Here is a 60,948-nt window from a genome sequence, read left to right as displayed (position 1 = left end):
TCCCGACGCCCCCACCCGACACTCTGTCACCTGGATCTTGCCCATTTCCTCCCTGGCATGTCCCTTAGTCCCTTAGGTCTGCACATCTGTGCTTCCTCATTGGCCAGCTCTAGCACAGATCACTGTGTTCATCTTGGCAGTCCCAAGTCCTTGCACACTACCTGCCTGAGAGGAGGCTCCAAGCTGAAGGCTTCTCGAGTCAGTGGACGAATGGATACATGATCTACATGGCAGAAATAAAAGCCTGAAGTTTGCAGAAGGTTAGGTGTTTATTTGCACTGCTTTTTAGACGATCTACCAGGTTAAAAAAAAATACACAGACTCTTTTGAAGGCATAGATTTTAGATATCAACCTCAGACTGTGGTATTTGGGATTTCCAGAGCATGTCGTTGAGGCACTTTTGTACCCAGAGGCACATGGAATTTACCAGGCTGTGGGGATGATGTGCTCTCGGGTTGCTGCTGCCAGTAGCCTGGTGAGGTAGGGAAGACAGCAGTGGATGCAGTCAGGGCCCAGTACACAGCCTGCCTGCCTTTCGTGTGCTGATTGTCCAGCAGGTGGCACCTGTTCCCTCCTGCCACCCACCTTAGAATTGCTTCCCTCTTGATAAGCACCTTCAGCCAGAGGTGGGTGGGAAGGGGAGGACGTGCACTGGGTTCTGCTCTGTGCCAGCATCTTTGGTATAAGGGGCCATTCCCTGGCCCAGGGCAGGCAGCCAGTACCCACTGGGGTTGGGGATCATTGGTGGGTCTCCATTGCCCATGCTCTCCCTGCCTCTCATTAGTAGGGAATCGATGGGCCCTTGTTATGCCAAGGCAATGCTAAAATATCTGCTTTACCTGCCTCCTTCTCAGCAAGGCTGTCTGTGGGCCACAGCTGATGCTCCATCAGTGCCAATTTATGAGACAAGTTTCTGCTGCTCAGCTTTGGCACGGCAGATGGAAAATACCTGCAGGAAGAGCTTCCCCGGCATGGCCTTCCCTGCATCAGTCATGTGCCTAATGAGCTATCCTTGCAGTGGGCTTTTCTCCCTCTTTTCACTGAAGAACCCTCATGTGCTGCATAGACATGAGCTCATGAACCTCCCTGGGGGGCAGGGGCAGCCTCATCTGTGACACTCTCTCTGGGCAGCCTTCACCAGCCCTACTCTCTTCCTTCCATCAGAAGATGCCTTCGGGCCTAGGAGACTCATCAAGACCTCACCCTCTTTGTCTTCAAAGATGCTTTTTTAGTAGCAGAACACCCTGGTTCTGCAGAGGGTTGGGGGCTCAGCCAAGAACACCTGTTTCTTCACAGGGGAAGTAAGCTAGAGTCAGGAGGAAGCAGCAAGGATGGTCGGTGACTGGAGGACAGACGTCCTGTGGCCCCGGCGGTGCTCTTCCCTCTTGTGCTTTGGGGCAGCAGCATTTTAGGTTTGTAGCTTTGGTGGAAAAGTCGCTCCCCACTGTTTTGAAGTGTAATGCTCCATGAGGAGGAAGTTGGAGCCGGTGTGATTTTCTGGGTCCTGTGCCAGAGGACATTTGGAGTCCCCAATATTTTTCCTCAGGACTGACTTAATGAAGACAATCCTTCAGCCCAGGCAGGGCTCCACTCTGACGCCCACAGAGCTTTACTCCCTAGAGTGTTTTCTCTCGCTGTCCCCCATGGGCTGATTTCTAAAGGGTCTGCTGTAGGCCTTCCTGGGAGTTGTTCAAGCTAAAGATGGAAAGGGTGAGAAGGCACAGTGGTTTAAAGGATGCTCATCACCAGGTTAAAGGAGGGAAGGAAATGACACTTGTTCTCAAGCCAGGTTCACTAATGGCTCTGGTAAGGAGGTGACTTCACTCTCCCAGGAGGATCCATTTGCAGGCTCCATGGTGACTTCTGACTTTCAGGGAAAATGTCTCCCCAACTCAGCAAGGATGAGGTGGAGCAACTTCAGCCCAATCCCTCCATCCTCCCACCATCGGGTGAAGGACCAGGCACAGACTCCAGGCCAACTGCCTGATTCTGCTCCTCCCCAGGCCTCCTGCTGCTGCCCCAGGTGGAGGGAAGAGACCAGCCCCTGCTCACATGCTCCGGGGCTGGCTCTGGGCAGAGCTGTTGCCTTCCCTCCCCCTTAGAGCCCCAGCTCTGCAAGAGCCTTGGGGAAGTAGCAAAAGGGAAGTTGTGGGGATGGGGTGGGCAGGGATAAATCGAACCCACCACAGCACAAGCCTCTTCTGTACAAAAAGTGTGTGTATATCTCTGCAAATGTCACAATAGCATGATCTGCTCTTCTCTTAACATACGGCACTTGCTTTTAAATCTACAAGTTGAAATCTCAGAGACCCAACTTTTTAGCTAGCTATGTATAATTGCAAATCCTGTTATATATGTGGAATATATGTAAATACATATACACATATGTGTGTATATCATTCTGAATAGTACTGCATACATTTGAGTCCCAGGAATTTGGACTTCAAACCTCCTATTTGCACACAGTTATACCGCTCTGCACCACCAAGAAAAGAAAACCTAACAGGCTCAGGGCACCTTCCCTCGTGTGCCTGGTGTCCAGAGCCCAGGGCAGGCACCTCATACGTGGCTCGTCTTCTCGGCCAGGGAGTGGTCTGTGGGCAGCGTGAACCTGATGGCACCGTCCCTCTCCCAGCCTCTCCGGATCCTGGCGAGTCTGCGGCTGATGCAGGGCAGGAGAAACAGGGTTTTGGCCAGGATGACGACGCAGGGCACCAGCAGCGTGAGCGTGAAGGTGGGAGGCAGGTAGAACTTGTAGCGGCTCTCCTCGAAGGCGCGGGTCCAGCCATAGGTGAGCGTGTGCAGTGTGCTCAGCACCAGGGCCACAAAGCCCAGCGAGGACTATGGAGGGAAAAAAAGGCTGGAGTGAGGGCGAGGGGATGACAGATGCAGTGATCCTGCCAACGACTCATCTGCTGGCCTGGGAGAGGGGAAGGAGGGAGGCTTTAGTACTCACCGCTATGGGTTGGAACCTCAGTCCTATCACTCTCTTAGTGTGATCTTAGGATAACTCTCAACTTTCTGTGCCTCAGCTTCCGCAGCAGGAAAATGGGAATAATGCTTCTATGCTGAAGGTGTCTAAGGACTGACCAATTCACACGGATTCCGTACAGTAACTATATGACCATGCTTTTTCCTTAACTTTGTTATTTGTTATCTCTGGAGGCTGCTGGATGATTTCAGATGGAATTAAGTTCAAAGAAGTTTAAAAAGCATTTAAGGCCTGCTGCAGTGGCTCTCACCTGTAATCCCAACACTTTGGGAGGCCTAAGTGGGTGGACTGCTTGAGCCCAGGGGTTCGAGACCAGCCTGGGCAACATAGTGAGACCCTATTTCTACAAAAAATACAAAAAAATTAGCCAGGCTATGGCAGCATGTGCTTGTTGTCCCAGCTACTTGGGAGGCTGAGATGGGAGGATCACTTGAGCCCAAGAGGTCAAAGCTGCAGTGAGCCAAGATTGTGCCACTGCACTACTGCACTCCAGCCTGGGTGACAGAGCAAGACCCTGTCTCTAAATATATATAAACATATACATGTATGTGTGTGTGTGTGTATATATATATATAAATTTTACTAGTTATGTGTGTATTTTAATGTATATTAGAGGAACAAGTGTCTGCTTGCATACCAAAATCATAATTTCACAGATAACATTTGGCCTAAGTTAAGATAAAAAGTGGATTGATTTTAAATTAGCTTGAAGATAAATGGAGAGTAAATAATTTACAGATGGCATGTGGATTTGGCACCAGTAGTGAAGGGGACTCATGGGGCCTGTGGTCTGGGTGACCTGGCACCATATAGAAAGCCCCAGAACACCACACAGATGCCCTGTGTGCATGCCAGACCTTCACCTCCCACCCCACACTGGGTTATAAACATCCCGGGTGGAAACCCCGCTGGGCCTACTCTTCCATCTGGAGGAGATTAGTGACTATGGGGAGAAGAGACCATCCAACTCCAAATGGAAATGGTCCCGGCCATTTTACAGTGGAGCTTCGCACCCCTTGAACCATGTGTGGGCTTTTGTGGGTCACTTCCAGCCAAGAGTGGCTGATCCACCACCCAAAGCATGACTTTCTGTAGGAGCTGCAATGTGAAAATGGCTGGGAAGTGCTGCTCTATGACTCCAGCCTCTTGGCATGTACGAGTTCTCATGGACACGAAGGAAGAGATCTACTGTTGGTGCTGGTTCAACTGATATGAACCCTGGGCAGGCCACTTAATCAACTTCAGTGGGAGATAAGTAATTTCCAAAGCCGAAGTCAGAGGGGGAAGCGTTGAGTAGGTGCAGTAGCCTCCATCTAGTCCCCTAGACAGGGCAGGCAGTGACACAGCAGAGGGCCTGAGAGCGAGGGAGTAGTGGCACAGGGGTGCTCTGACTGAATTCTGCGAGCACTGGGGAGCCACTGAGAGCTTTGGAGCAGGAGAGACCTCCCATGTCTATTACACAGGGATGGAAATGGCAGTGACCCATCAAGCAATGAACACATACGCATTTTCTCCAAGGAGACATTGCGAGGGTGTAATTTAAGAGTGGCGGCACACTGAGACCTCTGGGTGGTCTGCATGGACTGGGCCTCCTGGATTCCCTTCTAGCCCAGCTTGTCAATGGCATCAATCCAGAGCCTCAGCTGACAGACGCTTCTCATTTGCACTCCCCTCAGAAGTGTTTCTAAGTGGGTCTGATTCCACATTGGGCCCCGTTCTTGCTACTCCCTGGTGTGTGTGTGTGTGTGTGTGTGTGTGTGTGTGTCCCTTCGTTTGCACCTGCTTCAGGACAGACACCAGGACAGTGAACGTCAGTGAGTGAAAGAACATGGTGTGGGAGAATTGCTTGTAATGCTTTTGCTAAAGATAATAATAAACATTTTCCAGTGGCTGCACACTACAGTTTCACACACAGGTTCTCACGTTCAACATTCTTGGGCCCAGGTAAAATAACCAAATAAAACCTTCTCTGTCCTTCCTTACCCTCTCTGGTTCTTCTTGGCTTTGTGTCCACTTCCGGAATCTTCTTGGCCCGGTCTTTAACAACTTCTGGCTCACCACGAAGAGTGAGGATGCCACGATTGGCTTTGTGCTGTCACCCACAGTGAATTCCTATCATTTTAAAGTGGTCACCTCCCAAAGAGAAGCCTCCTTGACTGTCATGTCAGTTGCATGTAAGCAAATCCTTGCCGCTTCCAGAAGTGTCTGTCAAGAATTCCAAATTCCCTGCAACTTCTGAGCCACCCCAACTTTTCTAAATTCTAATCTCTTGGTGTGGAAGACTGTGGTTAAAAAGATCCCCAGCACTGACCATCAAGAATAAGTCTTGGCTGGGTGCGGTGGCTCATGCCTGTAATCCCAGCACTTTGGGAGGCTGAGGCGGGCGGATCACCTGAGATTGGGAGTTCAAGACCAGCCTGACCAACAGGGAGAAACCCTGTCTCTACTAAAAATACAAAATTAGCCAGGTGTGGTGGCGCATGCCTGTAATCCCAGCTACTCTCTTGAACCCAGGAGGTGGATGTTGCAGTGAGCCAAAATCACGCCGTTGGCACTCCAGCCTGGGCAACAAGAGTGAAATTCCGTCTCAAAAAAAAAGAGTAAGTCTTGAAGTCAATCACCCTGATGTTCCCCAGCCAGGTGCCCAGCCCAAACTAACTGTGGGCCCTCCCACCCCTCCTCATTGTGGACTTATTGGTGTTGCCAAGATGGCTGGGTGATGCCCTTTATCTTCAAGAGTTTTATCAGTCTGTGGCTATCAGACTGTGGTTTTCAAACCTTGCCACACATTAGAATCACCCGGGGAGCTGGGTAAAATACTAGTGCCCAAACCCCACTTCCAGAAATTCAGATTAAATTGGTTTGGGGCGGGACGTGGGCATCTGTTGTTTTTTAAGGTTTGGCAGATGAGGCTGATCGGCAGCCAGGACTAAGCCACTCATTTAGGAGACGGTCATCACCACACCCTTCTAGCTTCAGGGTGAAAAGTCCACACGGGCCCCTCTGCTCAGGTCACTTGACTGGGAAAGACCTGGACCTATCTGTTCCTTAGACAAAGCCCCACTGAGAGCCTTTTGGCACCCACCTCTGTGTCGTGGGCTTTCCCAGAAGGTGCAGCAATGGGAGCCCATCCAGGCCTGGAAAGCCAGCCTTAGTAGCCCCAGTGAGGTCTTTGCATCTCCCTCAGGCGACATGCCCTGTAGCTCCAGTGTTTGGTCTCTGTGGGCCACTGTCCTCAGCCCCTGATTTGGAGAGTGATGAATTTTGCTGGGCACTCTGGGCTCTGCACAGGGACAGTGTGGAGACACTGCTCCCAGGCCCACCAGCGGCAGTCAGCTCCTCCTGTTCATACATCCTCATGCTTGTGCCATTCAAAATCCCATGGTGCAGACAGCAGGAAGCTGCAGCCTCAGACTAGTGGTTCATACCAAGGGCTGACAGCCAAAGGCCAGCCAATAACAAATGGCCTTTGACTTTTCTGTCCCAGTGGGAAGCTTGCATGATTCCAGGGAGTTTGTTTCCCAAAAACTCTCCTTGGGAACAATTTAAAAATCCCAGAACCCAAAGAACCACAAAAGGAGAGGGATTGTCATGAAGCAATCAATAAGATCCCCAAGCTAGGGTCATTTTTATTATACATAAGCTTGTTAGCAAAAAAGAAACAGCCAGGTCGTTGCAGCTCCTGCTGGTACTCAATTACTATGGCACGAAGGGGCTTTGGACAATCGCTCACGAAGCTGGAGTCAGGCTGGTCTTGTCATTATTTCAGGCAAGTGGCTGGAGTGGGCAAGGTCACAGGCAGTTCCTCTAACTCTGGGAGAGAACTTAGGTTCTAAAAGCTGAACCCTCATTTTTCTGTGCAGGTGAGCTGCTCTGACTGGAGTATTTTGCAGTCTAATATCTAACAATGTTTAACTGGCTGAATTGAAACAGTTAGCACAACCCAAACCAAACCAAAACAATAACAAAAAAATACCCAAAGGAAGGCTGGGTGCAGTGGCTCACGCCTGTAATCCCAGCACTTTGGAAGGCCAAGGTGGGCAGATCATGAGGTCAGGAGATCGAGACCATCCTGCCTAACACAGTGAAACCCAGTCTCTACTAAAAATACATTAAAAAAAAAATTAGCCAGGCATGGTGGTGGGCGTCTGTAGTCCCTTCCAGCTACTCGGGAGGCTGAGGCAGGAGAATGGCATGAACCCAGGAGGCGGAGCTTGCAGTGAGCCAAGATCGCGCCACTGCACTCCAGCCTGGACGACAGAGCAAGATTCCGTCTCAAAAAAAAAAAAAAAAATTACCCAAAGGAACAGAAAACAAAATGTAAAACTTTGAAAACAGCTTTGGGAACAAAAGGATAAATGTGAGCACAAGTCACCTCTTTGTGGAATCAACACACTGTTTCAATGGTTTTTAGCTAAACAAAGTGTCTGAGGTGTTCAAACGAGAACGACTTCACGTTGAATGGGGGGCTGGGTAAAATAAGGCTGAGACCTACTGCGCTGCATTCCCAGGAGGTTAAACGTTGCTAGTCATGGGATGACATAGGAGGTCGGCTCAAGATACAGGTCATAAATACCTTGCTGATAAAACAGGTTGTGGTAAAGAAGCCAGCCAAAAGCACCAAAACCAACATGGCAATGAGAGTGACCTCTGGTCATCCTCATTGCTCATTATACACTAATTATAATGCATTCGCATGTTAAAAGACACTCCCACTAGCGCCATGACAGTTTACAAATGCCATGGCAATGTCAGGAAGTTACCCTATATGGTCTAAAAAGGTAAGGAACCCTTAGTTCTGGGAATTGTCATCCCTTTCCTGGAAAACTCATGAATAATCCACCCCTCGTTCAGCATATAATCAAGAAGTAACAATAAGTATCAGCAGTTGAGTAGCCATGCCGCTGCTCTGACTATGGAATAGCCATTCTTTTATTCCTTTGCTTTCTTAATAAACTTGCTTTCACTTTATGGACAGGCCCTGAATTCTTTCTCGCATGAGGTCCAATAACCCTCTCTTGGGGTCTGGATCGGGACCCTTTTCTGGTAACAAAAGCATTACAGATCTAGGGGTCAGCCAAGGCCCCTCAAGAACCACGGCTGTCCCCATAGCCTGGTGTCTGCTGTGGACATGTGTGTAGGGGAGGGTGATGGGGCTCAGGTAACTTCTCACTAGCCATGCTAACTTTAAAGGAGAAGATTGCAGCTGACCTCAAAAGCCAGCATGCCACTGTTGGCTGCACGCATCCTGCGTTTAACATGTCCAGCTCAAATCCTCTTGATGACCATATGGGGTGGACACAGGCACAAGTGAGCAGCAGAAGCTCCGAGAGCCTAGAAAACTTGTCTGATGATGCAGGGCAGGTAAGTGGGGGTCTTGGGACTGAAATTCATGTCTTCTGTTTCCACTGCCTGTGTTCCCTGCACTGGAAGTTGCCACACACTGCAGCATGCACACCTATCAGTCACTCAGGGAGCTGCAAAAATAGACTGCCAGAGCCATCCCTCTGCATCTGAGTCCATGGATGGGAGGCAGCCCTGGGTTATCTCTATTTCTCCAAGAGTGCTCTGGCTTCAACCTATTTGACAGGGACTCACAGTAAGAATCATGTTTTACTCTACTGTCCTGTAGACAACGAGGTATGCTACATCTGCAAATGTAACTAGCAAATCCATATAACTGAAAAAGTATCCCGACACCATGCAAAAACACTCCACTGTTTTCTTTGTCCTTCTATTTTATTTCATTTTTAAAATGCTGCTTGTGATCCGTGGAATCAATTGCGTGACCCACTGGTGATTGTCCGCCAGTTTGCAAACACTGACCTGGACCACTTTTAGGTCCAGGGTTGGGGTTCCTTGGCCTCTATCTCACTGTCTCCTACTGAACTCAGAAATGGATGGTTGGTAGCTTAGTCAGGGATAATGGAAATGTGGCCAGATACCCTAAGAATAATAGCAAAATGCTTTTTATTTTTCTTTCACACATAGTCTCTTACTGTGGCTCATAAAATCCCTGTAGGGCATTAACTCCATTTTTCAGGGGTGTAAACTGAGGCTCTTGGAGCAGACATGCTCTGCCCACAGTTACAGAGCAGGGTTGTGGGGAGGGAAAGCTGGAACCCAGGCTTCCCTGGCGGCGCTGACATGTGCCTCCTCTATATTGACATCTGCTTTTTGGGGATGGAAGGCAGGCATTGATTTCCACAAGTAAAATCCTGCCTTTCTACCCACCTAACCCCCCCTGCTCTTGCAGTGGCAAAAGGACTGTCCTATTTGTATTTCCACTGTTTAATATGTAAAGTAGAACGCAGCTGCTAGGGTCTCAGTCAGCTCTTGCTAACAAAATCAAATCCACCGGCTTTCTCTGGCAGCCACAGCCAGGGCATGTAATCTATGGCTGCTTAAGGGAGCAGCTTTCTGGTGAGGGGAGCAGCCTGCAGTCCTTTTTAATTGTGGATAAACCATGCACGCTGGATACTCCAGGTGGGAAGAGGAAAATCCTAGATTTGGGTATGAGACCCATGGGGATTAGTGGCAGATAAATAAAATTCTTCCCCTTCTCATATGCTAACATGTGTCAGCCATGAGCCCTCCTCCAGGGACCTTCCGAGATGAGCAGAGCCAGGGAGATTCAGAGGCAGACACACTTTAAAAAACACACGGCTACAACTCTGTGTTGTTCCAATGGATGTGAAGCATCCCTGGTCAGGAGCAATTAATTTGGATTACATAAGAGCATTACGCTGTCACTGTCCCTGAGTCCTGTACCACATCCTCCCTGCACAGATTTCTGTTGATAGTGGGGGTGGATAGGATGGCTGTTCTCTGCCCTGATACAATGGCAGGATACAGCATTAGTCAGCTCCCACTCATGGGAGGGGAGGAGTTAATCCGCCAACACTGACCGCAGATTCTGTGTGGAGAACAGTGGGAGATGCCAAAGAAATGTAAACAATGTCCCTGCCTCCGTTTCCTTTATCACGGAAAGATGGCTCTGCCTGTCTTGTTCTCTGTTGCATCACAGGCCTAGCAGGATGCCTGGCCTGCAGTAAGTGCTCAATAAATGTTTGTTGAATGAACAAATGAAAAAAGAAACTTTTGCCACTAGCAGCATTTCCCAGAGTATGTTCTGTGGAGTATTTTTTTTTTTTTTTTTTTTAAGAGACGAGGTCTTGCTGTGATGTCCAGGCTGGACACTTGAACTTCTAACTCCTGGAAGGATCACTCAAGCTCAAGTGATTCTCCCACCTCAGCCTCTGTTAGTAGCTGGGATCCCAGCCACATGCCACAGCGCCCAGCTTGTGGAGTGCTGATAGCTGTTATTTGGAAAAAAGGAGGGGGAGGGCTGCTAACGCTCCAATAAGTCTGATTGACAAAGGTTTGTTTGTTGTAGATGTTATTAGAATCTTTGATGTGCCAAAGCGCATTGTGATCTCTTAGGGGGAAGTAAATCTTTACTCAAATTCATTTCATGACAGACCTCCTTTTTCTGGATTTTTTCATAGGAATGGCATCCTTGGGAAAAAGCTGTGTCCCATCCCCTATAAACTGGGGTCCTAATGCTTGTCTCCCATCCACGCTGCATGAATCAAGGGGTTAAGGGGTAACAACAGAGCCAGGTTGAGATGAGGGGTGGAGGGTGGTGGGCTAGGCTTGCTCACTCCCTAGCCCACTGACTCCTGCCCAGACCAGCAAAATGTCCAATGACTTCATGTCATTCAATTTTGTTTGGAAAGCTCAAGAATTCTAGAAGCTGAGAACGGTGGACCCAGGGCTCAGTGTCCTGGTCTGTAATTTTTTCACATGCCTGTGTCTGGCTTCCTCATGTGCTGGGAGGTTAAGCTTGCAGCAGGCAGCCCCTATCAAGAGGCTCGGATGGGCCCTCTGGGTCAGGAAGGCCTGGCATCTCACTGAGTGGTCCTGCTGTGCAGATGATCAGAGCCCAGGCAGTTCTCGAAGGGAGAGCACTTACTCATGAGAGGTGGGCCAGGGCCACGCTGAAGCTGGCTGGCAAACGAGAGACTACTTTACCTGAACGAAGCTGAACTCCCTCCAGTTGAGCGAGTTTGCAATGGATGGCAGTGAGGTCACGGCCAGTAGGGACAGCGTGCCGAGGGCCAGCACTCCCAGGGAGAGGTAGATCTCCATCCGCCAGACCTCCTCCTCCACCCAGAGGTGGCTCTTGTTGGCCAAGACCTGACATGGATGGAAGGAAAACCATGAACACTGTGGCAAAGGCTGGTGCCCTGGGAGGGCAATGATGAAGGACACAAGAAGGACACACGGCGGGTGCTTACACTGCACCTGACATTACCTGGCTCTGTGATAAGCGTTTCTCAGGCATTAATTCATCGAATCCTCAAAACCACCCCACCAAGTAGAGATCACTATTATCCCATTTTAGAGATGGAGGAAATGAGGCACAAAGATCAAATCACTTTCCCAAGGTCACATGTAGCTAACAGATGCAGAGCTGGGATCAGGACCCACACAGTCTGGTGCCAACGACCGGGGCTCCTGGGGCTTTCACACATCCACCCTGGGGCAGCCAATCAGAACAGTCACATCAGCAGAGTAAGGAGTCAAACCAGAAATACAGCCCTTAAGCATGGCTCCGTCTCACGGTTTTCTGGCCCCAGAATCCCAGGACAGGGGACAGGAGCTCTCCTAGCTCTGAATCCCCTCAGCCAATGAGCTCACACCTTACTGGCTGCTTCCCTTCCCAGCCTGTCTCACCCTGGGCCCTCTGTCTTCCTAGACCCCCACACTGCCCCCATCACTGGCTCACACTCGGGACATACAAAGACACATGCAGACACTGAGCCCCCAACACTTCCTGACCCAAAGCTCTCAGCCTCCCCTCTTCCTACCCAGTTCTCTACTTCTGCCTGAAGCACACAGCCTTGGCTCAACTTTGCCAGGCAAGAGAGACTGACGGCCATTCACCAAGCAGTTCAGTGACCACTTACGAAGCACCTACTGTGTGCCAGGCCCTGGGCTACAGAAAATAAAGATACCTGCCCTTACCCTGCCCTCACAGAGATCTGGCCCCCACCACCAAGTTCCAGGACATATAAATTGGGGAGCCCCTATGAACCTGGAGATTTCTGACCCTTCTCTCCCCACCTTACCACTGAGCCCCCTCCTAGCCCAGCCAACACTCACTCACATAGTGCCCTCATGAAGAAGAACTTTTATCAAGGTGCAACTAGGCCAGGTAGCAGAGTTCCTGGAAGTCAAGGTGTTCTCTGTGAAACACTGCAAAATGCCGGTACTTTTATTCTATAATATCAGCAGAACAAGAAACAGTATTTCCATTAGAAGATGTGACTACACTTTAATAGGCAGCCTCTCAAAACAGAATGACTCATACAGGTTTTTTGAGAAACAATTTCAGCAGAAAAAAAAATAACATGAGCTCAGTTACCAGATAAAATATTAAAAGTGAATCCACTGGGCTGAGCCAAATGGTCGTACAGCTTATAAGAGAAAGTTTAAAGAAACAGAGAAAGTGCCATCCATTGAGCACTTTTCCTGCAATTTGTGAAAAATGATCGCCTCTGTTCTATTTTAGGACAGGCCTGGCTCACTTTGGTGACTTTAAGCCACTAAGGGACCAGGAGTCTGGGGACTCAGCCTCTTGTCCTGACCATCAGTGGCATGTGACTCTGGGAAGTCTGTCTCTGGGCCTCAGTTTCTCTACGTAGGAGGTTTGGATGAGGTCATGTCTGAAATTCTCTTATTTTGCTTGTGTGCCTGCTGTGGTTGAAGTTACCATTAGCTGGAAAGGCGTGCAGAGGGCAGAGAGGTCTCCTCCGTACCTCTGCCCGGAGAAGTCTTACTCACACCTCACAGCATGAATTGGGTAAGTCATCTCCTCGCTGGCAGTTGTTTGTTCTTTAACTCTGCTTCATTAGTCATTCCTCTCTGCGTCTCAGGAAGATCAGGCAGTTAATGTCACCAGTCAGAGTTTGGATGATTACACACACATATACCACATTGGCTTGCAAAATGTCTTGTTTTTTTCCTGTAACATTTCCAGTCTGCAGTGACGCTGGGAAGGGAGGGATGAGGTGGGCAAGGGAGCAGTGGATGGCAAAGACCCGCATGAGGACTGAACCTAAGCCAGCCTTAGGAGTCCGTGAGATTCTCAGCCAGCCTATTAAACCACAGTGCTGTGCTCAGAGCTCCCTGGTGACCAGTGGCACACATGGCTAACTGGAACACAGGTGTAACAGCTCCCCTAGTAAGTCTCTAGGTTTAGAGATGATCAAGTTCGCCACCTTGAGAAGGCCAAGGAGAGTGGTCATCAACAAGAGATGGAAAGACAGCATTCAGGTGTGGGATTTCCCTCTAGGTCGCAGGTCAGATGCTGAAGGACCAGTGAGGCTGCAGCATTAGCCCCTCTCCATGTCTTCACAGTGATTGATGGATGGGAAGAGAGTGGTACCGACCCACTGCCTGCCAGACTCAGAGGAGGAGGGGGGTGGCAGGGTGTGGAAGGGCAACCTTGGGGCATAGAGACCACAGGCCTGAATTCTGACGCCGACTCTGCCACTGGTGGGCAGTCATGAGACCCTGGACAGTCCTTTTCCTGGCTCATAGCATCATTGTATCTTGCTGTGTTACTGCAGGACTAAAAGCATTACGTTTGTGGAATGAGTAGCATGGGACAGGCACACAGTGGGCACTTAATGTAATAAATGGCTGTTGTTCTTAGTGGCAACAAGGCAGTTAGACTAGTTCTTGCTCCAAGCTCTACGTGCACTCCTCTTAAGATGCCTGATACTGGCTTTGTGGTGGCCAATTTAAAAATCACTCACTCAGTGAGCGTGCACTGTGAACCTGTGTTAGGAACCATGGACACCAAGGTGTGGAAGACCCAGTCATGGACTTCTAAGTCGGGTATGAAGTAGTGTGTAAGAAAAATAATAGAAGTATTTACAAAATACAACAGATTACAGAGGCAGGTATGGGGAAGTAAGGGGATAGTCTGGGGGAGCTTAACAGAGGTAGGGTTTTGAAGGAGGAATAGGAGTTTGCAAGCTGTCAAGGTGTCCCGGGGTAGGCATTCCAAGCCAAGTGGAATGAGCTCTGCCCATTTAGAGGACAGTATGGGACCCAAGTGTTGACACGTCACAGGAAAAGGGGAGATGAGGCTGCGGAGGGAGTCTAGCTGCATAGTGAGGGTTCTACCATTATCCCAAGGACACTGGAGTCACTGACACTTTTCAGCAGTGACACGGTCAGATGAGAGTTTCAGACCATCCTTTGCCAGCCATGTGCAGATGTAGCTTGGGGTGAAGGTAATAGGAGAACAGTGTGCAGGTTAAACATTTCTTTGATCTTGATCTTTGATTTTGATCTTGAAATGTGTATTTCCAGGGAAATACACAAGCAAATGCAAATGCCCTGTACTAATATCAGTTATTGTTGGTAATAATACTGTCTGTAAACATGGTCTCAAAGGTTTTCTCTACAGCTGGCATACACCTTTGCCTCCTAATCTGCAGACTCAGGGATGTAAGGAAATCTTGGAGGAGTTTCTTGTGCCTAGACTAATGTGCTCCCTCGACCCAAGGGCCTAGTGGGCAGTTGGGGTGGTGAGTGGCCATGTGGGGACCCTGTGGTGAGGTGCCCACGGGTTGGCGGCAGAAGCCACACATCAGGCCTGACCCACCCAGGAGGCCCTGCTGTTTGGGGCTGAAGCCAGAACGGCGGGCATGGCTTACCGCGGACCATCCAGAATCTGCTTGGGCTGCTGTGTGTCAAGCCCCTGCCTCCCTCTGACCATCCACCCCGACATACCCACATCAGCCCTGGTTTTGCCCTTAAGAACTTTGCAGAACAAGTTTAAGCCCCTTTGCGTGAGAGGCCTTTGGTGTCTCTGACTGATCTCGTCCTGTGGGAGAGATGGTTGCCTGACAACCTCACCAGGGCCTGCAGCCCTAAAGATTTTTGGGATGCGGGAAAAATTACCTTGCATGCGCCCCTCTGTGCCCTGGTATTTGCATCAGGACAGAATTGGGTTAACAGAATATCAGGGAGAGCCTTGGCAGGGCAGAGAATTTAGACAAAGGCAGTTGAAGGGTGGCAGAGGAGGGAGGGAGCAGTGGTGTGTCTTTTGCCCTGGGAGGTAGTGGGCACCGTCACCGTCTTTCCCACTGCTGCTGGAAATGCCCGCCAGCTCAGGGGAGAGGGAGTGGGCTCCTCCACACAGATCTGCCCCCTCCTGGGCAGCAACATTGTACTAGTCCCCAGGGAGCCCCGCAGAGCCTCCTGCCAAGGGGCTGGTGCTTTCTAGAAGTCAGTAAGAAAATATCATCAAAGAGCATCAAAAACATTAGCACTAGGAGAGAGCTTGATCTCCACATCAGGGCCTCGAGGACAAAAGAGGGGCAGTGACTCGCTCAAGGTCAGGACCTTTGTTCCAGTCAGCGATGCTGGAGAGCAGGAGTCCAGGCTCTGGCCTTCAGGCCTCCACACTGCCCCACACCAGCTGAGGCAAGGAGCCAGATGGTCTGTGTCTTTCCTACTCCTTTCTGTGGCCCCAGGGCCTGGCAGAGTAGGTGCTCAGTGAATGAGTGAATGAATGACCTAGTTCTGAAATCATTTACTCAATTGTGAATTTGGTTTGCTTGTAGAAAGCAGCGTGGGTATAAGCATGGATCTGGAAAACAGCTGGATCTGAATCCCAGCTCCGCTACTTACTGGCTGTGTGACTTTGGCCAAGTTACTTAACCCCTCTGTGCCTCAGATTTCTCATCTATGAAATAAGGATATAATAGCACCTGGCCTACAGGGATGAGATGGGGTTAAATGAATTCACAGTGGTGTACTCAGCTCTTAGAATGGTTCCTGGAACACAGCGAGCTCTTGTTAAGGGTTCATGACTGATTTCTTCCCTTCCTCTCATTTCCATCAAGCATCTTGCTTTTCTGCCTGAAGTCTGGGGTTCTTCCTTTGTCTTAGCAAAGTCTGAGCCCACAGATGCAATGATGCCGGTATCTGTGGGTGGCAAAGGACGAGGGCAGTCGAGTAGCTGCTGGCAGAGAAGCAGCAGCCCTGACAGTGAGTAGGGGCTGAGGTCTGTGGCTCTCAGGAGGCGCCCAGCCCTGCTTCCCAGTCCTGCCAATCCCCCATCCTCGGAGGGGATGGTCCTGTGCTAGGTGTTTAGGGGAGGGCCCAGCCTCACCAAGGTCCCTGCATCCTGAGCAGGAGCAGGAGCTTCAGGGGCTGCCAGGCTGGAATGAGGGGTGGATGAGAAGTGTTTCACCAGCACCTGGGCCGAACCCTGTTGGGTGACTAGCGTCCTGGAGTGGGCAGGACCTATCCATCAACCAACCCCGGGCTGGGCACTGGAGGTGGAATTAATTTGGAGAAAATAAAGAAAGACGGTGTTGCTTGAAGATGTGAGTTTGGGACTAAGAATCAAGCCCCATGAGCTTATGGACCAGGAGGGAGCATCAGGGGCCTGTTTCTGTGGGCACAGGTGCCAGCTGATGCCTGGGTCCCCACCTGGTGTGGCCTGAAGGCCCTTCACTTCCCAGGAATCCTGCTGGCAACCAAGCGCCATATGGATTTTCTAAATGAATGATTAATGCCACCCCCAGTAAAAAAAAACAACAACAACAGCAACAAACCCAAAGCTGGAACGCTCACTCCTGCAGCCTTCCCCATCTCAGCTGATGGCAACTCTCTCTTTCTGGTGCTCAGACCCAAACCCCAGAGTCATCCTTCATCACCCACAAAACCCTGGGCCCATTCCAGCAGCAGTTCCATGCACTCCAGCTTCACATGTGCCTTCAGGATCTCCTTGCTGCTCCACTGCTCCCACTGCCTCCAGCCTCCACTGCCTCAAATCTGGGCATATGCATTGCCTCCTCGCTGGCCCCAGCAGCTAGCTGCCTTTGACCTCCTACAGTCTGTTCTCAGCCAAAAACCAGAGAGAACCACTTAAAATGTCAGGCAGATCAACACCTATATTCAAACCTTCACCAGCTCCCTATTTCACTCAGAGCCTAAGGCTGAAGCTCTTCCTCTCAGGCCTCGCCTGCCACCCCCTCCTTGTTCAGCTCCAGCCCCATGGGCCTCCTGGCTGCTCCTCCAACGTACCAGGCACACTTCTGCCCAAGGACTATGCCCCGTGGCCTGTAACACCACCCCAGGAGGTCACCGGCCCCTCTCCCCTCCTTCCAGCTCTGCTCACATAGCACTCACTCTGCAAGGCCTCCCGGACCATCTTCAAAACTGCATCCCCACCGCCCACCCCTGCTTTTCTTTGCGCCTTAGCACTCCTGATCCTCTCAACGCCCACTATAACTCACTGCTGTATTTTGTTTAAGTCTGCCCCAACTGGGCTGTACCCATGGGGGCAGGAATTTTCATCTGCTTTGTTCACTGAAACTCAAAGTCTTGGGCAGGAGGATGTGGGTGCCGCCCCATCAGAACAGAATCTGCAGTTGGCACCCGGTAAGGCTGCACCCATGGGTATCGGCTGCACCTGGTTGGTGGAGGGCGCTGGACAAGCATGTGCTGAGTTGCCACAGGGAGGAAGGGCATGGGGTGGGTACCTGCTTGACTGCCAGGTTGACCAGGTCGTAGCGGTGGGCGCGGCGCAGTGGCAAGCAGAAGCTGTAGAGGGCGTGCAGGGCGGCGCAGAAGAAGCTGAGCAGCCCGATCTGCTTGCGGTGCTGCAGCCAGTGGTCCAGCCAGTCGGGGAAGCGCTGGTACTTGGTGCCACGCCGCAGCTGCAGGGCAGCCGCCAGCACGCCGGGCAAGTACACTAGTGACAGCAGCACATAGGCCACGCACGGCAGTGTGGTGTTGACCACGGACACGGGCAGCTTGAAGAACTTGTTCTGGCTCTCCTGCACATAGGGCTGCAGAACGTCCCGGACGAAGTTGTAGGCATAGAAGCAGATGAAGAGCCCCAGGGCCAGCAGGGTGGGCACCTTCCAGGCCGGGAGGAGGCGCAGGGGCATGGCCTCCACCTCCCGGGCTGATGCCAGGGATCCCATGTCCACGGGCATGAAGCCCATGGCGAGCGCCATCTCCGAGATAGCACGCTTGGCTTCTGGCTGGTCACTGCAGATGGGCACCTGCGGGAGAAAAGTGGGGCAGTCAGACGGGGTCACAGGCCACAGGAGTGGGCAGGGCCTCACTGAGCAGCTGAGGGAACTGAGGGCCAGAGGGGCAGGGACTTGTCCAAGTGAGCTGCCAGTCAATGGTACAGGTGGGAGCCAGTGGGGTTCTAGCTCCCAGGCCAGGGGTCTTTTCTCTGCTGCCCAGGCCTCCCAGCCTCTGGCCCAGCTGCCCAGCCAGGCCAACTACTCAAGGAGGGAAGCTGCCAACAGTAAGCGTCTTGCCCATCTCATGGACATCAGCAGCCACAAGCAAAATGCTCATCCAGGTAGTCCCCATGGGCCCCCGACATGGCTGTCTCCGAGCCTGTGGCCTGCCCTGGGAGACACTCAGCAAAAGAGTTTTGCATATGGTACAGAATGGGCAACTGTGGCTGCAGCTCCATCCCTCAGTTCAGAATCGCCCCCCTTGATGATGTCCCTCGGCTCAGCAGAGCCCTCACCAGCACATAAGGCCTTCTACAAGCCAGCTGCAGCCTGCCCTCTCTGCCTTGAAGCCCACTGCTCTGACCCACGAGGTCCCCCTGCAGGCACATTGGAGTCTTCAGATCCCAAGGCACCCCGTGGGCCTTGTTGACACTGCATTGGTCAGTCTAGTCTTGAAACACAGACTGAACACCTACTCTATGCTGAGCTTTACATATATGATCTCTCAGCCTTGCCATGAGCCCACAGGTAGGTACTATTGTCTTCATTTTTCAGGTGAGAAAACTGAGGTCTAGGAGCATTGTTTCTTATCTCTGTGCCTTTTCAGATTGTTCCCTCAGACTGGAATGCACTCCCTGCTCCCTGAGCCCGGCAGCATGAGGTGGGCCCAGGTCAAAGCCCTCCTCCAAGTCTTCTCCAGCCAGCTTGCTTGCTCTGTTCCCTCCAGGCCATGCACCCAACACTCTCCACTGTTCCTCCTGGTCCATACCTGGGAGTCCCATAATGCAGCCTGCATTTAAGGTGCTGTAGTCAGGTATGGCTGGGCACCTTTAAACTGTCCTACAGAGCCTGGCACCTGGGCTCGACTCACTGGTGGAAGTTCTCACACACGGAGTCTGGCATTCTTTCGCCAAGAAAATGCATTAAAAACCAAGGTGGCATTAAAAACCACTTTGTCTTGGTAAGAGCGCCTCGTGGCAAGAAATGTACGCAGCTCTAGCTGTTCCGTGGAGCCATTATCTAGCCCCAGAAAAACCTGCTGTTGACTTTTCTGAGAAATCAGTTCTTGGAAGCCCTTAGAATAAATAAGATAAAATTTGAGACATGCCTGCCTTCCTCAGGGCCCAGTACATAAGTGCATTACTTTCCTCCTTCTGAGTCCAATTCTAAAAGCCAAGTTTCTCTCCTTCTTGGCTCCAAATAGCAAAAAGCCATCAACCTTTTCCTCCTTGCCCTCTAGGAAACCCTGTTACCATAGCAGAAAGAACATGGGTTTCAGATCCACAGCAACTGGGTTCAAATCCCAACTTACCAGGTGTGGGATTTTGAGTAAGATCATTAATATCTTTAAGCCTTAATTTCCTGTTCTGTAAAATGGAATTTTGCAGTGATGCAAGATTAGCTATGATAATATACCAAAAAAGCCTGGCATGCTGGCAGCACTCAATGAAAATTAGCCATTTATATTTATCGTTATGATGGATATTATTCCCCCAGAACCTACCTGCCTGTTACCATCCCTCGGGCCAGCCTGCAGGGTCCAGGCGGAGATGACATTGAAGGCCTTGACCACTGTGCAGGTGGGGAAGAGGGAGGCCAGGTACTCAGCATTGGACTCACGATGCTGAAGGTGCTCTTGCTCTGTAGGGTTGCTCACATCCACCAGGATCTTACCCGCCAGCTGGTCACTGAGACTGCACAGTGAAGAGTAGTGCTCCCGGAACACAGCCACAAAGATGACCTCCGGGGAGCTCGCTGCCTCCTCCTGGAAAGTCACTTGGGCCGCTGAGGGGAACAGCCCGGCTGTGCGTTTGGGGTTGCGGCTCCCCACCACCACTTTGAAGCCAGAGCCCACCAGGCGTGTGGCCAGGGAGCGGGCAAAGTCCCCGCTACCCAGGATGCCCACTTTGGGGGCCTCATCGGGGACCTTGGCAAGGCTGCTGTCGCTGTCCACCAGGTGGAGGCTGATCAGTGGCTTGTCCATCTCTTCTGGCATTTTGGTGGCTGCAAGGGAAGTCAGGAACCTGGTCAGTGGAGGGCTCCTGGACTGCCGCTTCTGCCACCTCCCTCCTCTTATACATCGTAACTACACGGCAGTCAGACATTCACCCAGCAGGTGTTCACCGAGTGCTACCACGTGTCAGCACCGGGGGAACAAGCTGAGCACAACACAGCCCCTTCCCTGGGGAGAGCTCAGACTCAGGAAGAGCAGGGAGGACTTCTGCCCTCCACCCTTTTTCCCTCCTGCTGAATTATTTCCTTGGGAAAAACTGGCAGAGTGAGAGTGCTGGGAAAGGGGACTCTGGAATTTCCACGACCAATGTGATGCAGTGCCATACTTCTTTTCAAAAGGATTAGGCAATGGACAATGTCACTAGGCAGGAGTGACCATCTAACCCCAACCTCACCATCGCTGGGTGTTTGATGACCAGGAAGGGTGGGCATGTCCCTATGCTTGTCTACATTTTGCATCTTGGAGCAGTTCTTCTTATGCTCTCCCTGAAGTGTGGTGAACAGCTTGGGGGCAGGACCACATCTCATCTGACCTTGGACCTCACTGTGTATCATAGCCTGGCATGGAGGCAGTGCTCAGTGTTTGCTGAATGAATGAATGAACACCAAACCCTGATCTCTGAGGGCAGGACTGAGAGACAAGTGAATGGACCCCAAAGATAGAGTGGGTGCCCTGCGATCTTCTTTGCTGGGCCCAAGATACGAGTGGATGTGGAGGAAACCCTGAACTCAGGCCGGCAGTCTACAGTAAACATGGATGGAAAAATTATTATATATTAATTGTCACCAACTTCTAACTAAAATTTGCTATTTCCTTTAAGTACGAAGGTAGGCAACATAATTTTTCATTAATACTGACCAAGATCATATCATAAATTTACCTGTAAATAATTTATCCTAATACTATTTAAATTGAGCACAAATTTAAAACTATGCTAGCCAGGTGTAGTGGCTCACACCTTAATCTTAGCACTTTAGGAGGTCAAGGCAGGAGAATCACTTGAGGTCAGGAGTTCAAGACCAGCCTGGGACACACAGGGAGGGCCCATCTCTTAAAAAAAAAAAAAAAAAAAATTAGCCAGGCACAGTGGCACACGCCTGTCATCCCAGCTACTCAGGACACTGAGGCAGGAGGATTGCTTGAGCCCAGAAGTTGAAGACTGAAGTGATTGCACCACTGAACTCCAGTTTGTGTGACAGAGCAAGACTGTCTCAAAATAATAATAATAATAATAATAAAAAAGTAAAAATAAAATTATGGTAGACATTAGATCTGCCACTAGAGCTTGTCATTTAAAGTGCTAATAAAGAAGCATGCATACTGCTACTGTAGTCTTTTAAAAAATATTTTCACGGTGTTTCCATATAATATGTTTCATTTGTAACCCTAAACTATTTTATTTGGTGCATGTAAGAACATTATTCTGAGCAGAAGTCCACAAGCTTCACTAGCCTACAGTTCCACAGGGCTCAAGAACCCCTGCCCTGACGCAGCAGAGCAGCTGGGGTGGCTTTCAACACCCTGCATGGGCGTCTGCCTCTTACCACCTTTCCACGACACTATCCTGGAACCTCTGGACACCTGACCAGGTGAGGGAGTGGGTCCGGGGACTGACACAAAGATGGGCCAGGGGGACCAGGAGGCTGGGCCTGGCTCTGCTATGAAGCAGCTGTGTGTCTTCAGACAAGTCTCTGTGCCTCCCTGGGCCCCAGCTTCCATCTTTGTCAATGGAGATCACAATCTCTGCTCTCAGGTGACAAATAATGCAATCTTAAGAGGTTTTCAAAACTGTGATTGTTCCTTTTACAAGGCAGCAGCAGCAGCAGCAGCTCCTATTAATGGATGCCCACCATATACCCATTGCTGCTGTCAGGCCTTTCCTCGGGTGATGGGCCTCCGGTCCTCACAAGAACCCCAGGAAGTAGATTCAGTTATCATTCTCACTTTACAGAGGAGGGAACTGAGGCTCAGGGAGGCTCAGGAACTTGTTTCAGGCAGCACAAATAATTGAGGGGAGGAAGAGCACGAGGCAAGTCTGTCTGCCTTGGCAGTCAGAGCTTCACTCCGTCTTACTGCCCAGACAGAGAACAACGAGCTTTCCAGAGATGTCCCAGACAGCTGCAGAGCTGGGACCACACTGGCTGGGACGAGAGGCCAGGTGGGTGGAAGGGGGTGCATTCTCAATGTCAAGAGTCAGGGGACATGTGTTCCTGTCCTGCCTCTGCCAGCGTGGGAAACTCCCTTGGCCTCTTGTGCATCTTTAACGTGGTTTTGAACCATGGCCCTGCCTGTCACAGGATAGCAGGGATTGGCTGAGCTGAGACACTGACGGGTTGCTTTTGTGGGGATCATGCTTTCCGAGTCCACAGATGGGGGTGGCACACCTGCACAGACATGCAGGCACCTGCCAAGACACTCACGCCGGGCACAGCCACCCTGAGAATAGGAGACAGTATTTTCTGCCTGGTTCTGGGAGCGTTTCCTGGGTGGTGGGCTACATTTTGTAGGTGACAACGGGCCTCCTGACCCATCCTATAGTGAGTCCACGGCAGGCGGGTCCGCACCAGGCCCCTACTCAAGGCTGCTCGGTCCAGGAGCCAGGCTCTGGAGCCAGACCACCTGGATTCTGCTCCTGACTCTGCCTCATGTTAACTGTGTGACCATGGACCTATCTGTGTCTCAGTTTTCTCAGCTATAAAAGGGAGACCATCGCAGCACTTCCCTTATGGGCAGGTTGTAGGAGTAAATAAGTCAATTGTGTAAAGCACTTAGAACAGTGCTGGGCACATCATAAGCAACCAGCAAATGGCATTCAGTAATCACTAAGCAAACACTGGCTGCCAACAGAAACGAAGCTCCGTGCCAGCAGCAGGGCCCAGGCGGAGGGAGGGCAGAAGACCCTGCGGGCACCCCTTCGGCGCCGGGGAAGGAGGATGAAGAGCTGGGTGACAGTTATGTCAGCCCAGGAGCCTTGCAGATGGCCTCAGGGCTCACAGGCCAGCATCTGCAATTTGGGCTGAGGTGAATTCAAATCCCTCTTCTCCTGTGGTCGGGAGGGCCAAGCCTCCTCTTGGGGTCAGTCAAGGCTGGGACAGATACACCCAGGCCTGTCCCCAACCACAGGGAGACACAAGCCCCGGGGAGTTTTGCCCTGATGGGGAGGAAGAGTAGCCACCCTGAGGCCTCCAGACCATCTTTCCAACATTTGCTAATGATTTGGATGATCCTAAGTAGGACCCCTCTGGACGGAAGCCTCTCCTCTGTCTCTGCCCTCTCTCTCCCCGCTCCCTCCCATTTCCTGAGTGACTTTGTGCTGAACATTCCTAAGCATATAAAGATGAGTGAGAAGCGGTCCCCACCCTGAGGGCTTATGATCTAGTGTGTGTTGGGGGAAAGGGGGCTTGAATAAGACCCGCCGCCAGTGACTGGACATGGGCAGCTAGAGACAGAGCTCAGGAATGGCACAGGCATGGCCCGGACTCTTCTCCAGGGGGCAGCCGAAGGGGAAGCCAGGGCAGCTTCATGCAGACATGCATCTGAGGATCCCTGAAAAACCCTGAATGATTCACCTCAAAACAAAACTGAACCAGCCCAAAGTGAAGCAAGGCAAGAAGATCCAGATTTTGAGTCCTGTCTTTGTTGAACCCCAGACCTAATCACAGATGGGAAGGGATTGCTGGGGCTGGGCCTTGAGGGTGTTGCTCAGAGCCTGACTCGGTGTCTGCTCCCTTCCAGGGAGCTGATATGGAAGCCGCTGCAGCCGAGGGGAGCTGGTCCCACCTCTGCCCCTAACTGGTGCTGGGACATAGAAGGTCCCTGGGCCTCTCTGGGTGGTTTCTCTAACAGCAGCTGCTGTACCAACTCAGCTCCAAGCCCCTTTCAGCCCCAGCAGTCTAGGGAACTATGAAAAGTCCTAGACTTATGGTCCTAAGGGGCCCTGCTTTTCAGCCATAGGATAAATGCAAACTAAAAGTTAAGCACCTCTAAAGCTTCTCTTGCCACCAAAATGCAGTCTGCGACAGGAAACGCCAGGTTGTAATGCTGCCTCGTACTACTCCCTAGGCGGCCTCTTCCTTGACCTTTCTGATGCAAGGACAGAGCCACTTGGCTAGGAGGAGTCAGGCAGGTGGGCTGTGGGTGGGGCTGCTGGGGAGAAATCATGGCCTTGCACACCATTCAGTAGCTGGGTGCCTTTGGGTGAGTTACATAGCTTCTCTGTGCCTTAGTTCCCTCACCTTTAAAACGGGAACACTAATTATACCTCTCTAAAAGCTGTTTGAGGATGAAATGAGTTAATATGTGTAAAAGCTCAGAGCTCATTTCTGACTGGTTGTATGTGCACTTGTGTTTCCTAACCTTGTATGCATGTGTGTGTTTGTGTGTGTGCACGTGTCCTATTTTTGTGTGCATGTGTGTTGTGTGTACTCTTCTCTAACTTCTTCACTGACAGTGACCATGTTCAACTCTTCTGCCCCCTCCTGATGCTCAGCATGAACCCTCCTGCTGAAGGCTGGCAGGGGTTGGGGGCAGGACAGGTGGTACATGTCCTGGAAGTCCCAGAGGCCTGTCCCTGCGGCCTGAGGTGAGGGTGTGACTAACCCTGTCTGGGCCCTGGTTCCCTGAGGGTTCTATTTATAGAAGTGGAGAGGGAGCAGACGGGATCAGATTGCAGCTCTGTGGGCCAAGGCCTGTCTCCTGCACATAGAGCTGCCCACCTCTCCTCCCAAGCTGTGGACAGAACTGCCACGGAGGATCGGGTGTCCTGGTCCCCTCTGGGTCTCTGCCCAGGCTTGTCTGTCCCCTCCTTCTTCCCAGCAGGGCTACAGCCTGTGTTTATGGCTGGGAGCCACGCCTGGCCCATGGGCCTGCCTGCCAGCTCCTGTCTGCTCTTGCGCAGGCCACTAATGGTTGGTGGCATGACATCCACAGCCCCGTGGCCTCTTCTTCATGGACACCGATCACCTTTCAGACATGAGTGGCCAGGGCAGGCTGTGGCCACAGAGGGTTTGCTGTGAGGTCAGTATGGATTGAGGTGCTGGGGCCACTGGCAATCAGAGGCTGGCTGTGGCACCCTGCAGCCAGATGGAGGAGGGGTGGCCTGCAGGCCAAGAACGGGGCGCCTCCCATGCCTCCCATGTGGGGACTGACTGAACAAGGAGAGAGAAAATAACCCAGTTCTTGTCCTCAAGTAGCCCACAGTTATCTTCAATTTTTAAAAAATTTTTGTTTATTTATTATTTATTCATTGAGACGGAGTCTCGCTCTGTCGCTAGGCTGGAGTGCAGTGGCGCGATCTCGACTCACTGCTACCTCTGCCTCCCAGGTTCCAGCAGTTCTCCTGTCTCAGACTTCTGAGTCTGAGTAGCTGGGACTACAGGCGTGTGCTACCACGTCCGGCTGCTTATTTTCAATTAAAAAAATTTTTTTTATCTGGTCAGTAAAATTACATTTGGGGGCACATGTTCCTATCACATTTGGGGGCTCTATTTCTTTATAAGTAAAATACATTTAAAATGTACACTTATGCAGCAGTGCCCTATAATGTATGTGGTATAAGTAATATGTAAACAAATGTAGGTGCAAGGGAGGCTCTGTATGTCCTCCCTGCTCCCAGGGAATGAGCCTTAACAAGCCCTGAGGAAGTGCACACACACCCTGGAGACCTTTGCCCCATGGGAGAGCCAGGCAGTGGACTAAAGTGTTCAAGGTCTCCTGACAAGGGCACTGACTTCGGACAGCAGGGACTGGGAGGATTCCTGCGGGAGGTGGGCCTGAGCTGAGCTTTGACGAATTGAGAGTGAGCCCAAGAAAAGCACTTCAGAAAGAGGGGCCTGCATTGAACAAAGGTGGCCCAAGACAGCCCAGAGTGCAAGGATCCATCAACAGTGCATGTCCCTGGGTGAACGAGTATGTGCCCACAGCCGGCACCAGGGCTCAGCAAGCCACAAGTGAAAACATAAATTCTTGCACACAGCCTGGCCAACATGGTGATACCCCATCTCTACTAAAAATACAAAAATTACCTGGGTGTGGTGGCGGGCGCCTGTAATCCCAGCTACTCCGGAGGCTGAAGCAGGAGAATCGCTTGAACCTCGGAGGCGGAGGTTGCAGTGAGCGGAGATCAAGCCACTGCACTCCAGCCTGGGCGACAGAGTGAGACTCCGTCTCAAACAAAAAAACAAACGAACAAAAACAAAAAACAAATTTTTGCACAGAACTCTTTTCTAGACTGAAAACGTGTAGAGAGGGAAAGAGGAAGGACCTGGATCTGGGGTCTACCCTGAGTATCTTCTCACTGGGAGGTACTGGACACGTCGGTCCTATCTCTAACCTGTTTCCTCATGTGTAAAATGAAAATACCGATTTTCCCTCAAGGGCAGGAAGTAGCCAAGGGCCATATACACCTGGGGCATTGCTCTGTGGCTGGGATGTTTCTGGGAGTTCTTCCCCTGTGGTCTTTTTTTCATGTGCTCATTGTCCACCCCCCGCCCCCACTTCCCTGAGCTTTGGGAGGGCAAGATTGCTGTGTTTTGTTCCACATGCACCCAGAACCCTGCACCATGCCTGGCACACTGTAGAGGTTCTGTGCCTCTCTCTGCCTGACTGCACACACCACTGGAGCCTACGTAGCCTCTGGGGGCAGAAATCCTTCCAAAATGCAGTACAAAATCAGATCCTCATCCAGCACCCCGGGGATCACCCCAGCATGCCTGGGGTTCATTTTCAGTTTTCACAGAGCCTTTGTATGAGCTCCGCCTCTTCTCTCATCCTCAGGACTTTGTGGGCACTGTCTGTCTCCTGCTTGCCTCTTAAAGCCCCCCAGGTCCTGCTAATTCGCTGCTGATGAAATCGAAAGAGCACAACATCGAGAAAGTGAAAAGCCAACTCAGAATGGAGAAAAGTTTGGCAAATCATATAACTGATAAGGGGACCTGTTTCTAAATCTCTGAAGAACTCTTACACCTCGGTATTAAAAAGACAAACAACCTGCATAAAGTGGGCAAAAGACTGGAAAAGACACTTCTCCAAGAAAGATACACAAATGCACATGAAAAGATGTTCAGCATCATTACCCCTCTGGGAAATGCAAATGAAAACCACAATGAGATACCACTTCACACCCACTAGGATGGCTACAATGATATATTTTTTTAAAAGACAGGGAGGATGTGGAGAAATCAGAACCCTCCTACACTGCTGCTGGGATTGTAAAATGGTGCAGGCACCGTGGAGAACAGCCTGGGAATTCTTCAAAATGTTAAACAGAGTTTCTATATGACCCAGCAACTCCACTCCTAGCTATGTATCCAAGAGAAGGAAAAACGTATGTCCACACAAAAGTATTTTCACCCATTATTCATAATACCCAAAAAGTGGAAACAATTCAAACGTCCATCAACTGAGGAATGGTTAAACAAAATGTGGCCTATCCATCCGGTGGGTTAATATTCAGCCATAAAGAAAAACTAAGTACGCATCCATGCTCCAACAGGGATGAACCTTGAAAGCATTATGCTAAGTGAAAGAAGCTAGTTGCAAAAGGCCAGACATTACCTAATTACACTTATATAAATGTCTAGAATAAGCAAATCAATAGAGACAGAAAGTAGATGAGTGGTTGCCAGAATGGGGGATTTGGAGAAAATGGGGAGTGACTGCTCACAGGTACACAGTTTCTTTTTGGGGTGATAGAAATATTCTACAATTGATTATAGTGATGATTACACAACTCTGAATACACTAAAATCATTGAATTGTTTTATTTACTTTTTAAATAACTTTAATGAGCTATACCTCACATTACCATGCAACTCACCATTTGAATGGGTGAATTGCATGGTAATGTGAGGTATAGCTCAATAAAGTTATTTAAAAAGTTGTTACTTAAAATAAAAAAGGAAGTTGAGATAAGGCAGACCGCTACTAGTGTGTGTAAACCAAGAGTAAACATGTTTTGGAGAGCTTAAGCACGCTCCATGAGCCTAAGTCATTGGATGGATTTTGTAACACCAATATTGGTGGCTGCTGTGGTTTGGAGGCTTGTCCCCCCAAAACCTCATGTTGAAATCTGATCTCCAATACTGGAGGTGCACCTAATAAGAGGTGTTTGGGTCATGGAGGTGGATTCCCTCCCTGGCTGGGGGGCGGGCAGAGGAGCAAGTAAGTTCCCTGTTAGTTCTCACTGTATTAGTTTCCTTGAGAGCAGCTTGTTAAAAAGAGTCTGACACCTCCCTCCCCTCTCTCTCTTACTTCCTTTCTCCCCAGGTGATCTCTGCACACATGTTGCAGATGAGGAAATGGGACTCAGGAAGGTGAAGTGACTTGGCCGGGCCACCAGCTAGCAAGTGGTCAGGTGGGATATGAATCCACTCCTCTGCTGGGCCCTTGCTGGCTGACCTTGCAGGTTACTAAAGTGACCGATACTAAATAAATCCAGAGCATTCAAATGTTTGTCTTCCTTTTGAAAAAAACCTTTTCTCTTTACAAATTCCCCAGCCTCAGGTATTCCTTTATAGCAACACAAAGACCACACTAACACAGTGGCTCTGCAACCTTCTGAAGTTATGTCCTATTTGTTTTCCACATAATTGAGGTTCCTAAGCCCCATGACCTCTGGACAAGTGAGGCTTATATAATCAGTACCATTACCTGTTGTTGTCGTAAAAATGGTGCCTTGGGCTAAACTGTCCTCTTGGCCTTTGCTCACACAGCTACTTCTCTGCCATCCATGCAAGCAGAGAGCCATTCCAGGGCCCAGGGGATGATGTGTGTGTGCCAAGTGCTGGGGTCTGAGGTCCACCCCACCAGCTCCCAGGTCAGTGAACAGGGCAGATGTGTTCCAGGGGGAGTGGGGGAGGCACCGTCTGCTACTCACCCACATGGCTGAGGGTTTACAGAAGGATGTGCAGGTGGAAACATGCACACAGCTGCAAATCTGCTAAGTGGGGCATTAGATCCCTCTTCCTCCTAAAATCATCCCTTCCTTAACCAGGTAGAGGATCATTTCAGCCCCTGGGACTCTCTAAATAACACAGCTGAAGCCACAATTGGTCACTGAGAGCTTCCCTAGCCAGGCCAGGCCACTCCCCGTGATGTAACCAACAGGACTTGGGCTCGGGAAAACGTTAGAACACTCTGGATTTATTCAGGATCAGTCACCTTAGTAAACTGCAAGGTCAGCCAGCAAGGGCCCAGCAGAGGGATGGATTTTCATATCCCACCTGACCACTTGCTAGCTGGTGGCCCGGCCAAGTCACTTCACCTTCCTGAGCCCCATTTCCTCATCTGCACTATGGGGTGATGTTCCTCACTTTAATGAGGTGTAGTAAGGATTATATGAGACAAATAAAGTGCTATGCTCTGGGCCTGTTAAATTTACTCATTTTTTATTTTATTCCTCTCTGGGATATTTTGTAATATTTTTTTGTCTGGGTAAGGCAGAAATAGATGCACCCAAATCAATACACGGTGTTCTCTGCCTAATGGAAAAATTTACTTTAAAATCTTCTTAAAATGTGCTCTAAGATAATGGCCTGGAGGTACATGCCCATTTCTCCCCAAGACAATTGGAGGAAAAGACCTGCTGCTATTTGGGACTCGGGAGTAGGAAGAAGAAGTGGGAAGAGCAGAGCAGGAGATCTGGGGTGGAGGGAAGAGTAGGAGGGCCTGCTGCTCAGGGCCACAGCCCTGGTGGCTGGGCACTGGGGCACTGGGGTCAGCACTGGCCTCCTTGAGCCCTCTAGGGGATGCTGGTCCCAACATATGGCTCCCTGCCAGGGACAGTCATACCACTGGGGTCTCCAGGCCACTTACCCTTACAAGGATCAAGCCCACACCAACTGCTCCTCTGCCTCCATGGCCCTCCAGAGCAAGACATCTCACTGGACAGTACTGTTTTCTTTCCTGTCTGTCTTCTCCCCAACTCCAATCTCCTCAAGGTGAGAACTAAGTAAAACTCACTTTTGCAAACCCCAGCACTTAGGACACATCAGGTCAAACTTGAGCTGCATCAGGGTCACCTGGAGGACTGATGAAAACATATTGCTGGGCTCCACATCCAGAATTGCTGGTGCTGCTGGTGTGGGGACCACACTTTGAAAACTACTGCAGTAGGTGCTCAGGAAAGGGCTGTGGAAGGGGTGAATGAACTAACCACTCACTTGCATGCAAGAGCAACTCAGTTTTGACTTTTTTTCCCCTGGGTCTTTACAGTTGGCCCAGCTCCCAGCCCACTTGGTCCAGAAAGTCCTCCCTGCTCACAGGGTCTTCGCGTATCCATGCTGTCTCTGAGCTCCTCTAGGTCTTGAGGGTCACATGTATATGCCCTGTCCCTACACACCCCTTGGCTGCCCAGAGCTGGGTCTCTCAGGTGAGAAGAAGGCGATCAGAGTCATCGTGGCATTGTTAGCTGAGTCAATAAAACAAACCCCATGTGGACCACTCCCTGGCTACATGTGGGTCATTAGGCCCACTGCGGGCCTGGGAGAGGAGCAGTTCTAGGGGACCATAAAGATCTTGGGGATCCAGGAGCCCCCTAACACCCTGACTGGGAGGATATTCCCAGAGGACAGAGTTTCCTGGCTGACCAAGAATCCAGATGGCCTGTCTGCCATCCAGGAATCTCTCACTAGCGTGCTTTGACAGCCCAGCCTGGGAGAACTGCTCACTGGGACAGTTCATTACTACCCATTGCCAGCGTATGGGAAGGATGATGGTCAGTGCTGGTTGGGAAGGGGAAGAGGAAAGCCCGTCAGTCAGCACCCAGGCCAGGGGCTTGAAGCAGCGGAGCGGGGGGTGGGGCATGCTCAAGCCCTAGGGTCCCTATGCTGCACAACTTTAGGAGGTGCCATTTACATAGTAATCCCTGTGGAGAGCACCCTCTGGAGGTGTGCATTGCACAGCCTCTGCAGTTTTATGCAATGGTTCGTCCTGCCAAACCTCCTCTGAGAAATTCTCTTATTCGTTATTCCCAGAGTACCTGCTGTGTACCCAGCATGGAGCAAGGCACTGGGGCCATGCAGGTGGCCAAAGATGACCTGCCCTCTTAAGGCTTTTAGGAGAAAGGCCAGCTACACAATGCAGGAAGGAGCAAAGTGCTGGAATGAGGGGATGACCGGGCGCTACGGAGCCGGGGAGGAGGGCTTTACTTTGCTCAGGGAGGCTGGAGAGCTGGCTTGTGGGGGCAGCCAGCTCCCTACGGGCCGGTTAATCCAGCCAGGTTGGAGGCCATCAGGCAGTGGCAGCTGAATCTGCAGCCTCAGCATCTGGAGCTGGGTGGTTTCTTGCTTTCCAGGGAGACCTGGAGCTACACAAACCCTGGGACTGGTGGGTCTTGTGGGCTGTGGCTGTCCCCACCCCTCCCCTTGTTATGGCACAGGATTTGCTGAATCAGGGATGGGCCTCATCCCTGCTCCTGGGCAGGGCGAGCCGTTGGGGTAAGGAAAGGGCAGAGTTAGCCAAGACACACAGAGGCAGCTCAGCGTGTCTGCCATGGAGCTCGGCCTGCCTCACATCACCTGATTTTTCGGCTTAGGGATGCATGCCTTATCCTGGTTTGTCCAGCTGTTGCACTGCCTTTTTCTGGAAGCCTCTGAGGGGCCCTCCCCTGCCCCTCAGTGGCCTCTTTCTTTGGATTCCCAGGGATACTGGAAATCAGCCTCCACCCTCTAACCGCTCTGCATGGAAGAGTCATGCAACCACTTCCCAACCACCTGCCATGGGCCAGCTCTAACTTTTGCAAGAGCTCTGACTTTTGCAACAGCTTTGATGTTCGCCGGAGTCCCAAGAGCTCAAAAGGCTGGTCCAGGCAGCCCGGGAGCAGTTCCTGGCTTCCACCTGGGCCTAGGACAGGGAGGACTTCATGCTCTGAGACTAACTCTGCACCTTTTGTCACATTAACATTGGAGGCACACACTGGTTCTCTTGTCTGTCACCTCATTGGATGGGGGCCAATAAAACTCATTTCTGTGCCTCTGACGCCTACCGGGGCCTGGCACATAGTAAGTACTCAATACATTTTTGTGGTTTGAATGATTTAAGGACTAGATTCTGAGGGGAGTATTTGTGAGTTGGGAGGGGAGTATTTGTGAGTCATAGCTGTTCTCCCCAGAACCTAGCTGGGGCTCTCTTGTACTCAGTGGTGATGAAATAATAATACTATGAGTTTCTAATCCCTTCTGCAGCTTGGTGACATTGTTAGACCTGGCCAAGCATTTTGCTATTTGATAAACTTAGTAACACTGAGGACTTATGCAAAGATGAATTTAAACACTGGAAATAAATATTAACAAAGAGACTGCTGCAGATCTGGTCAAAGTGAAAATCAAACACCAGATCTAAGGTGCACTGAGGTGCAGCCTGGTATGGGGGTACTCATGGAAGAAGGCTTCAGAGATGCCGAGTCAATGGCTTCAGGGTTTTTGGAGGCTTCTGGGCCAGGGCATGGCAACCACTTGGAGGGGTCTGCCCAGTCTCCATTAGGTGGGGGTGTCAGGGCAGGTGAGGCCCAGCTGCTGCCATTGGCAGATGTGCTGTCTCCTTGGCCCTTCCAAACCTGGGTCTGCCTGCTCTATGCCTCTGGCCACTTCCCACTCAGAGCTCTTGCTTGCTTTCTGCTCAGGTTATAGGCTTAATCTTTTTGCCTGGGAAGTGCCTTCCTCCCAACTAGCGAAATTCAACAGGAAGGCCCAATGCCTCTAGAAGGCAGAATTAATTTCCCTGCCTCTGACCCCTTGGCTCTGCAGTACAGGTAACAGAATGCAATTAGCATACGGTGGTGTGTACTTTCCCTTAGAAGTCCCGGGGTAGGTGGTGGGGGGCCCTACTCCCCATCATCTAGATCATCCCTCCTCACATGCTGATGTTAGTATTAAAACTAACACCCTTGGATATGAACAATCTACGTCTCCCAGTCAGGTAAAGTGAATAACAGCTTCTGCAAAGTTCTTCCCATTTTATGGATCTGAAATTTGCAATAAAAGTAAAAAGCAGGGCACGTTTTACGCAAATAAGAAGTTTTCAGGGAAGTCCCCCACCCTGTGACTGCCCCATGTAGAAACTCCGGACCTCCCCTACAGCATGAATTCTGTCTTCCGCAACAGAGAGGAGCTGGGCAGGCACATCCCAGCACCTAATAAATGCCTGGCATGGCTGCAATAACCAGGAGTCAAATGCAGAGAAATGGCAGCGAGGCGAAGTCGGGGATCGTGCCTGCAGATGTGGGCACAGGGTTTGACCTGTGGAAGGCTATCATTCCTTCTACTTTGCAGAAGAGAAAACCGAGGCCCTGGACAGGTTAAAGGACCTCCTCGGAGCCCCAAGTTGGCTCTTGCCTGCCCCGGATCCACTGTGCCCTGGGCCCATCCAGTCCCTGCATTCAAGCTGCCTCTGGGGTGGGGAGGGTCTGCGGCTCATTGCTCAGGATGTGAATAACAGCCAGTCACCCAGTCAGCACCAGACTCTGGTGTCTTCTGCTGTCTTCCTCTTGGGTTTTCTGTCTCCTCACTGAGCTGCTCCAACTCATACTTTCCAGCCCCTCGTTCTCAGGCTGTTTCTGCAAATCCAGGGCTGCCCCCTATCCCAGAATCCCCAGGCTTCATTCTCACTGGGCCTGGGGTCCAGGAGGCCCCACCTGATCCCAGGTCCCTTTTGCTAACCCACCCCTAGCCTCCCACAGCTGACCTGAGGGGTGAGAGGCCAGAGGATGCCAGTCTCAAATCATGGTTTAAAAGCTCGGTTATAGCCACACACATCTAATTGGTATGTTTCTATTTTCTCTGTGGGCATTTTCCCTTTCTGATGGACTCCTACAAACATTTTACTGTTATATTTCTTGTAATACTGCCTGGAATCATTATTTAGACATCATTAAAAAATTATTATATTTTTAAAAGGAAGGCTGAGAAGTTCCTACAAAAGAGAATACAGAAAGCTCAAGCACGCTTGAACCAATCCCCACAGAAATACACATGCGCACAAGTTTGGTCTGATAGAAAAGAGTTTATCATCACACCACTTTGCAAAATAAAAGTGAATGAATAATTTAGTGAGCTTTTTACAAACATCTAGATTTTCGAATCATTCTAGAAAAATCCGGTTCAATTACTTGCAGCAGCAGTTCCATGCTAAACCAATGCAGAAATGTTACCAATAAGAAAAATTTACAATTCCCAATGGGCCTGCATTGCACAGAAATGCATCATAAACATTAGCATCCTTAAACACACACACACACACACACACACACAACTGTGTGTGATAAATCCTTGAACCCTTGAATTTTAAAAGCCTCCTGACTTAATAACCTGGACTCCCTTTCCTCAAAAGGGGACCATGAAAACGTGCAGATGATACATATTTCCCATTTTATGCTGCACTTTTTGCAGCCTGTTCCAAGGCAGTACAGATCTCTGGGAGGTGTCGAGTTCCTCGGACCTCCTGGAGATTCAAGGGGCACCCTCCAGCAGGCCAGGGGTCAGGGGGTTGGGGAGCTGGTGAGAGGGGTTTGCACAGGACCCATGCCACCTTGGATCTGTGTCCTAGCCAGACTTACCAACAGCAGGCTGGTGCGACATCTGGCTGACGTGAGGGTCTGAGGCTCTCAGGTCACTCGACAGCCTCACTGTGAGGTGAGCCACCCTTTCTGGCTCAGTCTCCAACCAGGACAGCCTGGCTTTGCTTCTGACTCTTGGTTTCTCAGGAGGTGAGGGGCCTGCCAGGGGCTTGCACAGCCAGCTGCCTCCCCCAGCCTGCACACCAGCTCTTGGCCACAGGGACCGGACTGGGAGTGGTGACTGATGCTTGGTTGGAGAGTGCACTGAGAGCGCAGCTCTGGCCTGCTGCTTCCTGCTTGGGGAGGAAACCTCACTGGTGATAATTAGTGGCTCAGACTCAAGTCTCTTTGCTACAGGAACTGAGGCGGGACGACCAGCAGAACCCAGGATGCATAAAATGAATAAATGTCATCTAACGCGCGCACACACACGTGAGAGAGAGAAAGAAAGGGAGAGAGACGTTTACTCTTTGGGATACAAAGGCAAACATAATGGCTGCAGAAAGTGGCAATTTATCAATTTCTGTGGGGGAAATTTATTGCAGTCACCATGGCTGCCACTGGCTTAGTGATAATGCTGTCAGCATTTGGTGCCCACAAAGGCTTCATTGTCATCTTTACTTGCTTGTCAGTGCTCACAGTGGGGAGAAAGACAGACAGACAGACAGACAGACCCACAAACAGATGACAGCACTTGTCTCCAGGGCAAAGCATGGACAGGAGCTGAAGACACAGGCATGTTTCTGCTGGCTGGGGATGGCTTTTCAGTGGACCTTGGAGGCACATCAGCAGCCCAAAGGAGGCTGCAGGTTTGGAAGCTTTTGCATTGTTGAAGTGAATTATGTGCAAGTCCATTCTTAGGGATAAGTGTATTCTATTGTTTTCAACTTGTTTGGAACCTAACCATCTTGGAATAGGGCACATCTAAGTATCCCTGGCATCTTTATCTCAAGCCCGCGTGCAGAACCTGTTTATCAGATCCCTGAGCATCTGATAAACAGGTTCTGGGCAGGTTTCCTCTATCACCACCAAACACCAAGCCAAGGCCTCATTGTTCTCTGACTGCTGTGGCCCCCTAGGTCTCCTCTCTCCTACTGGAGTAAAAGCTCCTGTGGGCAGGGCTAGATTCCTGAATCTCCCCGGAGTCCAGCAAAGGCCGGTAGGCAGGGACTGACTTCCACTACCCCTCCTTCCAGTCCCTGCCCACTCCACCCCCGCACCACAGCCAATGGCATTCCTTCCATCTCAAATCTTTGACATCCTCCTGGCCCATCCCAATCCCCCTTCCTTGAAGATCCAGCCCAAGGCCTTGGGCACTTAAGGCACCTGCCATCTCCCCCAACCCCCACCCCTGACAATCTCTCTCTGCTCTGAATTCAGAGTGGCAGCTGTGTTAGCTGGTGGACCTAGCTGGACAGAGCTGTGTGTGAATTCCGGTCCAGCCACGTGCTAGCTGTGTGACGTTGGGCAGGTTGCTTTCCCTCTCTTTCCTGATGATTAAACAGTGAATGTGAAACCCCTAAACACATGTCTTCCTTAGGACTGCTTTTGTGTGCACCTTTCCTTGCTCGGCTGTGGCCACCCACTGCACGTGGCCCCTCTGCCACTCTGGGTGCTCTATGGTCAGCTGAGGGAGAGACCGATGTGCCCTCCACCCCTGCACATCCTTACAGCTCCTCACATCGCACTCTGCTTAGTGAACCAATAATACAAAAATTAGCCAGGTGTGGTGGAGCACACTTGTAATCCCAGCTGCTCGGGAGGCTGAGGCAGGAGAATTGCTTGAAATCGGCAGGCAGAGGTTGCAGTGAGCCGAGATGGCACCACTACACTCCAGCCTAGGTGGACACCTGTTGAACCAGCAGGTGTCAGGCAGTGCTTTCAAATATTCATGAACACCAGAATCGCCTGGGCAGTTTAAGCGGGTGGGTTTCTGGGCAGCCCCAGGCCCAGAGTCTCTAGTTCAGTGTGTTGGTGTGGGGTGGATAGGACTCTATTTTCCTATCAAAGCTGCCGGGGCGGGGTGGTGGTCTCCAGATCTCTTTGGAGAAGCTGCAATTTGAGGAAATCGCACCTCAGGAAAGCAAACCTTTTTGTTGCTTTTGAGAGTACAGGAGCTGGAGAGTATACGTTCCTGGAGGGCTCCAGGTCAGCTGTGACAGCTGCCCCCTGGGGTTCTCACTGAGATCTTGACTCTACCCTGAGCTCCCTCAACCTTGGGACTTCCCCTCCTCTCAGCACCCCCCACACAGTCACGCCAGATGTTAAAGGTCACGGGAGGGTAAGCAGCAGCCCTACTGGAACTCACACCAGCAGGGGTGATGCAAGGTTTCCAACCTCCAGCCTTCAGATCTGGGAACACACGAAGGGCAGGGCTTTCCCAGATGCCCTCCCCTCCACCCGCCCATCACCCTGATTTCTGGCTGCTGGGCCCAGCACTGTCTTGCTTCCTTCCCTTCCAGTTCCAGGCACCACCTTCTTTCTGGCCAGTCCAGAGACATCTTCAAGGGCCAGAGGGTCATCTCCAGAGGGCCTGGTGTCACTTCCCACAGCTGCTCTGGCCTTACACCCAGGTTGGGGCGATTTGATGGACAGTGGTGGGTCCCCTCAAGCTCCACTGCATTCAGTGTGCTACTGACCCATGTGCAGGCCTAGGCAGTCACCCAGAAAGCCCTCTTGGATGCCAGCAAGCCCACTGTGGCAATGTGCAGGCCAGACCTCACCTGGAGGGCCCGGCTCACAGCCACTGTATCCTCTAGCTGTGCACCCAGAGTTCACCTTCAGAGAGACCCTCGCCCTGACTGGGGGTATACTGTTACCCTCTCAAGCCCACTAGGAAAATCACGCACCACTCCCCACAGCCCACTGGCCACCCCACCAGTTGGATGCTTATAGAAATGGGAAGCAGCCGGGTGTGGTGGCTCACATCTGTAATCCCAGCACTTTGGGAGGCCGAGGCAGATGGATCACCTGAGGTCAGGAGTTCAAAACCAGCCTGGCCAACATGGCAAAACCCCGTCTCTACTAATAATACAAAAATTAGCTGGGTGTGGTGGAGCACACCTGTAATCCCAGCTGCTTGGGAGGCTGAGGCAGGAGAATTGCTTGAAATCGGGAGGCAGAGGTTGCAGTGAGCCAAGATGGCACCACTGCACCCCAGCCTAGGTGACAGAGCAAGATTCTGTCTCCAATAAATAAATAAATACATACATATAGGAAATGGGAAGCTCGTTCCCTTACAGACCCCAGCATGCTGGCTTTGGGAGCCCTGCTGTCTACACATGAACCAAGACAGCTGACACCACCAAATAGAGCTTAGTGGGCCCATTCACCAACCCCAAATCTCTTTACATGTACCGAAGTCGGCTTTATAATCTTGGGGCAGTATTTTTTTTTTTTACATGTTTAATAAGAAGGCTTAAACATGAGATCTTTGCTGAACTCCCACCTGGCTCTCATTAAGCAGAAGGCGGAGATAGAGTAAGTCACAGCCCGATTGAGGAACAATCAGTGCTCACTTGTTGCCCACGCTGCCTGGTAACTGTGGGCATGCAGAAGACAGACTGACTGGGAAGACTTGAGTATCCAACAATTCTCCAGTGACAGTGTTCTTATGGTGCTGAAGCAATGAACGCCTGGCCCATTCAGTGCAGTGCTCATGAGACCAGGCCACACCCAAAGAGGAACACACTCTGCCCCTGGGTTGAAGTGACAACGCAAGAGTTTCTGATCCACAAGCAGTCGCCTATCAGCCCTGATGGCAGGCACAGTGGTTGATCCCTCCAGCTCAGTAGGTGAGGGGAGGGGGTGTCTCTGGTATTGCATCCTTGCCCACTCACGTGAGCTGTAGGTCGAGCCTCACCGCCACCGTGTCTCCTCACTCAGATTCACAAGTACGCAGAGGGCATGGGTGTTTGTGGGGTGGTTAATGACAACAACACTCATCCTGCCAGAAGTGGGACTCAGCTGGTCTTCTAAGAGCACTCTAGTGCCTGGCTCAAAGTTAGTGCTCAGTAAGTGTTTGTTGAATGAATAACCGAAGAGGCAGAATTTGGACAGGAGAATGTGGCAGTTAGTTAGTGGCTAGGAGTCTCAGGTTAGGGGTGGAAAAAAAGAGGCTGGGGTCCACATGTAGTTGGAAAGTCACATGGTTGGGAGAATAACATTATTGGCCTCCTAAGAGTCTCCAGGTACAAATGAGCTCCTGTAGATAAAGTGTTTGGCCTGGGAGCCGGCACATGGGAGGCTGAATGTCAGTGATGAGGACTGGCATTTCAGGCAGGATAGTGGTGGTGTGTGGCATGCCAAGGATGTGACGGTTGGAGCACACAGAGGCCCGGGACCCGTGGGAGGCTGTGTTGGATAGGCGGGTGGACCCAGCTGCAGGAGACAGATGGGAGGAAGCGGGACTTCTGTAGCCCAATGTTTGAAGACCACCTAGTCTCCCACCCCAACCCCTGCCCCTCTCCTCTCCAAGTTCTGTAATCTCCACCAGCCTCTCAAATTGCGATGGGTTGGCAGGGGTGCGGTAGGAGCAGAAAAAAGCATACACCCTTCCAACTCCTAGAGGGAGGAAAGGCGCCAACTTGGCCTTAGGTTTTAATAACTACTTAAACTGGTAAACATCCTCATTTTAAATCAAGAGGCACCTCCCTGGTCTAGATGCTAGAAAGCAGTTTCATAGTGCTCAACCTGCTCAGCTCGGGCCTGCCCAGCCCAGGAAGACCTGGCCACTATGCACCGTGGGTGGACAGGAAAGAGAGGATCCAGCCTCAGCTGGAAGACCAGGGAGCCTGACTCCCCAAATGACCTGCTTCCTTCCCCTGCCCCAGCCTGCCTGAATCTCATCCCAGCCCTCTCAGTTGTTCATTTGCTGGACAGGGAATGCAGCAGGCAGCGCAGACTGCCAGGCTGGGAGGCATCAGCTGAGACTGAGCTGGGAACCCTGAGGCTTGGAGCCAAGGCCAGCTCTGCCACACAGCACGGAACGTGGAGGCCACTCTCTGGGCCTCAGTTACCTTTTCTAGGAAAGCTAGTGGTTCGGTCTGGAAGAGCACCGGGCCGGAAGGCCCCTCACTGGTTAACTCGCAAACCTGAGGTGAAGAAGGAGGGATCCGATATTTACTGCACTCCTAAAACTCAGCACTTTACACAGTCCCCCAGATAGGCATCCTTGTTTTATGAGGATATCCTGTTTGAAGCCCTTGGCAAGGTTTTGCAAATGAACAGAGGTTCAGAGAGCTGAGGGCTTCATGTCACGGGGTAAGGAGCTGAGATTTGGACTCGTCCATCTGACTCCAAAGCCAGACTCTCTCCCCAGCACTCAGTTAGCGACCTTTTCCCCACCCAGCTCTCAGGTGTGTGCCTTTGGACTTCGCTTAAGAACTTTCACTTTTTAACCACCTGAAGCCCTGCCCAGCACCATGGTCTCTGATAAGTCCAAGGAGGGGAGGACTGTGGGCCAAGGATAGGAGATATGAATGGGAGAGGAATCTACCTGTTTGACATCTCTAGGCTGGAGAGGGAACATGTGTGATCCCAGCTTGACCTGGCCTGGTCCTGGGGACCTCAGCAAACCTGGGGCAGGCTGTTCAACCCCCAGGTGGACAAGTGGCCCAGCCTGAGCTCCCTGCTGGCTCTGAGGCCAGCATTAGACTGTGTCAGTTCCACACATGCTGCCAGATTGCCTGACTGAGGCCACCTGCTCCACTTAAGCCCCCTTCAGGACACTAGTGACACCATCTACCCCACCCCGCCCACTTACCCATCGGACATTGACTAAGCACCTGCTCCCTGCCAGTCCCTCTGCAGGCCACCAGGGACAGAGATGAGTAAGACACAGTCTGGGTCCTCCAGGTGCTCCTAGCTGATTCAGTCAACTTCGGATGGGACTTGGGGATCTATATTTTTAACAAGCCTTGCAGGTGACTGAAAGGACACACACAGGTGAGACCCTTTGGTTTTGTGGACCTTCTGGCCCTCAGCACTGTATTCTTGGGGCTGCCAGAATCCTCTTGAGGACACAGCCTGTTTCACCCCAGTGGTAGATTCCTCTGGGCTCCAAGTCACATAACTCTGGGTTCAAATTCTACTTCTGCAACTGGCTAGCTGTGTATTCTTGCAAAATATGTGGACTCTCTGAGGCTGTTTCCCCATTTTTAACAAGAGATAATGGTGCCTTCCTATTGTGAGGATTAACTGGGATATTATGCACAAAGCCCTTAGCAAGATGCCTGGCACACATAAATGGGAATATCTGCTGTTAATTATATTATGGCTGCACTCTGATGGACAGAAATACCTCCCTGGGGGTATTTCCAGAATCCCCGCTTCTGGAGCCCATCTCTGAGGTGGCCCTGGATACCTGGGAGGCATCTCCGTGCCCTCCGCCAGGGCTCCAGCAGGACCTTCCTGCTTCTCCCCACGGATCCGGCTTTCTGGTCCCCAAACGGCATATTATCTGGGCCCACCCTCCCCTTCATTTACCCAGAGTGACCAAAGTTCCAACCACACCTCTCCGGGCAGCCTGTTCCCAAATTTCGGGGAAGTGGGCAGGAGGGGGAACTTTGCCAGGCAAGGGCTCCGCGGGCAGAGGCGGGCACTGGTCAGGCCAGCCTCCTCCTGGGCACCAAGGTCGGGCGCCCCTGCCCAGCCCCTGCCCCTGCCCTGTTCGGCTGCGAAGGGACTGGGAGGTCTGGCGAGGAAGAGCCTGGAAGATCCCGCCCACAGCTACCAGCCCTCCTTTGGGACCGCTGGCCAGAGCCCCAACCGTGGGGCACACGGGACCTGTGGACTCAGCCGGGGTCACCCGGAGGGGCGCCCACATCTGCACCCGGGGCTCCAGAGCCTGCTCCCCGGCACTGTCGCCGCCGGCCCTGCTAACCCGCGCGGCGCAAGCGGCTTCCACGCCTAGGGAAGGAAGGCACACGGGGTGGGGGCCCCGGAACCCAGTTTCTTTGCCGCCGGGCGCACGTGGCTCGGTCCCAGGGGACAGAAGTCGCCTCCAGACGTGTGGCGGCACCCGAGGTCCGCGCGGCGATGGCGCGGGGTGCAACCGGGCGGGCGTCTCGGGGACTGGGCGCAGCACGCAGCCCCGTGGAGACCGGGGAAGGGTTCACTCACCTCTGCGGCCCGCCGCTCGGAGCAACCGCGGCAGCTGAAGGTCCGCGGCGAAGGCGGTGGCTCGGCCCCGAGGCTCCTCCTCTCTCGCGCCCCACCCGCCCGGGAGGGCCGGACCTGCAGGGGAGGTGGCCGCCCGCCAGCCCGCCGCAGCTTATCCGGCTCGGCCACCTCCCCCGGGGCCGAAATCAGGAGCCGCCAGGTCCTCGCTCCCCGCCCAGCCCTGCAGCCCCGGCAGCGGTGGCAGCGTCCAACCACCCTCCTCCCCTGGCCCCAGGCGGGAGGTCGCCAGCCGGCTCCAACACTTCCTGATTTGCAGTGCCCGGCACAGGGCTGAAGTGAGCAGAACTCCGGGACCGCCTCTTAACCCCGCCACGCAGGGCACCGAGGCCAGGGTGATCTCTGGCCCCCCCTCTCTTAACCTGAGGAGCACCTCGAATCCTTGTCCATTTTACAACCGAGGCCAAGTGGCAGCCATGGTTGCAGGTGGGAAGAGACCAGGGCGCCAGATTGGGTCCGGATCCCTTCCCTCTCAACAAGGTTGCACCCAGGCCTTTGCGGTTCCCCGCAATCTCTGCCCCTTGTCCACCCTTAGGGCAGACTTTTGACCCTTCCCAGCAGTCCTTAGGTTCCAAGACCGATGGGATGGCGGATACCTTTCTCCCGGAGCTGCCTCCCTGTCTAGGCCTTCTGGGCTCTGAAACCCTACCCGTCCCCCCTTCCCCCTGGGGCACTGCCCGCTGCCCTCCGCACTTCCAATGCCAATGGCTTCACAGCACTGCAGTGAAGCAGGGAGTAAGTAAGGTGAGGCTGTCTGCGGGCACCTTTCTAGAGGTGTGCGCCCTGGTCCGAAGCCCTTTCTCACCTGTGGCCACGGTTGCCGGCTGCAGTTATTCTCTTTACAGGTGAGGAGAGGCTTTTCCTCTCAGATTTGTGGAGGCTGAGTGGGGGTTCCTGACCCCTGGCACTCTTTCTAGAGTATTCCTGGGAGGCATGTACTATTAGCCTCTGATAAGGAGCTTCAGGTTATTTTTTGGTAGTCTAAGAATCCTGTTTTCTGGGGAGCCAGCCTCTGTCGGGGAGATAAGCCTCCGTCCACAGCTTCCCCCTCCACAGCTTCCCCCTCCAGAGCTTTCCTCCTGCCCGAATACCCACCTCCCAGCTCTCTGCTCAGCCAGGGCCCAAGGCCAGAGCCTCTCCTTTCTCTTCCAAGAACTTTCCTGTCCCACCTTGCCCCAGGGCAACACCTCTTGTGGCAATTCTCACAGGTCCTTTATCCATTCAACACTCACAGTGCCCCAGGTGCCAGACAGCACTCCCAGTGCTGGAGACACAGGTGCCCAATGGAGGTTCCTACCCTTAGGGTGCCCGGGCTGGTGAGTGGCCCCTGCAGTGGGTTGTAAACTTTGAGAAGACAAGACCCAGTTCCTAGCCCCCTCTGGTGCCCCTAATATGCTCCCCCCGCAGTAGCTGTTCTTTTGATGTCTGCTCCTGCTGATGGGGATGGCTGAATATCCTTCCTTTAATGCCCAGGCACAGCACAAGGAAACCGAGCTGGGGAAATGCAAACACTGAGAGGCCTTCCAGCATCTTTGGAAGTATCCCTGGGAACCAGTGTCTTTTTGTGGGGCTCTCCAGGCATGAGTAAGAGAGAGGGAGACTTTTTTTGAGAGAGGGGAGGGGGGCTCTCCATGAGTAAGAGAGAGAGAGAGGGAGACATTCTGAAGGCTGGGCTGGCAGTGGTCTATAGAGGATTATCTTAAAAGGAACATGAACTCCTGTTGGAAAAAACAGAGGGGTCTGAAATTTCTCACAGAGAGGGAGGAGGTGAATACCCTACTTGGGCCCACACACCTTGGCAGAGAAGCCACCACCCACACTGTTGACCTTTGGTGCTTGTTCTGTCCACTGACCCTTGGACTAGGGGGGCCTTGAGTGTGAGCTTACCTCGCCTGGCATGGAGTCAGGTGTTTCCAGAAGCTTGAGGGCCAAATTTCCCAAAGCAGATGAGCCCTTTCCTACTCCAGGGAGGAGTGCAATGTGCTGAGCGTTGTTGAGCACCTTCTATGGGCCAGACTCTGGTGTCCTCTGCCAAGGACAGAGCAGTCAGAGCCATCCTTGCAAGATGTTTGCCAGATCGCATTTCTCCTCTGCTCAAAACTCTCCCCCCTCCCCCAGCAAAAGTAAAGTCTTTGCAATAGCTGTGGCCCAGCATGATTGGCCTTCTCTCCGCCCTCATCCTTTGTCTCCCTCTCTGCCCTCATCCTCTGTCTCCCTATCTCTGCTCACACTCAGTCCCACCTCAGACAGATCTGACAGGATCCTGACCCTTGCTGTTCCCCTTGCCTGGACCCTAGGCATCCCCAGGGTCCCTCTCTACTTCCTTTAAGTCTTTGCTGAAAGGTCATCATTTCTGTGAGGCCCACCCTGATCACCCCCATTCCTCATCCATGTACCTGCTTGCTTTCTTTTTGTTCCCATAGCCTGTATTACCTTTGAACACACTATAAAGTAGAGTTTTTTGGACTGTTTTTCAGTAACAGTCTACTCCCATAGAAATGTGAACTCCTCCTGGGCAGGGATTTTTATGTTTTATTCCGTTCTGTATCTCTAATGGCTAGAGCACTGCCTGGCTCATAGTAGGTGCTCAGTTAAATACCTGCTGCACGAACACACACCCGTCCTCACCCTTCCTTGCCTCTTTTAGCATCTCGGTAATGTCCCCACAGCTACTGCCCACTCTGATCTCCTCCTTTTTCTGCCCCCCAGCTGGCCTGATGCTGATTCAGAGGGGTGCTCCACTTATGCACTTAGGGATGTCTGCCCCTGGAGTTGCTGAATATTTAATTTACAGAGCCCCTGGGATTGCTCTTTTCCTGGAGGACAAGGCTAGCCATTTGGCTAAGAAGAGAATAGTGTCCAGGAGAAAATCTAGATTTATTTCTTATTTGATCAGGAAAGAGAGGGATGTTGTTCACCCTCAGCTTCTTGGATTAATCCAGCATTTATAGGCTGGGACAGAGCAGATCCACTTCACAAAATAAATCCTTCATGAAAACCAGATGGCCACGGGAAGCTGTGTGCCCCAATGTACTCTGACACCCCAGCCAGGAGCCATGCCACTTGGATCTGGTCCTGCCCAGGCCATGGTGGGCTGTGGTCCCAGGAAAGGTGCCGCTCCCCACTGATGCTCTCCCCACTAGACCAGGTGCTGCAGGCCTCCTCCAAGTTCTGGAGCACAGCGGAGGCATTGTCTTTGCCATCACAATGACCTGATGGGTGGAGGCACATCAGCAGCACTCAGAGCTGAGGCAGGGCAGGTAGTGGGAGAGGGCACTGAGTGGGGAGGCCAGCTGACAAAGGGGTGCTGGAGCCTGGGACTGAACCTCACAGATTCCGCTTTCCATGGCCCATGATGATGAGCCAATATTGTACAGCATTATAAAGTGTGGCTTACGGGGCATTAGGACACCCCTCCCCCCACATAGACACACCAAATGTCCCTGCACCCCAGAATTTGGAATTCTACTGAAGCATAAGGTTGTCCTCCTTCCAGTCTTCTCTCAAAACATGAGCACTCCAGAGAGGAAGCACTGTCTGAACTCTGTGTCGTGAGAATCTGTGTATCTGCAGGGAGATGTAACTGTGGCCAGCACAAGAGTATGGAGTAGGTTCCAAAGGAAGTCGCTTTTTATTTGTTTATTTTGGCTTCTGGGAGCATTGATAAAGGCAATTGCTGAAAGAAGAGTGGATAAAAGACGCCAGGGTGGAGGGTGAGTTGGGGAGCAGGACCAACCCTCTTTCTGAGGTAGCTTCCTGGCACATAGTAGGTACTTAAACTTTTGTGTATGATCAACGGTCTTGGCTTGTGACTAGACCAAGATCGCCAACCAGAAGGGAGGGAGGCTGACCCAGCACATCCCAGAAGCATTTACAGAGCGAAGGAAGAGATTCTTCTTGCCTGTCTATGATAACATTGCATTGCCTTTCAGCTGGGGGAGATTAGAAAGGCACTCATTAGTAGATCATGGGAGATGCCTGGGTTTTAACTTCTTGCTGCTCGGAAGGTGGTGATCGTGATGGCCTGGGAGGGTTTTTAGAATGGCAGAGTGTCAGGCCCACCCCAAAGCTCCCAAATTAGAATGGCATTTTAACAAGACCCCCTAGGAGATTGTATACATGTTTAAGTTTGAGAAGCGCTGGTCTGCATTACAACCGAGGAAACTCACTACTCCCTGAGCACCTGCATCAAGGTAGATTCATAGAAACCTAGAACTAGACGACACTTCCCCTCACCAGGGTGCATGACAGTATCATACTCTTTGCTTGCTTAAAAGTCCTTGTGAGGCAAATAATCTGATAATCTTCTGAATTTCTACAAATATGGATAAATAACTCTACCCTTTTCAACACTCAGTGCCTATTACACAAAGCTCCAAGAAAAAAAAATCACGATTAGTATTTTTACTCTTTTCCCATAACTGATCGTATTTCCCCTTTTACTGTGGTAGCCAGGATACTCAGGCACATGTTCACGACTATATCATCCTTATTAAATATATTTAAATGCTACTTTCTTTCCCCCAGTCCATGATTTTTTTTTTTTTTTTTTTTTTGTCTGATTTACTACTAGCCTTATTGCTAAGCTTTTCCATGTAAGCTGTCCCAAGCAGCCTTTGGAAAAAGTCAACCGCGTAAGCAAAATAAATAGGAAACTTCTGTGCACTCCAGTAAGGGAGCCCTCTTTCCCCTTGACTGCTGTCACCTTTCGTGGTCGTGGCACGTCCTCTGCTGGATTTCTGAGCCAAGGACAGAGGGTTTGGGGGAGAAGGAGGCCTCCTTGGACTTCTGCCAGGAGTTACTGAGAAAAGAAAACCCAACCAGCTGGGGGGCCAGTTGGGGGGAAATCTGCACAGGATGTTCACACTGTGCCCCTCCCTGCTTCTTTCCTGACCCCCAGAGCCCACCTCAACACATCTGGAGTGTAGGGTGCTGTCTGCCCTGTCAGACCACTCTCCACACACAGCCTGGGGCAGCAACAATGGGACAGTTGACTGGTGCTCACTCAGCACAGCAGGGGTGGTGGAAAGACACGTGTCAGCTGAGGCTTGGCTTCAGGGCAGGCAAGTCACAGCCAAGTCACAGCCCAGCCCAGCATAGGCAAGGTGTAAAAGTCACTGGCCTCAAGGTCATACGCAAACACACTGTGATCAGAAGTGGAGATAAATCCGCCCCGTGGGGCTGGGATATGTTTCCGCATGCCCGATTCTGTTTCCTTGGTCTTGGCCCTCAAGGGGAGGGAAGGGAAAGGAAAGGGAATTTGCTGAAGTCCCACCTGGGGCAGGCATCATGCTACATTGAGGTCAGCCCCCTTCATTCCCCACTGAGACCCTGCAGAATGGGTGGGATCAGCCCCATTTTTCAGATGAAGAAGTGACTTTTTTAGCATCATGCAGTAAGGAAATGGCAGATCCGGGATTTGGACCAGGTCTGCCTGACTCTCAGATCTTCCACTACCTTTGACCCACTAGGTGGAGGGCTCCTGTGAGCTGTGGCCTACACACCTGTGGTGATCCCTCAGTACTGAGGAGTAGGATCAGCTTAGTGTGAGGGCCCAGCAGGGGCAGTCCATGCAGAGAGATGAACCTGGGGGATTTTCTCCCAAACACTCCTCACAGAGCTCCCTGGCCTGCCTAGGCAAGATTCTACCAGCTATCCCCAACCACTGGTTGTGTCTACCTGAGATCTGCACAGCCCGGATGCAGGTCTGTGGAATATCAGGCATGTCACCGAGAGTCTGGTTCTATGTGACGTGCTACCTGATTTCATGGACACACGCACAGAGGGCCATCGTCTCAGAGCCATCTCTAGGCGTTTGCTGGTTACGGCAGCCTGGGAGAAGCCAAGTCACTGCAAGAAAAGATAAGGGAGATAATGGCTCAAGACCCTCCCTCAAAGGTCTTGGGCCACAGCTACCCAGGTTTGGGGCCTCCAGGGAAGAGGGGAGATGAGACTTTGGCTTCTGGAGGCTTCCATAGGGTAAAGGAACATGCACAGGCTTTGAAACCACATGGACCTGGTTCAAATTTCACATCTCTGCTAAGTCTCCATTTCCTCCACTGTCAAATGAGTGTATAGACCTCTCATCAGGTTGTAAGAATTAAGTTCCCAGGAAAGTGCTGGGCACTTAGTAGGTGTTCATTAAAAGGCTGTCAGATAATCTGAAAGGAAAAGAAAGGGTGTTCGGAGAGGAAGGGAAATACTGAAGAAGCCAGTTCCCAAAGGAAATTTACCTCCAGGCAGGCTCTGCTCTTCCCCCTTGGGAAAGGTCTTCTTCCTTATCCTGTGTGATGATCTAAACCCTCCTCTTCTCTGAGAAGCTCTCAGGGAACTTGCTGTCCTCTGGCCTCCCCCTCTCCCACAGCGAGGAACCCCAAGTGGGCAAAAGATGCCAGCGGCCCCTCCTCCTCTTTCTCCTCTTCTCATAAGAACATAGGTGTTGTTGGCACCCTGGTCTGGGAATCGGGAAACCTGGCCACGCCCCACTCCCATGGCTGGCTGATTCATAAAATCTCTTCTTGTTGGACCTCGCACTCCTGCCAGCTTGAGGTGTCTGAGATCTTGGTGTTGGAAACTTCCCCTGCTACTTTGAGAGTTGCTAGGAACAGGCCCTAGCTTTTGCAAGGGCAGAGGTGCCCTGAGAGGCGCTTCGGGAGATGGGGCTGGGGAGGGAGGAGGCAGATGATGAGAGGCCTGGTTTGCCTTTGGTGAGAAGTGAGGCTTTATCATGCTGGCGGTGGGAGCCCAGGAAGATTTTAGGAGGTATGCGTCTCTGTGTGACCACAATAGCTAATCTGCTTGTGAGTGCTTGCTACATCTCAGATGCTGTTCTAAGCATTTTGACTGTATTAACTCATCTGATCGTCATAATACATTTTCCGTTTTTGAATTTGGAAACTGAGACGCAGGAGGTTAAGTCACCTGTCTGATGTGACATAGCTCAGAAAGTGGCAGAGCCAGGATTCAGACCCCTGGTTCTGTTTTGGTTCCACCTCTCTGTTGTCTGGACACCCTTATTCATCTCTGAAAAGACTTTCTCCCTGGTAGCCACAGGGAGAGTGGACCAACAAAGGAAGATGCCAGGCTGGGGTGAGCTTAATGGGCGACTGGCAGGCCGAGTCTCAGGACTGTGTTTTGGAGTCTATTTGGGGGACTCAGGAAGTCTTGTGTGTCGGGAGCCTGCCGCCCAGGCCAGGGGCTGAACGTTTAATCAAGGAGTTCAAACAACTGCCTGCAGCAGGCCTCTGGTTGGGGCTGAAAAGTCTGCAGAAAGGCAATTTAGTTCAGGTCCTATCCCTTGACTGCCAAGTCCAGGAAGATAAGTGACTGCTAGCCCCGTGGCCCATCTATTGACTTCCACACCTAGAAAGAACAAGGTTTTTGAAGTTACAAGGACCTGGGTTTGAATCTTGAGCCTCAGTTTTCTTACCGGTCAAATGGGAACATTAGGTAGAGTAAACCAAGGGCAGATGGTGCAATGTAGGCCTTGAACACATTGAATTCCCCGCCTTCCCTCGCCTATGAGCCCTTGGCTCCTTGTCGTTCCCCACAATTCTGTGGATTTCAGAAGCTCCATGGGGATGAAAGGAGAATGCAGAAGCCAGGCTGCACTCTCCCTTGGCCCCAAACCCAGCTGGAGGGCCTGATTTGGGTGGTTGCAAGGCCCAGTCTTCCCTTAGCTCTGCCATTCAGTTCCACACTCTTTCCTGAAGCCCCAGAAATCCTCATTCTTGGGGCCCCTTCTCTTCCCTTTTCTGCTCCAGGCCCATGTGATTACTCTTATTGCTTGGGGAGCACCAGCTTGGGTGAGACCCCAGACCTTCTCCCTCCTTGGGCCTCCATCCCAAACAATCCAAGAAGCCTGAGGTCCCTGCAGATGCCTGGCCCCACCCACCTGGACATGAGGGCCGCTCACACCTGGTATAGGTGGAGTTGCATTGAAGCCTGGAGAAGATCTTTTTTTTAAAAAAATTGATATATCAGCCAGAGTCGGTGGCTCACACTTGTAATCTCATCATTTTGGGAGGCTGAGGCAAGAGAATCCCTTGAGCCTGGGAGTTACAGGCCAGCTGGGTAACAAAATGAGACCCCCATCTCTACAAAAACACACAAAAAATTAGCTGGGCGTGGTGGTGAGGGCCTATAGTCCCAGCTACTCAGGAGGTTGAGTTGAGAGGATTGTTTGAACCCCCGGCGGTTGAGGCTGCAGTGAGCTGTGATTCTGCCACTACACAGGAAAATAAGAAAAGAAATCAATTAAAAAAATTAATTGATATATCATCGTTGTATATATTTTTGGGTGTATGTGATCTTTTGGTACTTGCATACGATATGTAATGATAAAATCAGGATAATTGGAGCATCACTTCAATGCTTCACTTCAAACATTTATCTTTTTTGTGTGTGTTGGGAACATTACAGTTCTTCTTTTCTGGCTATTTTGACTGATATAATAAATTATTGTTAACTATAATTTCCCTACCAGACTACCAAGTGGGAAGATTCTAACCTGGTTTAAATTAGAACTGCTGAGAAGTGGGAGAGGAGTAGAGATGTCGTGACCCTGCCGTCCCCAATTAACAGGAACTTCTGATGGTAGCCACTACAGGCAGCGGGCAGGAGCCCCAGAGCAGGGCTCAAACACAACACAGGACAGCCCCAGGGGAGACATTTACTGTGGAAGGTGGGAAAGGAGCTTCGAGTACCTTCTTGTCATGAAGTTCAGGAGGTCACATCTCTGCTTGTGCCCCTTCCTGGAATGCAGAGCTGCCTAAATGCAATAATTGCCTACAAGACAGAGTGGGAATACAGTGTATATGCAGATTTATGTAAATAGCATGCAAATGCAGTGGCCTTAGGCTGAGTGCCCTGGGATGGCAGCTGGTTGGGGATGGGGGGCCCCCCTCTTTTTTTGCTTCTGACTTTGCCTTCAGCCCCCTGAGGATCCTCACAGGGAGAGGCCCACTGCCTTCCCTCCACACAGTCCCTCTTCACAGCAGGCTTCAGCAGGAGACAGCAAGCAACTATGGTACACCCTGTGCAGGAAGCACCATAGGCATTGAGGGGACACCAGAGGGGAAGATTCCAGGCACATGCACGGGCATTGTGCAGACCATGTGATTCAGTACAATGTCCTCATTTGATAAAACAGGACAGCAAGGCTTGGAGAGATGTGGTAGATTTCCGTCACACAGCCAGCGGTGGCAGAACCGGAATTCCATCCAAGGCTGCCCGACTCTGATTCCACACTGTCTTTGCCATGCTGCTGCCTACAATGCTGTGCCACCTGATCAATAAATAATGTACCAAGGTGTGCATATAAATGTGAGCATGAGGTCACCTAGAGCTTCCAGATCCTTTCTTTATTTTTTTTTTTTGAGATGAACTCTTACTCTGTCATCCACACTGGAGTGCAGTGGCGCATTCTTGGCTCACTGCAACCTCTGCCTCCCAGGTTCAGGCAATTCTCCTGCCTTAGCCTCCTGAGTAGCTGGGATTACAGGTGCCCATCACTATGCCCAACTAATTTTTGTATTTTTAGTAGAGACGGGGTTTCACCATATTGGCCAGGCTGGTCTCGAGCTGCAGACCTCAGGTGATCTGCCCGCCTCGGCCTCCCTAAGTGCTGGGATTACAGGTGTGAGCCACCATGCCCAGCAGACTAGATCCTTTCTAATACCTCCTGACCCCAGCAGTGGGGCCCAGGCAGCCTGGATGCACCTCCAGGCTGGATGCACCTCTCTGTTCCTAGGCCTGGTGCCTGGTTCAGTAAACTTTTTTTTTTTTTAATGCTTGAAAGCTCATCTTTATGGTACTTAAAGTCTATTTCAATTACTAAGGGTCTTTGTCGCTTTTTTCTTAGGGCAGACTTGTCCAGGCCAGACCACAGTCTGTGGGGAGTTGGGAGTTGGGTTTTCTTGCTGCAAGGAATATATGTTCTTTAAGGCAGTCATCTGCCTTAAAGATCCTAAGGTGAGGAATTAGGGGAGCCTTATACTTGAAAGGGAGGTCCCCTTTGGGCCGGGGGAGCATTGGTCTGAAGGCTCACGTATGGAGGATGCAAGAATATCTCCTGGCGAGGATTGAGCTGGAACCTCCCTCCTTCCCGCTCCCATCCTAGTGCCCCCGGCCTTTAAAAAAATTTTATTTTATTTTGATTTTTTAAGATAGAGTTTCGCTCTTGTCACCTAGGCTGGAGTGCAATGGCTGGATCTCGGCTCACTGCAACTTCCACCTCCCGGGTTCAAGTGATTCTCCTCCCTTGGCCTCCCAAGTAGCTGGGATTACAGGCGCCTGCCACCACACCTGGCTAATTTTGTATCTTTAGTAAAGATGGGGTTTCACCATGTTGGCCAGGCTGGTCTCGAACTCCTGACCTTAGGTGATCCACTTGCCTTGGCCTCCCAAATTGCTAGGATTACAGGCTTGAGTCATGGCGCCTGGCCCTATTCCCCATTTTAGTTCCAGAGAATTAAGTATACATAGACATGGATTGAGTGGAGCACTAAGGTTGGGCTGCCACCTGTGTAAGCTGAGAGTGCTGGACTTGGGTTAACGCTGAGCTTTGACTGTATTTGCTCAACCTCACAGCTGGGCCTAGCTGTTCTGTGGGGAGTCAGGGATCCCATTCTCCCTTCGTGATCCCACTGGAGAGAGCTCATCCATGAAGTCATTAGCATCCATGCACCATCAACATGGTGGACATTCCAGAGGCTGGAGGAAGTGCTCTGCCCTTGGGAGACGGTGGAGACAGTTTTCTGGAAAGTACTCAGAAATCACAATGGTAGGATTTGGATAGGGTGGGAACGTATACTTTGTGAGGGGATACATTTCTGGGTAGAAGATAGTAGGGGACTATGTTATAATGATTTCAGCTTAGAAAGCAAGTGTGCTGGCTAGGCATGGTGGCAAGCCTCCCAAATAGCAAAGGTGCTCTCTTTTTGGGAGTCACAGGCTGGTGGGCTCAGAGACCCACATATCCCAGCCTGGCTCTGACTCAGGGATCAGCCAGGCAGAGTGTGGTGGATTAATACCCAACAAAGCCAGGGTGGTGACCAATGGCCAGAGCTAGTCAGAGGCTGGAGAGGCCTGGTGTCCAGGCCCAGCAGCCAGACTCCTACTGCTAGCCTCTGAGCACTGAGATTCCTGCTCAGTTGCAGCATTTGGGAATTTAACTGGATCCCAAATGAAATGAGACACAACTTTTCACGTCCCCGGACATCACACAGGGGCCACGTACAATTATGGATAAAATGAGGCACTGCATCCCACTGCAGAGGGCCAAGTCCTTGGCAGAGGGCCACTGGGAGCTGAAGCTGCATGGAGAGCTGGGCTGTGGGGCAGTGCTGGGCTTCTTGCCCAGGCAGGACAGAGGTGGGGAGGCCTGAGCACTTAGTTGGGGATGGAGGCTCAGTCTGTTTCCCGGGACCATTAGTGAGACAAGAGGCTGCTGAAAAATTTAGCACAGGCCCCGGTAATGCACTCTGGAGAGGAGCCTCCCCTCAGGTGCTCATGTAGCATGGTGTGGACTGAGCCCTGGGCATAAGGCGGCCAGAGCTTGTCTGCCTTTTGGAAAATGACAGTGAGGAGCAAAACAAGGAGTTGCCCCCACAGACTTCCTCAAGTGCATGTTTGGGCAGTGAACCTGAAGACTGAGGTGACTCTAGCATGAACCCCACTGGAGTCTCAGGTCCAGGAAACCATCTTTGACTCTCACCCTGGGGTTCTGCCCTGCTGCCTTGAGGTCCTCCCCCATGCTCTGAAGACAGACCCCATTCCCCTGTGGGGTCACGGAGAATGATACCCCAGAGTAGGAAGCGTTGGCAGGCTGAGCACTTTGAATTAAAGGAAAATGCAAGTCCTTAGAAGCTGCCTCAGAACGAAGAATTTTCTAATCTTCTCTTGTTTCTCCTCTACCCCCTCCCCAAGTGCAGGAAAAAGGGACTCTCTAGAATTTCCTTATCTGACTAAGGAAACTTCTTTCCAAAAGAAATGCAACTGTCTTAAGGCCCCCTCCCTAGAAATCTCATCAAATAACCAGGAAAGATTAACCACCCACCTGCAAGGAGAAAAGACTAAAAGCTGTCACCAAGCCCAGACTTTTCGTCTATTCTTCTGAGGGCAGCTTTGAGGGATTACTAGGCAGATTTACCTACATAATAAGACAACCTTTGTTCACAGTGCAGTTTTGCCCCTCACTTTCCCTTAAATTGCAGTCCCATTCAGCTTCCTAAGAGGACATTTACAGGAAAATATCTGCCTTCCGGGTCCATTTGATTTCCCTCAAAATTATTTACTAACCTTGAAAATTACCTACCCCCATTTCCCTCTCTCCTATGAAAAGGGTGCTATTTAAACTTCAGTCATCTGGCTCTTCTTTGAGCCTCATATTTTGCACGGCTCCTGTGTTTATGTATGTTAACACATTTGTATGCCTTCTTCTCCTATTAATCTCCTATTGTCCCTTCATTTGCAGCGAACAATCAGGGGGGCCTAGTGGAAGATTTCCTTTTACCCTTACACTCCCAGTCAGCCCCAAAAGCCCTGTTTTTGAGGCAGAAGCCTTGCCGTAGGCACACCTGGACACAGGGCCTGTGCGAGCAGAGGCGGGAGAGTGTGCTGGGGGAGGAGCTGCAAGACGGGATGCTCCCTCAGCTGATGCCAGGGCTCGCCCCTGTGAACTGGCTCTGCTGCAGTCTGCAGGGCAGCTCCTGCGTGCCAGGTGCTCCACAGGCATCATCTCTGACATCTTCAGTGCCCTTGCAGGAAGCCCCTCCATATGCCTGTTTCTCAGTTGAGAACACGAATCCTTTAGTGGTAAGAACTGAAGGCAGGCTGGGCGCGGTGGCTCATGCCTGTAATCCCAGCACTTTGGGAGGCCAAAGCAGGTGGATTACCTGAGGTCAGGAGTTTGAGACCAGCCTGGCCAACATGGCGAAACCCCGTCTCTACTAAAAATACAAAAATTAGCCAGGCTTGGTGGCAGGCACCTGCAATCCCAGCTACTCGGGAGGCTAAGGCAGCAGAATCGCTTGAACCTGGGAGGCAGAGATGGCAGTGAGCTGAGATTGTGCCATTGCACTCCAGCCTGGGCGACAAGAGCAAAACACCGTCTCAAAAAAAAAAAAAAAGAAAAAGAAAAGAAAAGAAAAAGAAAAAGAAAAAGAAAAAGAACTGAAGGCAGTTGCATGGTGCACGGCGCTTTACAAACAGTCAAGCTGAATGCAAATCCAGCCTCAACTTCTTTTGTGCTGCAGCACTTGAATCGTGATGTTTCTTCCAGGCCCAAGAGTTCTCCTTTTGGTTGGCAAATATTCATGTTTTCAAGCCTTTGTTGGGTGGTTCATTTGTCAAATGGGTATAAGGCAATGGTTTTCAAGCTTTTCCACATTGCAAACCTAACCCCATAGACACATAATCAAATAGAAATTATACACTCATAATTGAAGCAAAAGTGTTATGAGACAAAAGTTACCCTTAGGGCATGTAATAAGATCTGATATTTTACAATTTCATTCTTTTTCATTAAAGAAAGAGCTTGTTGATCCTACCCTCTCATAAAGCTGAAAACCAACATTTGTGAACACTGGCAGGTAGCTGTGTGTCAAGGTGAGGTGACACCAAGTACATTGTGGTCACTGTGGTGGTGGGTTGGTTGTAGCCTTTTGGGCTTCCTAAACTGGAGCTGGTGTAAGTGAGAAACATAGATGGAGGATTGTCCCAGCCACACACCTGCTCTGACATGTACCCTGAGGGTGTGGCAGGGTTCAGAAGCATCCATTCTGCATCCTGCAGGGACACAAGATTCCCTACAAGGTCTGGGTGCCTTTGATTTAGTCACCCTCTCTGCTCCTAGTTCCTCCTCTGAGCGCTGAGAGGGTTGTAGCCTAACATCCATGGGCCTTTCCTGCGGGACATTCTGGGATGGTTCCAAGTTGAACTTGACTTCCGTCTCCCTTAGCCTTCCCCACTTTTCTTCCTAGCCTATAAAATCCTGCCCAGTTAGAGGCCAGAGCCATGGGTGGACAAGCCACTGGAGGCTGATGGGGGGTGGCAGTGAAACCGCCTTGGCAAAAATTATGACATGTGAGCCAGTGTGAGCCCAGCGATGGCTGGGAGCACCTCTAAAGCAATCTGAGAGAAATCCCCTTTCTTGGTTATTTCTACCCTTGCGTTATCTCCTCCTTATTCTATGTGAGTTGCCCTCTCCCCTACTTGGGATCCCACTCAGCATCTGGAAAGCACCTCTTGGCTGGCTCCCTAAACCGTCCTGCCTTCTCTGGCTTAGGTTCCAATCCCGAGGGCAGGTGTCTTTGCCTGGCGTTCTACTAAGAGCAGAGCCACAGCCTGGTCATGTGTGCCTGCATGCATGCAGTTTATTTGGGAGGAGAGCTCAGGGAGGAGGGTGAAGGGCTGGGGCAGTGAAGTGGAGAAGGAGGGGAAGTCAAGTCAAAGGTGTGTCGTTGAGCTGATCTTCATCCCACTGGAAGCTTCTGGGGAGTGTGTATGCCGCTGCCTCCCCACCCTGCACCCCACATACCTACCACATGGCTGAGGGTTGCTGCAAGAGTCCTTGACAGTCCTGCACTCCTGAGCTGTGCATGCCTGTGGGACTGGGCTTCTCAGGTGACTGACATCACAGTGTCGAAGAGGCCCTGGGGCTGCAGGAGAATAAAAGCCTGCAGGGGGCACGCCGGGCAATGCTGTGGTCAGAGGGTGGCTGAGGGGTATGAGATGGGCACAAGAGGCATGTGATACAGCCAGGGCAGCCCCAGCAGGGCCACACAATCCAGATGCTAACTCACATGCACCTGGTGAGTGTGGGCACAGTCCCTGCCCTCAGCCACATCATTATCTAGCTAGGGAAAAAGACTGGATGTGCCAAACAATTGGTGAGGCCACAGGACCTTACATAATCCAGTTTCACAGCCTCTTTGCAATGGATGAGGATGTCAGAGCTCGAAAGAACTTCAAGGATCGTCTTGTTAATTCTAGTCCAACCTTCTCACTTAGAGGTGAGAAAATTGAGGTTGATTTATGCATTTGTCTAATGACTATGCCCATTTTATAACGTGAAAAGGGAGAGCGGTTAAGCGACTTCCCAAGGTGGCCCATGTGTTGAATGATTCACCATTACATCCTAGAGGGGTGGGTGACTGTGGGTGAGGCAGGGACAGGTGGGGAAGGTCAGCTTCCAACACCTCCTCTGATTTTTGGTGCCGCCTGCGGGGGGAGTCCTTGTTATTTTGCGCACATCTAGGAAGACCTCAGGACCTTTGCTAGAATATTTGCCCATGTCCTGTAATTATTAATGGTTATTGATTGGCAAATAATGCTTAAAGCAAGGGCTCCCTTTAAAGAACAAGCGTATGTTCTTGTAGAATTTGGATTCCTGCAGTAATATGAATACTCCTTCTCTTACCTGCGCTTCTGCTTTTATTTCCTTAACTTTGGGCACTTCATCTTTCCTCTCTCTGGGCCTCAGTTTCCCATTCTATGTAACCCTCTTAGTGCCTTGCATAGATGCATGCTTGATGGCCAACTGAGTGGCTGAATGCATGAGCCAGCTCACAGAACCACTGATGGAAGCAGCCTCAGAAACAATCTTATCCAGTCTCCACTAATAAAGGTGGAGAAATTGAGGCATACAGAGAGGAAATATGGATTGCTTTCTAAATACCCACAGCAAATGAAGGAGGCGGATGCTTAACTAATACCTGGTGATAAGTGTCATAGCAGAGGTGTGTACCAGGAACACAAGCATCCACACGACAGGCATGGTGAAAACTGTTCGTGCTGCTTTGGACGGTGAGAACTGAGCAAAAAACAGCCTTCAATTACCCAGATGCCATGGAGGTTCCGCCAGCATCATGCTTCCTCTATCCCTCCTGCCACCCCTGCAATGATCATCAGAGTTCTGCCTACAACAGACTTGGACTCTGCCTGCCTGGAGCAGGACCTGGCTCTTCCCAGAATCTAGGGAGGCTGAAGGGAAACAGGCAGAAACCAAAGGCAGCTGGAAAGGCAACTGAGGTCATAGGGCAGAGATTGCCTGGACATGACACTGTGGCCATTGGTGTGGACACCAGGTGCCACCACTGGCCCTGCTGACTTTGCTGCTGGGGACGAGGATGCCACCTTGGCCAGCAGGATATTTTATTATTTTACTTAATTATACTGTATTATATTTATTATATTATATTATTTATTTTAGAGACAAGATCTTGCTTTTTCACCCTGTTCAGTGACACCTCACCCTGACACGCGACCACCTGCCAGTGTTTGCAAATGTTGGCTTTCAGCTTTATTAGAGGGTTGGATCAACAAGCTCTTTCTTTAACAAAAAAGAATAAAAATTTAAAATATCAGATCTTATGACATGTCCTAAGGGTAAGTTTTGTGTCATAACACTTTTGCTTCAATCGTGAATGTATAATCTCTATTTGATTATGTGTATATGGGGTTAGGTGTGCAATTGCTGGGCTGCAGGAGTGCAGTCATAGCTCACTGCAGCCTTGACCTCATGGGCTCCAGTGGTCCTCCCACCTCAGCCTCTTGAGTTGCCGGAACTATAGGCATGCTCTAATATGGCTGGTTATTATTATTATTATGATTATTTTTACTTTTGTGGAGATGAGGGTCTTGCTATGTTGTCCAGGATGGTCTCAAACTCCTAGCTTCAAGCAATCCTCCTGCCTTAGTCCCTCAAAGTGCTGGGATTACAGGCACGAGTCACTGTGCCCAGCCCCCAGCAGGACTTCTGGCTGGCTCTGCTTCTAGATGTCACTCCCCATAGACCCAAATCCCTGGTGGGAGTATCTGACTGTCTGAACTTGGGACATCTGCCTGCCTCCAGCTGACCAGGCCAAGAAGAGTAGGTTGGGGCCTTTTAAGCCTTCCTCGAAGAGGCAGGGCCTAGCCCTCCCTAAGGCTCACCCACTGGCCCATTCCTGAAACATGGGGAGGTGGATCAGATGCTAGATCCAACCTAATGTGTATTCTATACCTTCTTGGCCCCCTGTACCCACCCTGTGTAGGATGTGGACCTGACTTCAAAGAGCTCACTGACATCAGAAAGTGGCTTGAGACTGAGGACCCAGGAGACACCAGCCCAGCTCAGGTCAGCCTCTTCCATTCCAAGGGTGCTGGAGAGGCAAGGACAGCTGCTCATTTCACCTATAAACTCTGCAGTGAGCAACCAAGAACCCCAAGACCACAAGGGGATTTGAACAATAAGTTCAGTCCTGTCCCTCCCCATCCTTCCATAAGCTGCACTCAAGAAGGAAGCATACACTGCAGAATGCCCACCACTGCTAAATGGAGCTACGTTAAGGTGCCGGAGTGTGGTGTAGACCAGTGCTTCTCAAATTACAAAGTTTGCAGAACTCACCTGGGACTTTTATCCAAATACAAATTCTAATTCAGTGGTTCTGAGGTGGGGCCAGAGGGTCTGCATTTCCAGTTTCCCAGGCCATGCTGCTGATCTTAGATCACCCTTTAAAAAATTTTTATTATTGGCTGGGTGAGGTGGCTCACGCCTGTAATCCCAGCACTTTGGGAGACCGAGGTGGGCGAATCGCTTGGCGTCAGGAGTTGGAGACCAGCCTGGGCAACATGGTGAAACCCTGTCTCCACTAAAAATACAAAAATTAGCTGGGCGTGATGGCGGGCGCCTGTAATCCCAGCTACTTGGGAGGCTGAGGCAGGGGAATAGCTTGAACTGGGGAAGGGGATGTTGCAGTGAGCCGAGATCACGCCACTGCACTCCAGCCTGGGTGACAGAGCAAGACTCTGTCTCAAAAAAAAATTATTATTATTTTTAATAGAGACAGTCTCACCCTGTTGCCTAGGGTGGTCTCAAACTCCTGGCCTCAAGACATCTTCCCACCTTTGCAAGAGCCACTGTGCTTGGCTAGTGTAGACCCTTTGAGCAGCAAAGGTGTACACAGTGAGCGCTGTGAGAGATCTGCAAGGGGCATGAGCAGGACTGATGCTGAAGTAGGGAGGCAGGAAGAGGAATTGGGTTACCAGCTCTCTCTCTCCCTTCTCCCCTTTGCCTTCCACACACAGCCTCTTGTCCAGCCACTCCCTCTTCCTGGAAGGGCCTTACTGACAGAGTGCTGGGAAGCCCTCTCAGCCGGCCACAGGTCTTAGCAAAGGCCACCCCCTCCTTCAGGCCTTCACCGTGTCTTGGAATCTCCCACTGCCAAAGCCTCAGCGACACTGTCCTTAGATCCAGGCAAGCGGGCGGTGACCCGGGACTGCACTTTGGAAGACAGTCAGGCCCTATTGGGACACTTGGCTGGGTCCTTCCTCCTGCAGGCGAGCAGAGACACAGGTTTGTGTGCACCTGGAGGCTTGAGAGGAGCTAAGGGCGCTGACTGTGGAAAGAGTCTGCCTGCAAGGAGCTTGCCTATGAGGGCTGAAGGGTCTCTGTGTGTGTGCAAGCCCCTGATGGGGTGGGACAGGGCAGGAGGTGGGAAAAGGAGGGAGCTGGGCCGCAGACCAAGGCCTGGATCTCTCATGCTGGCATGTTCCAGCATGAAACCCAAGGAGACTGAGAATTCTAAATTCTAACTCTCTCCCACTTATATTCTTGCCTCAGTCTCCTCAAATGTCAGGGTATATCTGTCCCGTCCCTGTGTGGGGCCACCACTCCTTATGCAAGGCCACAACTCCCTGTGCAGGGCCATAAGTCCCTATGCAGGGCCGCCACTCCTTGTGCAGGGCCACACTCTCTGTGCAGTGCCACCAGTCCCGTGCAGGGCTGCCACCAGCCTCATGCAAGGCCACAATTCCCTGTACAGGGCCACAGGTCCCTATGCAGGGCTGCCACTCCTTGTACAGGGCCATCACTCTGTACGCAGTGCCACCAGTCCCATGCAGGGCCCACAGTCCATGTGCAGAGCCACCACTCCC

At 51.3% G+C, this 60,948-nt stretch overlaps 1 protein-coding gene across 1 annotated transcript; it reads right to left on the bottom strand.

Moving 5' to 3' along the window:
• Positions 1 to 250: 250 nt before the first annotated feature.
• STEAP3 (STEAP3 metalloreductase) lies at positions 251 to 42,028 on the bottom strand. The gene is made up of 5 exons (XM_032145773.2): positions 41,974 to 42,028; positions 19,791 to 20,290; positions 17,570 to 18,097; positions 11,028 to 11,192; positions 251 to 2,842 (listed from the first exon to the last, which is right to left on the bottom strand). The coding sequence occupies exons 2-5, from the start codon at positions 20,280 to 20,282 to the stop codon at positions 2,561 to 2,563; spliced, it is 1,467 nt and encodes a 488-aa protein (XP_032001664.1). The 5' UTR covers positions 20,283 to 20,290; positions 41,974 to 42,028; the 3' UTR covers positions 251 to 2,560.
• Positions 42,029 to 60,948: the final 18,920 nt, after the last annotated feature.

This window comes from Hylobates moloch, unplaced genomic scaffold (assembly GCF_009828535.3).
Source record: "Hylobates moloch isolate HMO894 unplaced genomic scaffold, HMol_V3 SCAFFOLD_24, whole genome shotgun sequence".
Lineage (NCBI taxonomy): Eukaryota > Metazoa > Chordata > Mammalia > Primates > Hylobatidae > Hylobates > Hylobates moloch.
This window is presented reverse-complemented; position numbering and strand designations above follow the sequence as displayed.

Bases quoted from the DNA above. Each gene is read 5' to 3' on its own strand.
- STEAP3 (XM_032145773.2), bottom strand. From the start codon at position 20,282: ATGCCAGAAGAGATGGACAAGCCACTGATCAGCCTCCACCTGGTGGAC. The intron at 18,098-19,790 runs GTAGGTTCTGGG...TTTCTCCCGCAG, and splicing joins CGAGGGATGGTAACAGGCAG to GTGCCCATCTGCAGTGACCA. The intron at 11,193-17,569 runs GTACCCACCCCA...CATCCATGTCAG, and splicing joins TCAACCTGGCAGTCAAGCAG to GTCTTGGCCAACAAGAGCCA.